The sequence below is a fragment of the Sabethes cyaneus genome, chromosome 1 (assembly GCF_943734655.1).
Source record: "Sabethes cyaneus chromosome 1, idSabCyanKW18_F2, whole genome shotgun sequence".
Lineage (NCBI taxonomy): Eukaryota > Metazoa > Arthropoda > Insecta > Diptera > Culicidae > Sabethes > Sabethes cyaneus.
In genome coordinates this window covers 174,495,754-174,565,446 of record NC_071353.1, presented here as the reverse complement: position 1 = coordinate 174,565,446, position 69,693 = coordinate 174,495,754, and the positions used below count along the sequence as shown (strand labels likewise).

At 43.5% G+C, this 69,693-nt stretch overlaps 8 protein-coding genes across 9 annotated transcripts in view; 5 read left to right on the top strand and 3 right to left on the bottom strand.

The window, feature by feature from the left end:
• The first annotated feature begins 5,015 nt into the window (after window positions 1-5,015).
• On the top strand, window positions 5,016-6,425 carry LOC128732872 (ELAV-like protein 2). Its single transcript, XM_053826293.1, has 3 exons — window positions 5,016-5,208; window positions 5,281-5,779; window positions 6,077-6,425. Exons 1-3 carry the CDS (start codon window positions 5,016-5,018, stop codon window positions 6,423-6,425), a joined length of 1,041 nt encoding a protein of 346 aa, XP_053682268.1.
• A 13,601-nt stretch (window positions 6,426-20,026) lies between these two features.
• On the top strand, window positions 20,027-21,892 carry LOC128732870 (acetylcholine receptor subunit beta-like 1). The gene is made up of 5 exons (XM_053826290.1): window positions 20,027-20,090; window positions 20,199-20,335; window positions 20,405-20,559; window positions 20,623-21,664; window positions 21,728-21,892. The coding sequence occupies exons 1-5, from the start codon at window positions 20,027-20,029 to the stop codon at window positions 21,890-21,892; spliced, it is 1,563 nt and encodes a 520-aa protein (XP_053682265.1).
• Window positions 21,893-28,763: 6,871 nt separating this feature from the next.
• Window positions 28,764-30,365, bottom strand: LOC128732871 (tyrosine--tRNA ligase, mitochondrial). Its single transcript, XM_053826292.1, has 3 exons — window positions 30,188-30,365; window positions 28,997-30,093; window positions 28,764-28,934 (listed from the first exon to the last, which is right to left on the bottom strand). The coding sequence occupies exons 1-3, from the start codon at window positions 30,319-30,321 to the stop codon at window positions 28,771-28,773; spliced, it is 1,395 nt and encodes a 464-aa protein (XP_053682267.1). The 5' UTR covers window positions 30,322-30,365; the 3' UTR covers window positions 28,764-28,770.
• Window positions 30,366-30,581: 216 nt separating this feature from the next.
• On the top strand, window positions 30,582-33,626 carry LOC128732869 (chondroitin sulfate synthase 2). The gene is made up of 2 exons (XM_053826289.1): window positions 30,582-32,343; window positions 32,406-33,626. Exons 1-2 carry the CDS (start codon window positions 30,775-30,777, stop codon window positions 33,252-33,254), a joined length of 2,418 nt encoding a protein of 805 aa, XP_053682264.1. The 5' UTR covers window positions 30,582-30,774; the 3' UTR covers window positions 33,255-33,626.
• LOC128732873 (receptor-binding cancer antigen expressed on SiSo cells) lies at window positions 33,417-34,572 on the bottom strand. The gene is made up of 2 exons (XM_053826294.1): window positions 34,200-34,572; window positions 33,417-34,138 (listed from the first exon to the last, which is right to left on the bottom strand). Exons 1-2 carry the CDS (start codon window positions 34,368-34,370, stop codon window positions 33,719-33,721), a joined length of 591 nt encoding a protein of 196 aa, XP_053682269.1. The 5' UTR covers window positions 34,371-34,572; the 3' UTR covers window positions 33,417-33,718.
• An 11,551-nt stretch (window positions 34,573-46,123) lies between these two features.
• Window positions 46,124-50,843, top strand: LOC128733180 (sterol regulatory element-binding protein 1). The gene is made up of 5 exons (XM_053826853.1): window positions 46,124-46,735; window positions 46,797-49,608; window positions 49,670-49,784; window positions 50,052-50,225; window positions 50,290-50,843. The coding sequence occupies exons 1-5, from the start codon at window positions 46,621-46,623 to the stop codon at window positions 50,641-50,643; spliced, it is 3,570 nt and encodes a 1,189-aa protein (XP_053682828.1). The 5' UTR covers window positions 46,124-46,620; the 3' UTR covers window positions 50,644-50,843.
• An 8,107-nt stretch (window positions 50,844-58,950) lies between these two features.
• Window positions 58,951-62,121, bottom strand: LOC128740106 (vacuolar protein sorting-associated protein 16 homolog). Of its 2 annotated transcripts, XM_053835622.1 has the most exons (7): window positions 61,967-62,121; window positions 61,700-61,895; window positions 61,368-61,645; window positions 60,502-61,311; window positions 60,282-60,430; window positions 59,674-60,218; window positions 58,951-59,614 (listed from the first exon to the last, which is right to left on the bottom strand). In XM_053835622.1, exons 1-7 carry the CDS (start codon window positions 62,023-62,025, stop codon window positions 59,141-59,143), a joined length of 2,511 nt encoding a protein of 836 aa, XP_053691597.1. In that variant the 5' UTR covers window positions 62,026-62,121; the 3' UTR covers window positions 58,951-59,140. The 2 variants fall into 2 exon arrangements, with proteins under 2 accessions (XP_053691597.1, XP_053691593.1); XM_053835618.1 differs by having other exon boundaries at window positions 59,674-60,430.
• A 5,415-nt stretch (window positions 62,122-67,536) lies between these two features.
• Window positions 67,537-69,693, top strand: part of LOC128732465 (chromosome-associated kinesin KIF4) — a 3,696-nt gene continuing 1,539 nt past the window's right edge. Inside the window, exons 1-2 of the mRNA XM_053825715.1 lie at window positions 67,537-68,677; window positions 68,741-69,693. The exon at window positions 68,741-69,693 is cut by the window's right edge and continues 942 nt beyond it. Coding sequence (XP_053681690.1) covers window positions 67,537-68,677; window positions 68,741-69,693 — 2,094 coding nt within the window. The remainder of the gene's footprint in view (window positions 68,678-68,740) is intronic.

Sequence of the window (69,693 nt, the reverse complement as noted above, 5' to 3'; positions counted from 1 at the left end):
GGCTAGAAGTTGGCTACTCTTGGTAAAAATTCGATGTCCGCACGTCGGATCACCCTCTCAAGAGCGATGTTGAACAGCATGCAGGATAGACCGTCACCTTGTCTCAACCCTCGTAGCGTCTCGAAGGGACTCGAGAGTGTCCCAGTGATGCGTACGAAACACATCACTCGATCCAATGTAGCTCAGTCGCGTCAGTTTGTCCGGAAAACCGTATTCGTGCATTATCTGCCATAGCTTGTCTCGATCGACTGTATCGTATGCTGCTTTGAAATCAATAAAGATGTGATGCGTGGGCACGTTGTACTCCCGACATTTCTGCAAGATCTGTCGGATAGTAAAAATTTGGTCCGTAGTTGCGCGAGCCCCCATGAAACCCGCCTGATAATTCCCTACGAAACATTGTGCTATCGGTGACAGCCGGCGTAACAGGATCTGGGAGAGTACCTTGTAGGCGGCGTTTACCAGCGTAATACCACGATAGTTGCAGCAGTCTAGCCGATCACCCTTTTTGTAGATGGGACAAGCCACTCCTTCCATCCATCCCTCCGGTAGCTTTTCCTCCTCCCAAATCTTCGAAATAACCCAGTGTAGAGCCTTTGCTAGCGTTTCTCCGCCATGTTTATAAAGCTCTGCCGATAAGCGGTCCTTCCCCGCGGCTTTATTGGTCTTCAGCAGCCTGATTTCTCGTTTGACTTCTTGGAGATCAGGTGCTAGGACATTACTATCTTCCTCCTAGGGCGCTCCTAGGTTAATTTCCGTTCCGTCTACTTCTGCGACTTCGCCATTGAGGTGTTCATCGAAGAACTGCTTCCACCTGTCTACCACCTCGCGCTCGTTTGTAATTAGATTCCCTCCCTCGTCTCTACACATGTCAGGTTTCGGTGTGTAGCCCTTCCGAGTTTGGTTCACCTTCTCATAAAACTTGCGCGTGTCATTAGCTCGGAATAGTTGCTCTAATTCTTCACGATCTCTGTCCTCCTTTTGGCGCTTTTTCCTCCTCAGGATCGTGGTTAACTGGTGCCTAGCTCGTCGGTATTTGGCCAGGTTCTCTCTAGTGGCAATACTTAGATAATTTTTCTAAGCATGTTTTTTCTCCTCCACCGCTTGTTGGTATTCCCCATCAAACCAATCATTTTGTGTACTCCGAGGCTCAATACCTAGTGCCTCTCCGATGGCCGAGCGTATTCTGCCCCAACCGTCTACGAGGAGGTTTGTAGCAGTGCCTCATTCAGTACTCGCGCGTAGTTCTCGGCAGCTTGCGGGTTATCTTGCTGCCTTATGTTCAGCCGAGGAGAGCGGCTTTGACGTGTCCGGTATACGGTGGACAGCTTTGAACGCACATGTACTGCTACTAGGTAATGGTCAGAATCAATATCTGCACCCCGTCGGGAGCGTACGTTCGTGATGTTAGAGCAAAACTGGCCCTCTATGAGAACGTGGTCAATTTGGTTCATTGTACGTTGGTCAGGAGATCTCCAGGTGGCTTTGTGGATATCCTTGCGTGGGAAAAAGGTATTTCCGGTCACCAGGCCTCGGGAAGCTGCGAAGTTTATACATCGTTGGCCGTTATCGTTTGTGTCGGTGTGCAGGCTATGGGGTCCTACCGGCCTATACATTTCTTCCCTACCGAACTGGGCGTTCATATCCCCGATGACGATCTTGATGTTCCGTGACGAGCAGCTGTCGTACGTTGCCTCCAATCATGCGTAGTACGCTTCTTTCTCATCGTCGGGTCTACCTTCGTCCCAACAAAGTCGTCATCCTCGATTAAACATTAGACAATTAGGCAACCCACAAGTCCTTTGTGGAGCTAAGTGCTTCGACCATCGAAGACGGATACGGCTGTTGATGAGGCCGCAACCGCGATGCTAGGTAAAAAAAACTCGAGTCGGGCACTCTGGTAACGTACCCAACCCGCTGCAACCAACCACATAATACTACCGTCACTATATAAGTATATTTGAATACTTGATCCAGCTTGTGGTTCATGCGTCTAAGTCACACTCCAATTTCCATTTTGCCACCTAGTATAGATTGCAGACGTGTCCATGATTCATGTTCGTAAAGGGGCACCAGGAGGATTATTGTTTTGTAGAGCCCCAGTTTTGAGCAAATTTGCAAACTACATGACTCCAGCTACGTGGCTACGTAGTTCATTGAAATTCGTCGTTTTGCTTCGTGGTTTCATCGTTGTCACATGTCGAGCGTATCAAAATATATGAATTCCTCCACTGGTTCATACCGTTCCCCATCCAGTAGGAACATCTCCATGTTCCAACTAAGTTCTATCCCATGGTAAAAACATGTTCTAGCAGTACCTGCCACAGCACATTTCGTTCGACTAAATCCTACACAGCCTAAAAGTCCTCAAACAGATTATGAGGCTGCAAGTTGTACTCCCGAACTTGTCTGGCAATTGATGCAGGGTAAACATCTGAGCCGTTGTGGCGAGACCCCCACGTTCTTCGCCCAGATCCTAACAAAGTTCAACCGGAATACCGTCCTTTCCAGTAGCCTCGCCATTTTTCAGCGTCTCTCATGGAGGTTCTTCCACAGCCCATCCAGTTCTTGTTGCTGTTCTGCGATTCGTTGACCAAGCTTTCTAGCATACTCCGCTACCACATCATCTGCCGTGAACCGCTGGATGTTGAAACGGGGCGTCCTCTCAGTGCGAGTCTTCGCCGCGTTTGACGACCCTGCGTGGAGCTTACACGCGACTTGTTAATAGTCGTAGTCGAAAAGACCGTACATCGTTGTGCCGACCGTCAATCAGGACATGATCGATCTGAGAGCTAGAATCTTTATTTGAATGCCTCCAGGCGTGCTTCCGAATTTCCAGACGTGGAAAGTAGGTGCTACAGAAGGCCATCTCTCCGCCCGCAGCCAAATTTATAAGCCTCAGTCCATTACATTAATCGACAGATGAAAGCTATGTCTTCTAATGACAGAACAGAACAATTCCTCTCTTCCGATCTACGCATATGCGTCTCCGATGATGATTTTCACGACATGTTCTCGGCATTCTCCATAGCTCCTCTCGATCCTGCCGATGCACTTGTTCTTAATTCTCCGAATGAATTCGAAAATAGATCTTACTAATAAACTGTGCCACTAATCAATGCACCAAAACATAGTGGATTGAAAAAGTCAGAAGCGACTTCCGAAATGAAACCAAGTTGACGGTTAGCTTGGCCCACAATATATGAGTAGTGCGTTTCCAAGGACAGTGGATAATCTAACAGAAGGCCTAGATCCTTGATTTGGTCGACACCATCTGGATCTTCAAACCATCTGGATAGATCGCATAGATCAACAGACAGCTGTTCGGAAGAACCGAGGAGACATCATTGAAAAAAAGACGTGGTCCTAAGATACTTCCTTAAGGAACCCCGCACTGTGGAGTGAACGTTGTTGACTCAGCCGATCCTAACTTTACGTACAGCAGACGATTTGTTAAGAAAGATTTCAGTCAATCACAGAGTCTATCCGATAGGCCGTGATGTCAAAATTTGGCGTAAATTATTTCATGGTCCGCTCTCTACTGGTCCACTGTGCCAGTGTATATTGCACCAATTTGTACAATACCATACATTTTGCTGATATAGAAGAAAGTAAACTTACAAAGGGTCGACTCAACAGAGCGCTGGTGGAAAAATCCGTGTTGAGATGGCATAAAGTAGTCCTACTTTCACGTTTCAAAAATCACTTTGTTCTGTATGACCTCAAAGCATTTCGATCCGGCAGACAGCGAAGTTATCCCACGATAGTTGTCAATATCTTTTTTATCTCCTTTCATGTTAATCAAGATGAACTTTGGCTTGATAAACGAATTACATCAATATCAACCTCCCTCAGAACTGAAAAAAATGTTTAATTTGCAAAAAATATCCTTCAGTTTGAATCTCGACAACAGATATTAAATAAAAACTATTCTATTTTTCCCTTGCAGATATTCGGATTTGGATCTCTTTCCTTGGCAACAACGCGAGATATATACAAGAGAAATAAGAAATTCATGGAAAAACAATATACAATATTTATAGCAAAAAAACCGAGATAAAAAGGATCAATTGCTTCCTATTTACAATATAAAAAACCAAACTTAGAGAATAAATTAGCAAAACTCAACAACAACAAGTCGTGGATTCAGCCTAGAGTCACGAACCTTCACACATCCGGTTGGACACCTGGTGAGACCGATTAACGTCACCGCAAAACAGAGAAGAACAAAGCAAACTCTCAAGTCCGCCACAGGACAGGATCTCAACACTTTGTTACCGTCAAAAAAGCCACCTACTTCCCAGTACGAGTCGACACTGTCCGACCAGCTCTCGCCCCTCCTTTCTGTCCAGTGATAATCCGAATCGTGGAAGCCGGTAGAGAACCGCGTACCTACTGCACCTAGCAAGCAAATAAACGAAAACCCAGCAAATCAAGAGTCAGATTAACGACAATCAACAACACTTAGAGCAAGCAAGCAGCCGCTACCGCCGTTCGTCGCCGCCATCGTCGTCGCCGTCGGTGCAGCAACACTACACAGCAAACAACAATAATTAATAGAAAGAAAAAAATCAATAAAACAACCAACGCAAACCAGGAGTGAAATTTAAACGCATTTTCGTCACCCAGACCCAATTGTTGTTAGACAACGCAAACCTGCCCCCGCCACACGGAGATTCGCACGCTGTCCGTCTGATAGAAGCTTCTCTATTGGTCGCTCCATCAGCTTCAGTGGCAATCTGGCGTGCGTGCGAGTCGCCATTTTCCAGGTGAAACCAAGCAACAAATCCTTCGAATCTTCTTTATATTGCAGAGCATAGAGACGAAAATCTTACAGAAACTATAGCTAGATTACAGCAAGGTGCATAGCACGCAATTACAAAAAAAAAGTAAAAATAAAATAAAGTTGATAGTGGTTTAGCGCTAGCCGTTACACCGCAGTTGTTAGACAAGCAGTCATAACGATCCGATCCATCCAGTAATTAGTGGTGAAGCAGTGTAGCAGACTATAAATTATGATGGCGAACGGTTTGGAGACAGTACAGCAAAACGGACGCTCCGGTTCGATCGGCAGTGGCCAGGAGGACAGCAAGACGAATCTGATCGTGAACTATCTGCCACAGACGATGACACAGGAGGAGGTCAAATCACTGTTCTCCAGCATCGGCGACGTCGAGAGCTGCAAGCTCATTAGGGATAAGGTTACCGGTGAGTAGGATTAAGTGAATTCGAGGTTTTCGTTTTTGAAGGTTACTTATTTTTGTTTGCTAACGTTTTCAGGACAAAGTCTCGGTTACGGCTTCGTCAACTATCACCGTCCGGAGGACGCAGAAAAAGCAATAAACACATTCAACGGGCTGAGACTGCAGAACAAGACGATCAAGGTGTCGTTCGCACGGCCCAGCTCCGATGCCATCAAGGGCGCCAACCTGTACGTATCCGGGCTGTCCAAGAGCATGACCCAGCAGGATCTGGAGGCACTGTTCCAGCCATACGGACAAATAATCACATCGCGCATCCTGTGCGACAACATTACCGGCCTATCGAAGGGGGTCGGCTTCATCCGCTTCGACCAGCGCTCCGAAGCGGAACGGGCCATCCAGCAGCTGAACGGTACCACGCCGAAAGGTGCTTCCGAACCGATTACGGTCAAGTTCGCCAACAATCCGAGCAATAACATCAACAAAGCGATTCCACCGCTGGCCGCGTATCTAACGCCGACGCCGAACCTACGACGATTCCCACCGGGGCCGATCCATCCGCTAGGTGGACGTTTCAGGTGAGTTGCCGGTCGCTTTCTCGATACTGCTTGACACTTGCTTTCGATCAGACAGCTTATCCCCTATCCCGGCAGGAAAATTGAAAAAAATTAATGTTAGATAGGTAGTCACTGCAACGCTACACAATATGACACAGTTTGTGAAAATATCAAAATTAAAATTCAAGCAGAGAGTAGACGAGATACATTCATTGACATTTAAAGCAGTGCCTACTTAGCAACAAGTTCCCGTCCAATTTTACCCGAAAGGAAAAACACAGCGCAGCTCAACTCACGCGTCTCTCGTAACCTTTTCAGCCTTCCCTCTACTTTCAGCCGCTACTCGCCGCTGACTGGCGACCTCGGCACTTCGGTTCTATCGGCCAACGCCATCAACGGGTCCGGCTGGTGTATCTTCGTGTACAATCTGGCCCCGGAGACGGAGGAAAACGTGTTGTGGCAACTGTTTGGTCCGTTCGGAGCAGTCCAGAGCGTCAAAGTAATCAAGGACCTACAGACGAACAAGTGCAAGGGATTCGGTTTCGTCACGATGACCAACTACGACGAGGCAGTCGTTGCTGTGCAATCTCTGAATGGTTACACCCTCGGCAACCGAGTGCTGCAGGTCAGCTTCAAGACGAACAACACCAAATCGAAAACCAATTAAAAATGGGAAAAATTTTAAGTTTTTACTTTTCCCTTTAAAAACCGACATTCAGCACGACTAGGAAAGACCCCACGTGAATACACTTGAAGTAAGTGGAAATAAACTTAGTAGGAGCAAAACCATTTACAAGCACTCACATACATATTGTCAGAATCCTTTTTTCCCAATCCCTTCTCCACTACTTCCTGTTCCATCCAAAATTTCATAACTCCGTAGTGTTCTGTGTTAGGTTACTGACTTTTATCTTCACCTTGGTTTGTAGCACAAACCCAATCCGACCGAAAGGAAATATCATTCCATACTCTTAACGAGAAGCGTTTAGTAGAACAGAGAGAGACGTAATATCAACCGAATCAATGGGATATATAATAAAAAAAATTATTAAAGAAATTATACGAAGACGAAGTGAAACAACAGAAAGGTGCAATAATATTTCAAAAATATTGTAAATAGAAGAAAACAAACCATTTGATATTTCCTAAAACACTAGTAAAAAAACAAAATCAGCATCTCTTTAGCTCGAAAAGTCGACTTACTGGTGAAGCATAACGTAGCAGAATCATTTAATGCAAGAAAAAGCTCTTAAGAAATTCATTGTTATTAGTTTCCGCTGGGACGGGCAGCGCCTACTTGGATGCGTTCCGGCGGCCGACAGAAAATTCCCAGCCGAACAACCAGCCGCGCCTAGGTCCTTGGCCTGCTACGAAGAAAACAAAACTGTAATTAGCGAATTTTACGGAACGCTCAATGTTTACCGCGACAGAAAAAAAGAAAAAAACCCTAATGAACAAACAAACCCAAAAAATTACAAGTATAAATGTGCAATAATGTATTAGAATGGTACACTATATTAAATAAATATTAGCCAAATTGAAGAAAGCAACAGCGCGAAAAGCCAAGGGACCTGAGCGGCTACACGGTTCGAGAATTTTGGCTGCCGAAACCAGAACGCATCACACATACACACACACAGACAGAGAGAAAAGCCGCGCATCGCCCAGCGAAGACTGAATGATATCGTAACTAAAAATTGCAACTAATCTAAATAATAAAACCTATTTATTTATATACTAATTTATTCTTAAATGTTTCAATATGGCATGAACAAAGCAACAACCAAAAAAAAAACAAAGCAAACAAAAAATCATAAACAACGCGTAACTTGTAAGGAAGAAACAGAAAGGGAAGTGTAATAAGTTCATTTCGATTACTCTTATAATTAAATATATATATTTATTAACGATAATTTATTTAATCGATATATAAAACATTACTCAAATGGTAAAATAACGCTAATTATCGATGTATTTTTGAATTTTAAACTCACAACCTAACCAGCAAACACCTTTTTCTTGGTATATTCTCTTATTACTCATCACGCGCATTCAAAAGCCGTATAATCTCACTTCTTTAACTGTGTACTTTATAACTCGAATCGCTCGAATCGCTCAGTGACAGCATGCAAAGAAAGAAAAACGAGAGGAGGAAGAGAAAAACAAATAAAACCTGCACCCACTTTTCTCCTCTACAGTTTAGCGGTGGAGTTGGAAAATCCATGACCACTATCCTTTGTTGGGCCGGTTAACGAAGTTCAGGAAAAAAACTGGAAAAAAACAAACGAACGAACGAAAAGAATAACCGAAAACGCAAATCTAGTCAGTTTATTCGCAATTTTTCTCGTGTTTGGAATTTGTTCAATTTTATATTTTTCGTTCTTGTTTGAGGTTTACTTTAATTGATAGGAAACGATATTTCTAGGAGGAATAATAAGAAAAACAAGAAAAAATGATAAGGCAAATGTACCGTACTGCTCTCTACTATTGATTTAGTGTTATGTTTTAGTGTTAAGCTAATCTTTTACGTGGCACTCGTACTCGTTTATAAACAAAAGAATTCAGAATTTAAACGAATTTGTCGTCTACAAAAATAATGCAAAAGTACTCAAAAAAATTAATAATAATGTTGGTAGTGAAATTTTACTTCAGTGGGTTTTCTCTCTATCTCTCTTGTATATCAGTGTTTATATTTGTGATTATTTTTCTTAACTAAATTCTTATTAATGGAGCTAAGTTTAAGAAGAATTTAACAAAAAAACCTAAACAACCAATCTCATTGCGCTTAACTAACTCAACTAACTAGTTCGGAAACTTTACTGAATGGAAGACAAAAGGCACGCACATTCTTCGGCAGCGGAAAGTTGTTTAAAATTCCTATCGTTTGCTCTTGTTTCTGCACCAGCAGAAACCTAAACAAACTGCACTAAATTAATTCATCGTCATAGAAAGCATTCGCAAGGAGCGTAAATTTAAAGTATTAGTAAACCAAGGCATACTAAATTTAAATTGAAGAGATCGAAGAACGATAATTTTACTCTTAAACAAAAATATTTTTCTCCATTTAGTCAAAATTTTATTGATTAGATACATATTCATATAATTATTCAAAACAAAAAAAGCATACAGAATATATGTGTTAAGAAAAAGTAATTTATCAATGCATTTATGTCATTAATTATTGCGTAACAAGTAGAAGAAAATCAACATTCCGCTGACAGCGCGGAACGGCATTCCTTTGACAGGTGCAGATTGCCATTACTTTGGGTTCACGACAACAGCACACCAAACTCTCAAACACAGTACAGAAATACAGTGCGGTGCGATGCAAAAAAAGGCACAATCAATCCGCAGTACGTTCGCTACCGCTTGCCACACCTTCCAATATTCGAAAGTCATTAATTCAGTTTAAAAAGCTGCATCAATTTGATTACGGCAACGCAGAGTCGCTGAGAATGTGACATGATGGCAGTAACACAATACGCGCAAAACAAAACACACACACAAGAAGTAACCAAAGGGTAATGTTTAGTGTAAGTGTATTGGTTCGATATAACGAATTGTTCGAGTACATGGTAAACTGATAATTTAACCTTTCTTTTCTATCTTATCTTACGCACACACGAACACTGACACGAACACGAAAGATGAATGAGAAAAACAAACGTCTTACAAACAGTCACGCTGGGTCACAGAACACGCATTCACGCAAACACCCAAAAGCAAGCATAAAAAACACACATTCAGACACACTCACAACAAGGTGAAAAAACTCGTCATTAGTATTGATATTAAATTTTATGTACTCAAAAATGGCAAGAAAAATAAAAGAAATTAAAGAAAATTATAAAATACATGTTATATTTGCATATTATTATAAACAAAACTATTCTATTATCATTCATAATGAAACCCGAGAATACGTGAAGACAAAAAGCAGTAGATCATCTACAATTCCAGTTTTACAACTCATTTTTCAACGGTAGCTAGTAATTTCCTTCATGCTGGTGACTATCCAGAAATGCACTATCCACTGGCAGGAATTATACGCAATCGCTGCTCCCCGCAAAAGTATGAAGCTAATTGTTATTTTACTAGCTCGTACCACAGAAGAAAAAACAATAATGATGATTCCAAAAGACAAAATATACCCCGATCAGATGAAAAAGGAACAAAACAAAAAAAGACACGTTGGTAAACAATGAGACTGGATGTAAAAGTTTTTAAAACTCAGTATAACAAACAAAAGCGCACCGCAATTTCAGTTCAGCTAGAGACAAATAAAAAACCAAACAAACCAGGACAGGAAGAAAAGGTTAAACCCAACGCAAACAATACGTAAATTCGATAGCGCTGAAGATAACTGCAGCAAGCGAACCGAAACGTCAACGAATACAACGAGCAAAACAAAATAACACTAGCGGAAAAGCAGAACAAGCAGAATGCAAAACGGAAGACAACAAAAACTATCGCATGAGAAAGGCATTGTCACCTACATTTCAGTCCATTGGAAACCAGGACTTACGTTGAAGAAACGTAACAAACACCAAAATTTTTCGCTTTTCATACCGAGTACATTGCATACAATACATGTTTCACAACTTCTGAGTTCTTCTGCCATTTCACCGAAAACCGAAGCAAAAATTCCCGACAGCATCCTCCGCACACAGACCAACACTTACGACAGCCTTGTTTCCGTTTTTACTATACATACCTAGCAAATGCAAAATGACAATTCGAACGAAAGTGAACTACAAGCAGTAATAAATACAAAACTAATCTCCATCCATGTTAGGGCAGCAGAAAAAGCGAAATGACATTATAAAAGTTGAAAACCGCAGAACGAACGATGTGGCGATGCCGGCAGCCCACCAAAGCAGGCCACGCCCGGTGCGTCGTTCGTCGTTTGCCGGTGCGGTGACAGCCGATTTCGGTAGTTTGACGTTCGTCCAACCACTAAACCCTTTCGCTATCCCCCGCACCCAACCACCCACTCACCCAGCCACACCACGATCGAACCACTCGTATCGTCTAGGTAGGTTCCTGCTTCTCTGCGAAGGATGAAGACGAAAAATCATACGCTTATTTAGATCCGAAAGCCGCATGTCTCGAACGTCGGACTGCCGGAGTTTCGTTAGAATATCGGAATCCGACAAAAAATCCCACTTAGCGCAAGAAAAAAACGAATAAGAAAAACTATAATTGTTTCTGTACCCTTTGACGAAGAAGAAAAAAAACCCTAAAACAAATCTATATTAATGGCAATTGTATAGAGAAAATTGAATTTTATAACAGAAATAAAACCATGTGGAAGCATGTGCATCAACCTTTTATTTTTCAACTATATTCAACGGACAAAGGAAAGCATACAATTCGAAACGGAACAGTGCAGCAAGAAATATGTAAACTTAATAATTAACAAAAAAAAATAAATATTATCAGTATTCAAAAAATCCCAAATTAATGGAAAAGTAAGCTACAAAACCTATTTAATTGATTTTTATGTCATTTTAGAGAAAGAGGAAAAACGGTAATTAAAGCAAATAAAACAGTTTAAGAACAAGCTCGTGGCCTGCTGGTTTTATTTCTTGTTTATTTTGCCCCCTTGCATCCTACTGAATGAATTTGCCTAATCCCTGCGTTTCCTTATATGAATGAACGAATGAATGAACGAAACGGGAAAGGTCGTTGCACTCCACTTGACGGCCGGCGCGTGTCCGGAATAGAAATCAGCACACCACCGTGCCGCCGTCTGCTCCTGGTGATCCATTTTCGGCAATTCCGAGCTGCACCCTTCTTCGTTAAGTTGCAAAATTCGGTGTTCGGAGTTTACATGCGGACAAGGATAAGGAAAACACTTCAAGGATCTAAGAATACGTAACAGGCACAGGGGCAAGCGCACAATTTGCAAAACGTGGCCCAATCCTGCCAGCGAATGAGGTGGCAGGCGCATGAGATGTGACAAAGAGAGATGAAATAGGACAAGATTTTACCATGGGGTAGTCGCATGTATTTAAATACATTGTAATATTTCTCGCGAGGGTGCTTTCTTCCTAAGCGGCGGTGATCATAGCTTGCACATTAGGTCTTTCGTTTTGGTGCTATTGATGGAATTGGACGGCTGATTATTGATTACACTCAAATCTCGTTTTACGTCCACTATTGGGGGGACGTAAATCAAATCGGTCGTAAAAAAAGTGGACGTTAATTCAAATTTCGGACGTAAAACAAGAGGACGTTAATTCAAATTTTGGACGTAAAACGAGAGGACGTTAATTCAAGTTTTGGACGTAAAAAAAGAGGACGTCAATAATTGGAATAACTCCTGATCCTGACCGTATAGAACGTTGGTGTCTTCGACATAGTTGTTTAGCAGATCAAGGGCTTTTCGTCGGATTGTATGTATTATAGAATTGCCTCACTACGTGGCGCTAGCGTATATGTAGCATTCTTATACAAGCTGTATCTTGCGCTGCTGACTATCTAGAAAGTTGTGGTCTTCAGGAAGGTTACTTAAATGACTGACGCCTTCAAAATGGTATGGAAAATAGCGCAGAATTGACTCACTACGTGGCGCTAGCGTATATGTAGCATTCTTATACAAGCTGTATCTTGCGCTGCTGACTATCTAGAAAGTTGTGGTCTTCAGGAAGGTTACTTAAATGACTGCCGCCTTCAAGATGGTATGGAAAATAGCGCAGAATTGACTCACTACGTGGCGCTAGCGTATATGTAGCATTCTTATACAAGCTGTATCTTGCGCTGCAGACTATCTAGAAAGTTGTGGTCTTCGGGAAGGTTACTTAAATGACTGACGCCTTCAAAATGGTTTGGAAAATAGCGCAGAATTGCCTCACTTTGTGGCGGTAGTGTATATGTAGCATTCTTATACAAGCTGTATCTTGCGCCACTGTGGGAGCCACTGTACCCCCTTCCCTGCTAGCGTACGACAACCAAGGTTGCGTATGTCAGCCGGCACCACGTGGAGGTAGGGATAGAAGTTGGTGAAGAAAGGTTCTGGAATGTACATGTTAACCCTTCGCCAGGCCGCCTTGTCTTGCTCGTGAAATAGTGGAATCAAGAATCTTTCAGCTTAGAATTATCAATATATTTTCTGATAAGTGGAATCTTACTCATGATATCATGCGTTTTTGGACTGAAATCTTGAAATCACGATGATGTCATTTAGCTACTAAATGACAAATTTGGCTGGTTTATTTACATGAACTTTTAACAAATATCAAATCAACGAGGAAGCCGATCGACTCGCACACGATACAAGAAACCTACCCCCAGAAGACCACCCGATTCCAGTAACCGATGCACTGCAAACTACAAAACAGAACATTCGACAACACTGGGAAAAGCAGTGATTTGCATTTCGCGATGAGATACTCTATTAGTCCCCCCCCCTCTCCGCGGAAGAAACCGTTGAATTTATCCGAGATACAAAGTTTAAAAACCCCGATGTTTCAAGCCGATTTCAAAGAAAGGGGGGGGGGGGGCGCTACAAAAACTTTAAAAATAATTTGCAATGGCCTTAGTTCTCAAGTTATACAGAAATTTCTGTTTCATTTGTATAGGAGCTTCCCTCTTAGAGGGGGACGGGTTACTAACCATCATAAGACCCCGGCCCCAAAAACGCCCAAATTTTTACGCCAATTGGTTCAGTAGTTTCTAAGTCCATGAGGAACATACAGACAGACAGACAGAAATTCAACGTTATAGGCATAGATTACGATGAATGACAAATGGTTAAAATCCGTTATTTAATTTATAAACAATATATAATAATTATTGGCGCATCACGAAGATCCTGTCCTAATATATGTTAGTATCTGCGATCCTGCTACTATTCAAACAACTTTTCCGAAAAAAGTAATATCATAGGTTACCTGTATATGACGTATATGATATATGACGTACAAAACGTATCACTAGCACCGACCGATGAGAAGATTGTGAAGTATTTTCTATACTATCTTGAATTTGACAGTCATTTGAATAAACTTATACAAGTACAAGAATGTTACATATACGGTAGTACCACGTGGCTATACGATTCTGTACTATTTTCTATAATATCTGGAAAGCTGCTATGACTCAAACAACATTCCCGAAGAAAGTAATATCTTAGGTAACACGGATCATGAAATATAGCGAATAAAAAGACGTAGCGTATATACTAGCGCCGCATATTGCGAATAAACTAAACTATTTTCCATGTCATCTCCGAGGTGACAGTCATTTGAACAACTTTTCCGAAGACCACAACTTTTTAGATAGTCAGCAGCGCTATACACTAGCGCCACCAAGTGAGACAATTCTGCGCCATTTTCTATACCATCTTGAAGGCGTCAGTCATTTAAGTAACCTTCCCGAAGACCACAACTTTCTAGATAGTCAGCAGCGCAAGATACAGCTTGTATAAGAATGCTACATATACGCTAGCGCCACGTAGTGAGTCAATTCTGCGCTATTTTCCATACCATCTTGAAGGCGGCAGTCATTTAAGTAACCTTCCCGAAGACGTTAATTCAAATTTTGGACGTAAAACGAGAGGACGTTAATTCAAATTTTGGACGTAAAAAAAGTGGACGTTAATTCAAATTTTGGACGTAAAACGAGAGGACGTTAATTCAAATTTTGGACGTAAAAAAAGTGACGTAAAACGAAATCACGTAAAATGAACGGACGTAAAACGAGATTCTAGTGTATTCAAATATAATTGTTCTCTATTAGAAATAAAATTGAATTATTTCATATGATTCAGTGAACTTGTGCGGAGAAGAGAAGACTCTGTTTTCCTGCAGGTGTCTTCCTACGAAGGATTGCATCCTCAGGGCCCATCATGGACTGTACAAATATCTCAGTTGTCTCATTTTTTCTAGCTGTTGCTTTCAATTTAGTTTAAACTTTGAAGTGTGCAAATGTAAATGGAATAGAAAAGCTCTGAGTCAAAAAAAACTGAGAGAAAACCAGCAGAATTGCGTAATTATAAAAAATTGTTTTTTATTGTGTACGTTAGGAGCTAGGTTTGAGATCTTGTTAAAACTTAAATTAAAATGCTGAGACGCCGCGGTGACCGTTAGCTCGTACGGTCCGACCGAGAGTAGAGGAATTCTGCCGCTGTGTACCGCAAGGAAGTTTCGCTTCAGCCTGCAAGAGGGAGTTGCTTGCGAACGGCAAGCGGATCGGGGCTCTTTTATGTGGCAATCGAAGTGATCGGACGTATGTCCAAGTCGAAGCTCGAATTTATAATCCTGCGCTGCGTCCATGTGGCCATAAAGTGCAATCCAAAATTCAACTATCGGTGTATTGCAAAGTGCTGCGCGTGGCCTAAGAAGGACTCCGCCACGTAAGGTTCTATTCTCGCTAAATATCCGTGTACGAGTCAAAACAATCGCACGCGATCTGGTCAATTAAACAAAATTTTGTGTCCACCGGCCACTATCGGTCATAAAATCTCGTTGTGAAGATTGCTCCCGCTATCGGAGATCTCATTCCCGCAAGACAATGCTGCAGTAGTGCCGAGTCAGGCAGCCAAGGCGCGTCCGGGAAAAGATTTAACCGTCTAAATCGGTTAGGTAGGCAGCCCTTTGCTCCGAGTTTTCTGATAAATCTGCATGCTCTAATTACCCGAACCCGTACTTACAAAAGGGACCTTATTTTGCAGTTGTATATCTGGAATTTGGTGAAGTTCCTACCAATAAGCATAACCAATGCAATTTAAATGCAGGCCAACTTAAAAACTACTTTGGAAAAATATACGGCTGGCTAACTGTTGCCCCTATTATAGTGCAAACAATGCTTCTTAGTGGCTGGTTTCTGAAAAGAAAAATCGCGATAATAGAATTTTGAATGCCAGCTTTGAAGTCAAAATCATATACAGCAACAAGCAGTAAAAAAGTGACGAGAAATGCCAAATCAATTGATTACTGGTACCATGGAAGTTTCTATCCTCCCCGCTGTAGTCGCGCCTTCCCTGCCAGCGTTCATCTGCCGTCCTGGCCATACCTGTGGGTGCAGTGAGAGGAGCTACCAAAACTTCCTTCCAGGCAAGCGCACTACCGCCAATTCAGAACCCACCTTTGTTGATTCGTCTCCCGTTTTCAGCCCATCACGCAACCGGAATAATTTGCGACGTTCAGCACAACATCCACGTTTACTATCAAAATGTAGGAGGAATGAATGGAAGCGTTCACGACTATCGTGTGTAGCTAGCGTGTGTCGATAGTACTTACTTACTTACTTACTTAATCAGCTCCAGGCCGTAGTTTCCTCTGCTGTACGAATAAGTCGTCTCCATTCCACTCGGTCCATGGCCGCAATTCGCCAGCCACGTAATCTGCGTAGGGTCCGCAGGTCGCCTTCCACTTGATCGATCCATCTTGCTCGCTGCGCGCCCCGCCGTCTCGTTCCTGTCGAATTATTATTGAGAACTTTTTTAACCGGGCTGTCGTCCGACTTCCTCACGACGTGCCTAAGCCATCGCAGGCGACCGATTTTTGCGGTGTGAGCGATGGGTGGTTCCCTAAGCAGCTGATTCGTTCGCCTCCTCCACGTTCCGTCTTTTATCTGCACTCCGCCGGAGATGGTGCGCAACACCTTCCGTTCGAAAACACTAAGGGCGCGTTGGTCCTCCACGAGCATAGTCCATGCCCGTAAAGGACAACCGATCTAATCAGCGTCTTGTAGATGGTTAACTTCGTGCGGTGGCGAATTTTGTTCGATCGCAACGTCCTACGGAGTCCAAAGTAGGCACGATTTCCTGCCATAATGCGTCTTTATATTTCTCTGCTGGTGCCGTTGACTGCGGTAACCACTTAACCAGTGAGCCCAAATACACGAAGTCTTCTACCACCTCGATTTCATCACCGTCTAAATGAATCCGGGGAAGGAGGTCAGCAGGGAGGTCACTTCTCTAGAACCTCTTCCTTTCATGTATTTTGTTGTCGATATATTAATGACAAGTCCAATCCGTTTGGCTTCAGTGTGTCGTTAGTCCGTACGATAAAATAGTTTTAGCTGGAACCTGGCTCGACGAAGGAACCTTCATAAATCTTCGGATCGAACTACGAAGTGTTCCGTTGTGACCGGAGTGCGCACAACAGCCGCAAATCAACGAACGGGGGCGTTTTAATGCCAGTTTATCGCCATCTCAAGGCCTCTGTCTTAGAACATAACGATTGGTTACCTGTTAAGCAGGTTTGGGTGACTATAAAATTGTCCGATCGCTCTTTATACCTGTGCGCGTCTATTTCCCACCGGATCGAGTAAAAGACGTCGTTCTCCTCAAGGCTCATATGGCATCGGTCTCCGCAATTTCTTCGACGACCTCCGCCTCTGACGATTTGCTAATTTTGGGTGATTTCAATCTTTCCGAGATTAATGGCTATCTGATTCGTCGACGACCCCCGTTCAATTCTAAGACGACAGTCTTCCATCAGCCATGTTCCTTGGAAACGAAACCGAAACTCTTCGAGCTCGTTGTGATCGTGCCAATTTTCTCGTTCGTTCAACAATACATTGCCGACGAGCAGCACGGATCCTTGCGCAAGCAAGCGCTCAATATCTGCCAATCTACTAACACTCACTACGTACGTACGTAATGGATTGCTTTAACGATCGTTATCAAACAGACCTCCCTGCTGCTTCCGACAAGCTGAATCATCAAATTGCAATCGCCAAACTGGACAAACTGGGCATTGGAGAGCCGCTGCTCCAGTGATTTAAATCGTAATCGTCTCATTAATGTGTCTATTGATGGGTTCATCTCACCGGCTCACACATAGTTTTTTCCGGAGTCCCGCAAGGTAACCATCTCGGACTGTTGGTTTTTCCTATTTATTTCATCGACGTCAACTTTATGCTCAAAGGTCCGCGGCTTGTGTTCGCCAACGACTTGAAATTGAACGTGTTCTTGAAAGTTAACTACTAATTGGACACTCTCGCACTCCAGGAGCAACTTGATATTCGCTGGATAACGTTCTCTGAAAGCTAAATCCTTATAATATTCGATTACCGCATCCGTATTTACTTACTTACTTATGTGTCCATGTCCATCGGTCCGGCAGAAAGGGATGAAATCAGAGATCTCCACTGTTGACGGTTACCCGCCTGAGCTTTTACTTGTCGCCAGGACAGGTTCTCGTCTAGAGCTTGGATGTCGTTGGCTAAGCTGGGTCACCATGAACCTCTGGGTCTACCTCTTCTACGTTGTCCTTGCGGATTCCTGTCGGCGCACCCGTATAGAGCCTGTTAATAAATGTCAGTCGAATCGAGTTGGTGCAACGGCGGTTCATTCGCTTTGCCCTCCGTAGGCTACTCCGTAGGTTGGAACGATCCGCTCCGGTTACCAAGCTAAGAACTACGGATTCTAGAAAGATTCGACACCGTAACTAGGCGTCGGCTAACACGTTACAATTCCTTCTTCCATTTACCGCACCGGCGAACTAATTACAGCACCTTCGGTACACCTTCGACTTTGACGTCAGACTTACTCGGGGCCCCTTTGTCCCCCCCCCCCAGACGAATGTTTGTTCTACACTTTGAAGCTTGATATTTCTGCTACCAATTGCTTAGAGCACAGGAAAATTTACGGGACTAGTTGTACGATCCTCGTTGTCGTCGTCAGTAGCATAGATCTCGTGCTGTTTCAACTAGTCGGCAGCATGCAACTCAATCTTGGGTTACTTATCGCCCAGGCTTTTCAGAAGGCGCAAATCGCAAGACCAAGTTGAGCCATCAAAATAGCTTATGATAATTGAAAATAATTTCCCATTTCCTGAATAAACTCCTTAAGGTTAGGCTATGTCAATTTTTTTTTTGTAAGACCCCCCCTAAGAAAAATTTCTGGCTGCGCCCCTGCTGGAAATATATAAAGAATTCCGTTGCTAGTCATTGAGTTTTTCACTCTCAAAATTTATGCATCACGTCACATAGGAGGATATTTCGTCTACCACGTTTTCATACCAGATTTCAGTTTCGAATAAATTCTTGCAGTATATCGATATAATCGGTTGTCCTCTTTACTTTAAAGATTTACTTTTGCGACATCAAATTCGTCTAGGTTCAATGTTCAAATGATAAAACCGATCGAAGCGAAAAGAAAGTCTTACAGTTTTACAAAATTATTTTCTTTCAGGACTTCAACTCAGTTTAGGTTTTATCGAAATCCAAATCCTCGACCTTTTGTGGAATCGAAGTGAACGAAATCGCATGTGTATAAGATTCACGTACCGGGCCTGGGAATCAAAAGTGTCCTTACTTCGTTTAATCTTGACAGTGCCTGATATTTATGCTTATTTCAACATTCGATAAAGTTTTGTTATTTTTGCTGTGTCAATCAATGCATAAAAATATTTCTAATCGATTGATGCAAATATCTCTAAGATCCATCAAAAATTACCAAGTTACAAACGTGCAAAAAGAAAACCTTCGTCGTTTACATGTCTATTTCTTGTGCTTCTAAAATGCACCCCAATATAGTAATCAAAAAATAGTTCTGCGTAAAAAACGTGGGGTTTAGTGGGATAACACAAGTCTCCACTGTATTTCGTTTTATACTCGCATTCTTGCTACACTACAATAATTTCTTCCGCCGGCACGTACTCTTTGAACTGACCTCCTAGTAGGATAAACATTATCCAAGAGCAGGACACGTTCCACAAACTGCGCATGTGCCGTTCAACGGCACAGCAATCACAAACCAAAAACAGAGCCAATGTTTATAGTACTTTGACACGCGGTAGCAAGCCACTAGAACTGAACGCACGCACGCTCGCACATGCCATCAGATGATTGCTGTGTGTGCTTTGTTTTCATTCGCTCTCACTGTGTCACCTCTCCAGGTCGTGCTTTTATTTCGTGAGAGCCGTGTCGTCTCTCATTTCCACAAACCATCAGCAAAAGGATATTCGAAAGGAGCGGAAGGAAAAATCGATACAATCTGGCAAAGTTACTGTGTCAAACGTTTTGGAATCGCTAGTTTGACAAAGTTTTTAAACGGGTTAAAGAACTTTGAGAGCCATTTTTTTCGTGTCAAACAATTCTTTAAAGTGTCCTCCAGTGCAGCGACTAGAAGTTTCTGCCAGAAATGCTCAGTTAATCTAAGTTAATTAGTAATTTCGTTCTCCTTGAACGCAGTAAAGGCGTTTCCCTGAGTAAGTTCTATTACAGTTTGTTCATATAATTAAACCTGAAAAAACTAAATTTTAAATTTCCAGATTCCGCGAACAGTGGTCTTCGGGAACATCCAACAGCGTTATGCAACTAAAACGGTTGTTGCAGTTGTCGCTGGCAATAGCGATTCAGTACTATTTCGGAATTGGTACGTTACTCTGCACCTATAGAAGGGATGATTTGGGATGCTGGGTGGAGCAAAAAAAATCGATAATGCGCTTCCTTTCCTAATTTTTAATTCTTACCTTCTCGATAGTGAATGGATCAGAAGATGAGGAACGACTGGTTCGCGATCTGTTTCGCGGTTATAACAAACTCATTCGACCGGTACAAAACATGACGCAGAAGGTGGACGTCCGCTTCGGGTTAGCCTTCGTGCAATTGATCAACGTGGTAAGTTGTGGAACAAGCAGATAAATGTTGGAGGCATTAAAGAACTTTACTTGAACGTTTATTTTATAGAACGAGAAAAATCAGATCATGAAGTCAAACGTGTGGTTGCGACTTGTTTGGAGTGACTACCAACTGCAGTGGGATGAAGCCGATTACGGTGGTATCGGTGTACTGCGACTGCCCCCAGACAAGGTCTGGAAGCCGGATATCGTTCTGTTTAATAAGTAATTCGTTTTCAAAATTCATTGAAAGTGTTTTTCACGATTTTCTTTTGTGATGCTTTTCAGTGCCGACGGTAATTACGAAGTGCGCTATAAATCTAACGTGCTAATCTATCCGAACGGAGAAGTGCTGTGGGTTCCGCCAGCTATCTATCAGAGTTCCTGCACAATCGACGTAACCTATTTTCCGTTCGACCAGCAAACCTGCATCATGAAGTTCGGCTCGTGGACATTCAACGGCGATCAGGTGTCGCTGGCACTGTACAACAACAAGAACTTCGTCGATCTATCTGATTACTGGAAGTCGGGAACGTGGGATATCATTGAGGTTCCGGCCTACCTGAATGTGTACGAAGGCAATCCGACCGAAACGGACATCACATTCTACATTATCATTCGACGGAAGACCTTGTTCTACACCGTCAACTTGATCCTGCCAACCGTACTGATTTCATTCTTGTGCGTACTTGTGTTCTACCTACCGGCCGAGGCTGGCGAAAAAGTAACCCTAGGTATTAGTATTCTGCTGTCACTGGTTGTGTTCCTGTTGCTGGTTTCGAAGATCCTGCCACCGACCTCGCTTGTACTGCCGCTAATTGCCAAATATTTACTGTTCACTTTTATCATGAATACCGTTTCCATTCTCGTCACCGTCATCATAATCAATTGGAACTTCCGTGGTCCTCGTACCCACCGAATGCCCATGTGGATTCGATCGGTATTCCTACATTACCTGCCGGCGATGCTGTTGATGAAGCGCCCCCGTAAGACGCGCTTGCGCTGGATGATGGAAATGCCGGGCATGAGTATGCCACCGCAGCCGCACACTCATCCATCGTACGGTTCCCCAGCTGAAGTTCCGAAACACATCAGCGCCCTCGGTGCGAAGCAGTCCAAGATGGACGTTATGGAACTGTCTGATCTGCACCATCCGAACTGTAAGATGAATCGAAAGATGAACAGTGGCGATCTTGGGCTTGGCGGTGATCCTTGTCGTCGGGAGAGTGAAAGCTCCGATTCGATTCTTCTTTCGCCAGAGGCCAGCAAAGCCACGGAAGCTGTCGAATTTATAGCTGAGCATCTGCGAAACGAAGATCTGTACATTCAGGTAAGATTTTCTTTTGAAGTTCTATTTCTATTCAATACCATCGTTTAACACCAACTCCAACAGACTCGTGAGGACTGGAAGTACGTTGCGATGGTGATTGACAGATTGCAGCTGTATATTTTCTTCATTGTTACCACTGCCGGAACGGTTGGAATCCTGATGGATGCGCCACACATCTTCGAGTATGTTGATCAGGATCGCATCATTGAGATCTACCGAGGCAAGTAGATCCGCTCAGCGGGGAAAATTCAAACCTGCGACATCGTTGTTGGAATACTGCGTTAACACTTGCTCAAATATGAGACATTTTTACGTGAGAGTGACGAAGTTTTTACCCTAGTTGAATCCAGTAAGATTGCACATGTTTCAAGCGCCGGTTCGTTCAACAATTGGCTTCCAGTATTTTGTTACCATGATCAAATATGTTTTATGTGTTTTATGTGTTTTCACAACGCTCACATTAACAGTATTAAGGGAGTCGTTTCTTTTTTTCAGTTGAGTAATGATCAAAACAACTGCAACGAGAATTTTGTGAAAAATTTAAATTAAAATTTTTCGAAACACTATACTTAACTGAACCGATAATACAGAAGGCATAACAATAGTAAACAATAATTAGGCTACTATGCAGATACACGGAGAAAATTGAAAATCTTAAAATTAACAAAACAAGAAACGAAATTGCATTCAAAGAAATTTAGCATCGTACGAGCGGCAGAAAAAAAGCATTCAATACCTAATGAGGACAGTAAGCAAAGTAAATAGAACACAATTAGCTAAATGCTGTTAACTGTAAACGATTTTTGTGCACAAAACGTTAAGCAACTAAGAGTAAAGAGCTAACCAACAGCAAACAAACATTGACATTAACATTAAACGTTAATAATAATCGATAAGCATTTTTAAGAAAGAAAAAAAGGGTATAATAATAAACTTACAGGATAGTTCGTATTAAACTGGAGTTTTCGATTATTTGGTCATTTCATACCCTTGGTATATAGGGGAACTACCGCCCGTGTGCTGCTACTTCGTTATTGACCAGGATCGATGAAAATTGCAAAAAGATGACAGAAAAAAGCCTGCCACGGACAGCACGCTATTCCTCATTGTGCAACCTTATCAAATTCCTACATGCTGTTTAACACCAACACCGGTTACGTCCGAATACGGGTCCTAGTGGACTGGGAATGCATGTTAGTTCAATAATTGTTGCTACTAAACACCAGGCAATCCTCTGCAACTTCATCAGCATTACGAAACTGAACTGACTTGGTTTATTGTTATTGTTAGATCCTAGTAATCCATGATTTCAGTTAGTCAAAAAACTTATCATTTGTTCTACCGTTGCTATCGCCCATCTTTCTACTAGATTATGGGCAATCAATAGATCCCATAGTAACGAGCCAAACAAAGCGAAATTTTTTCCAAATGAAGTAATTTGCGGTTTCGTCACTAACGAGAATGACATTGGCTGGGGCTCCGGGAGGGATCCGGGAGTTTGAAATTTGATGTTGTTCATATTATTCCTACTGCAAACAGCCTCAGCGAGGGCCCCAGCTAATGTCAAAAAATCTTTATATGTGTGCGTGGTGGAATACTTCACATCGTTAAAGCATTCTCGTAGGTCTCACAGTAAATGTAGCAAAAATTATTTGTATGATAGTGAACACTAACAATCCCACCAAGTTCTTAATTGTCGGACAACAAGTTGAGCAGGTGGACGCCTTTCAAGAACTTGGTAGCTAGACAACGTCCGACGGTGATACCAAGACTGATATAGCCACACGGATTGGGAAGGTCAGAAGTACCTTTACAGATCTGTGAAACATTTGGCGCTCAAACCAGATCACTCTACATAGGAAAACACGAATTTTCAAATCAAGCGTTAAATTCGTACTGCTGTATGCCAATGGATGAACTTCATAGCATCAGAAATTCGTAAATGTAGGTGGAAGTGAATCGGACACACCTTGAGGAAAGAAGCGAACGAAATTTGCAGAGAAGCATTCGACTGAAATCCGCAAGGACAGCGTAGAAGGCAGACCCAAAGGTTCATGGCGAGGTAGCTTAGCCAACGATGTCCGGGCTGTAGACGAGAACCTGTCCTGGGGACAGGTAAAAGTCATAGTGGGTAACCGTCGGTAGTGGAGATCTCTGATTACGTCCCTTTGCTCTGAAACCGTAGGAAACGAGCAAACGAATCAAGTCTTATGGAACTAGATCAAACATCGAGAGTTCCCGAAGGTATCACCGGCTTGGACTAGCTAGATAATGCGAATATAGACCCCTTAGTGGTCCTTAACCTCTTATCCAGCAACTCCTATCCCTGCCTCCTTGTCATCAGCCACGTAACCAAGGAAGCAAGGAAGGGTTTTGAGTATGATGGAACGTTATTATCTCACCCTTTGCTGTGGACACTATCAAGTAGTTGAACTTGCACCATTTCACAAAAGGCATCTAACAATCTTCGGAGCTGGCGACAATCGTCGATGAAGCGCACGGTGAGAAACAATTTAAGATCGTCAGCGTAGAGAAGTGCGTATCCGGCTTCAAGTAGCATAACCACATCGTTGAAAAATAATATGAATAGCATGGGCCCCATATTACTTCCTTGAGGAACCCCAGACCTATTTGTTAACACATATGGAATTAGATTCTTCCTTGACTTGCTAGACTGTACCGCGTAAATATGATTCAAGCCAAGCCAGTAGTTGCTCTGAGGCTCCCAAACGATACAGTTTCCGTAGAAGGGTGCGATGATCGATCCGATCGAATACAGCTTTTATGTCAGTGTAAACTAAGTCGACTTGTGCTTTTCCTACAAGTAGCATGATGCAGAAGTAGGTAATTAGGTAAAGTCGAGTAGGTTGGTGGAAACCGATCGACCAGGCATGAACCCGTGCGGGTGGCTGATAAATAGTTTTTGGTACGGTTAATCATGACAGTGCCCACAATAATTTCAAAAAGCTTGGAAGCTGCAGACAAGCTGGTAACTCCTCTGTAGTTCCTAACATTTCGACGATCGCCACTCTTATGAACGAGAAACATGAAGGATCGTTTCCAAATACTAGGAAATTTGCCTTGTGCAAAAGATTTGTTAAAAATACAACAAAGTAATAATGGCTGGAATTACATCAGGTCTGGCGGGAGATGATCGCTTATTCAATCTACGAGCTGCTTCAACAATAATCACTGGAGTAATTTCGAAAGTGTCGAGGTCGACGAGTCCTTCCGGAACATTCACTGCAGCCACTTCGGCTTCTGCGTCGGAGGCGAGCTCATTTGCAAATACCGAAGAGAAGAAGGATGCAAACATTTCACAGCCGCTGTGCTCAACTTGAAGAAACCTTCCAGGAAAAGAGTCTGTAGTGGAGCACGATTCTGAGCCATCAAGATAGACGTTGGCGAGAATAGAATTGCATTTGCGTTTCGAGTTTACAGCTGACATTCTTTTGCCAACCACTTGTGTAACTGATATTGGCAGGAAAGGCTTTCGTCACCGTAGTATATGTCTGTGGAACTGTCTGCCAAGCGTATGTAACAATGGCAGAAGCTATGCAATCTTTAAAAAAATTGTAAAACATTCTTCTCAACCGCAAAGTAATTAGCATCATATTGTACGCAAACTTTTGAAAACCATTAGAAAAGAAAATCCTGTAGCATAATCATTGAATATATTTCTTTAAAAAATAGTTTTCTGCATAATAGCTTGCTCACCTCCCTCCCCCCCCCCTCCAGAGGCCCTTCGTTGGTTTAAAACTCCTCTAGAAAAAAAAATGGCATGCCAGTTGCCACCCCAAATGAAAATCCTGACTCAGTGACGTAGCCTGATAGCCTTGTGATACCAGACGAGATACAAGCAACCATAGTGGGGATCGGGTAACCAAACCCGGTGGAAACTAAGGCGACTAAACAAGGACGATGAATGGATACCCGGTACTTGGAACTGCAGATCGGCTAATTTGGCAGGTGGCAACTGGATAGCTCTGCAAAAGAACTGCCAGTTTTACCAGAGCGGTAGCACTACCAACGAACTGGACACGGGCTCTATAGTGTTGAGCGAAATGCAGGATCTCGTGATAGATTGGAAGGCACTACAGCATTATCAACGTGCACTACCAGTCCGAATGTACTGGTACAGGACATCAAGATCGTCATCGGGGATATGAACGCCATGTCGATAGGGAAGACATGCAGACCGGTGAGAGGACCCTGGCGATAGCCTACACACCGACACAAACGCACCTTTTTCCCACGCTTGTTTGCTAACTTATCAACAGTGCACCTTAAACGTCTTAAACGTCTTTCTAAGACTTGACCCTGCTTTATCGACAGACTTCGCGGCTGGGTATTAGAGTACAGCACAGTTACGGGGCTAATGCAACAATCCTACTGATTCTATCTAGCAGCACCGCCTATAGCCGAGATTCGAACATACAACGACTGGCTTGTGAGACCAGCATCGTACCTCGAAGCTACCTGGGAGGCACTCCTGGGAGATGCGCACATGATAAATAAGAGCCTGATGCTCTGAACCTCTCAATGAGGTGGGGACCTATGAATACGGCCTCCAAAGAGACCGTATCCCTAGGTACGGCGCAGTTTGCCCTAGGTGAACCAACGACCTGGACGAGGACTGTTTTAAAGCTGTGATTAAGATTCAGGTTTTACTTTTTGAGAATGTTCTGATAAAGTAGAGCGTTCGCTCTTTTGTAGCCGTTGAGACGGCTTTCAGAACCTTCCACCTGACAGCTTGTATTTTGGGGTTATGGATAGAGATGCTTTTCAGGACATCCATATCTCCCAATTTCTCTGCATCATCCCAACGTATAATAAAAGATACTTTGATTTCATGCAGATTGAAAGATTTTATAACGAATCTGTGCAACCCCGCTCTCTCATTTTTATCATCTCTAGCTTTTCTTGGAGCCATATACGGCTGTCTGCGTTTTCCGGGGAATGCCGTATCTGAACCCCGAGTTACTAAAGATGGGGACGAAATGAGAGAACGGAGTGGCGTATAAGAAACTATTAAGGTCTCTTAACAGCGTATTCTTTAGTTCTTCGGTGAAAACGGGGCTTTTCACCAGCCGAACCAGAATACGCTGTTCAGCTTCTGGAGGCACCGATTTCAGAGTGACATTGACTGACGAAGCCAACATCGCTTTTACCCGCCCGGTCAACACTGAATGTAACACAATGTTGCTGTTATGTAACAGAGAAGTAACATTGTAATGTAACAAAGTTATCAAAATTTGACGTAACATTTTAATAAAAAAAAATGGTAGCATTGTTACGTTAAAATGTTACCTGTAGGTTATGCAACAATAACATTAAGTTTGTAACATTACAAACTTAATATTTTCTTTCTTTTCTTCTTTCTTTTGTTTAATTATAGTCACTTTAACAGCTTTGGTCATTCGTGACTTCTGCGGGGTTGGGATTTGAACCCGGGTCCTCGGCATGAGAGGCGTGAATGCTAACCACTACGCCGGGATTGACCCCACAAACTTAATATTCTTGTTACATAACCTACAGGTAACATTTTAACGTAACAATGCTACCATTTTTTATTTAAATGTTACGTCATATTTTGATTAAAGTTGCAATGTTACACATTTAATGTTATTGCCATCTTACGAGGAATTCTCCCAGATCATGTTACGCCGGCTGTCACCGATAGCGCAAGGTTTCGTAGTGGAATATCAGGCGGGTTTCATGAAGGTTTCGCGCAACGAACATTTACCACAACGAATTTTTACCATCCGAAAAATCATGCAGAAATGTCGGATATACAACGTGACCACGTATCATATCTTTACAGTCGATCGATCAGAAGGGGTATCGGCCGTGGAACGGGTTTTCATCCAGCATCGATTATTGACTGTTGCAACTGGCTTACCGTAAGCGACGGATTTAGCGTGTAGCTAACAAGCGTAATCCAGTTTCGGGCAGTCGTGCAGTTTGCTCCTGCGCTTTCTGCAGTTCACCCGTTTCACTACCAGGTCGGCGCTAGTTGACAACGGGTGGCAAGCTTTGTCCTGGATAGCTCGAAATCAAATTGTATGAGCATCAATCGGCAAACAGTGCGGTCGTTCGTGCAACATCGCAACATCGCAGCATTACCGATCGCAGCCCGATCGGCCACGTGTGCTAATGCCGATGTTTATTCCAGTCGGTTTGCGTTGCGTCTCCGATTCGGTACATCGGTCGACGCCCACTAGTTCTGCTCGCCGGGGCTCTCAGGCTCTATTCTGCGCGTTCGTCATTCTCATTCTCCCGAAACTGGAAACCGGGTTGCCAGACTGGCGAAATAGAACCAAAAATGCTTTGAGCTACCTCCTAGCTTAGCTGGTAATTAGAACAGGATGACAGCGCCTGGGAAGTTAAATTTTATGTACCGAATACCGATCAAAACGGTCTGTGAACTGTGAAACAAATAATATTGTTACCGCGCTACCGGGTCTAAGGGTCATCAGAACATAACGGAATTGTGGAAACGCAATACAGTTAGAGTGAAAGCCATAAAAATAGGTGCCAATCCAGCTCTAATAGCAGGAATACAGAAACAATAGTGTAGCGGCGATTGAACCCGAAGAGCAGGACCCAATACCTAACGCCTTGAGCATCACGCACGACCGCGAAAAACATCAAGAACATCGGACGTATATCTATCATCACCCAGAAGCACTGCCGCCCTTGGACTAATCTGTTTGAGTTTTGAGATTTCAACTGAAACAAGTAAATTGTATATTTCCGATTTTTAATTATTTCATTTTTTCGCAAAATAAGGCGCTATAACCTTAATCTATTACAGCTTGGCTTATGGTAAATGCTATAAGTTCATTCTGGGGGGTCCAACCAGAGTATCACTTAACTTTTATGACGAATGATACTCTCAACCTTTAATATTATACAGCAATGATTCGCTAATTGAGGGCTAGTTAATTGGGCGGTTCGTTAGTTGGGTGTTTGCCTGTAGGGTCATGCTTCAACCGAAAACTTGCTAACTCAATGAACGAATCATAAAATTCGGTCATCATAGCCAAGAAATAAATAGCAAATCGTCTACTTTTTAGCAATATTTTATTCGCACGGAAAACAATCTAAACCAGCCACCTAACAATGTAGTAGTTTCGCTTACCGACGCGTAGCAGCGAAACATTATTCTTCAGAATGTGAACACCCGGCGTCAGCACCTCGGACACGTTTTTCGCTTTGTTCAGATTGATCGAGAAGCCTCCGGCTTGAATGATCCGCACCGCATCCTCTGCAAGTGTAATCACAAGTAAGATAAATTAGGTCATTTTTGAGTTCCCGTCCCAGACTTACTTTCCGTGGGAAAACATTTCGCCCTCATTGCTACATCAAGCACGGTAATTCCTGGTTCGGGGAGAATTTCCACCAGCGGAGCACCGCCGAAAGTTCCCGCGATATCCCGCACCGCAAGTTCACCCAACGCTTCCACCTGTCCACTGTACAAAGCCGCGCTAATGTTCTCCGCTTGCTGGAGGCCTTCCTCACCATGAACAAGCAGTGTCAGCTCTTGAGCTAGCCGCTTTTGTGCTTCCCACAGTTCTGGCGTTCGCCGATGTCTAGCCATTATGCTTCGAATTTCGTCTAAATGCAAAAACGTTAGCAGTTTAAGCAACTTCTCTACCTCAGAGTCAGGTGTTCGTATAAAAAATTGGTACAACGCGTATGGCGAAGTTTTCTCCTCTGTTAGCCAAATCGCATTGCCAGCGGATTTGCCAAATTTATCTCCTTCTTCGTTGGTTATCAGTGGTATGGTCATTCCAAAGACTTCCGCTTTTCGTTCCACCCGCGAGATAAGTTCATGGCCAGACATAATGTTACCCATTTGGTCACTACCACCTAATTGAAACCGACAGTTGTGAGCTCGCAGCAAATGCACCCAATCGTACGCTTGGAAAATCTGATAAGTAAACTCTGTAAAGCTCATTCCGTTTTCATTCTGCAATCGGCTTTGAACGGAAGCCCGCGAGAGCATCGCGCCCATTCGGAAGTGCCGTCCGACAGTGGAAACGAATTCCACAAAATTTAGCGTTCGATACCATTCAGCATTGTTTACCACTAGAACGGGTTTAAGCGAAGCATTTTGTCCGCGCTTCTCCCACAGCAAACGGCGATGGTTTTCGAAAATGCGTCGAATCTGTGCCCCAATTCGATCCAGGTTGTGACTTAGCGTATCCAGTTGCATCGCTTTGCGCTCGGTGCTGCGTCCACTTGGATCGCCGATTTGTCCCGTGGCTCCACCGAGAAGAGCAATCGCTTGGTGTCCGGCCCGCTGGCTGTGCAGCAGCCCAACGAGAACAAGCAGATTTCCTACGTGTAGGCTGTCTGCTGTGGGATCAAAGCCGGCGTAAATTGTCTGCGGAGAAGCACCGAGCACACTGCGGGCCTTATCACTGCAATTGAAATTATAACAAAAAAATTGACAGGAATTTGTTACCCTGGCACACCGACGGCTGTGCTAGGCAATCAAAACACTGAGCTACTCACATGGATTCCGCTGGAAAGACATCCTGAAAGAATCCGCGATCCTGCAGCTTGAGAATGTTACCCTCGGTGTAGTACCGCCTCAGGCGGACCGCTGCAGTTCGCACCAGTCGAAGGTTGAGCCGATTGCTGATCATGTTGCTGCACAAAGCCGGAATCTTGCCTTTTATTTCCGCCACACAATCCTCGTTGTTGATGTTCTGCTGATGCTTTGATAGAAGCGTTGCCAGCCAATGGAACAAAATGCCATGTATATTCAAAATTGTGCGCAATCGTTCGAAAGCAGTTTCGAAAGCGAAAACCGAGAAACTGCTCGAAACGTCATTTGATTCCACCTCGAATGCTCGAATGGCAATCTATGGCAAAAATCAAGGCAAAAACACTTCACATTTATTTGTTTTGCTCTCTACGTGGGGGCCGTGGGGGTGAACTTCATTAATTTAAACTTTATTTAGTAAGCACATTACCAAATTATTGGCAATTCAGTCAAGGATTATTCGCACAAATTAATTTACGTGTTGGTGCTAGGTTTAATAGTGATGTGCTGGCAATTCCTTTATTGAGTCCTGTTTTTCACTCCGTCCTGCAAAATGTGGAAAAAGTGCAACCTCAGCCGAAATCAGTACTTCCTGGTGGGGCTGTTGATCGGTTTCCTTTACAGTTACTATCTGCCCCAGGATTTGACGGAAATCGTCACCGAGTGTCCGGAAGCAACCGAGCGGGAGCATCAGCTGGCCGAAGAGGCGCGCTATGGCAGCGAGTTCGAACCGCAGCTCAATTTAGAGCAAAAACCAATGACGGCCAAAAAGCAGGTGAAAAACATTGTCCGTCCTCGCTACTACTATACGGAGTTGGGCATTCGCGAAAAACTGTTCGTCGGAGTAATGAGTACGCAGGAAAACATCGATTCGCTGGCGACGGCGATTAACAAAACGTCTGCGCATTTGGTGAACAAAATCAAGTTTTTCATCAACGCCGATAATGTGAAGGCCAACTTTAAGCTGAAGAACATTGTAGGTTTTACGGATACTCGGGAAAATCTGCGACCGTTTCACGTTTTGAAATACATAGCTGATAATTATCTGGATGATTATGATTACTTTCTGTTGGTTTCGGACACTTCCTACGTCAATGCTCGACTTCTAAGGGAACGATTGTCTCATATCAGTATCAGTTTTAACATTTACATGGGAACTCCTCATACAGCTAGCTCGATGGAAGAAGACGAGAAGCCTTCCGATACTCAGTACTGTGATCTTCACGCGGGCATTGTTCTTAGCAGCAGCGTGATTCGTAAAATCAGAGCCAACTTGGATTGGTGCGTTCGCAATGCCGTCTCCAATCAGCACAATCTCAACATTGGCCGTTGCGTAAAATATTCTACTAAAATTGACAGTTGTCAGACAGCGTGGCAAGGCATTAACGTTACCAGCTACAAGCTAAACAGCTATAAGATATACAGAGATCTACACATGATTAAACATGACGACGCATTTAACAAGGCTTCTGTTATCTATCCAATCACAACGGCGGACGATTTTTACTTGCTCCACACATATTTTTCTCGTGTTCATTTAGAGGAAATCAGTCAGCAGAAAAGCACTATCCAACAGGAAGCGTCTGCCATTTCCAACGGCACACTTTCGAACGATGTTCTAGAGGTTCGTTGGCCACTGGGCGTCCCAAAGCCGAACCCCCCCGAATCACGCCACGACATCGTCGCGTGGACTCATCTGAACTTAACCCATTCATTCATGTGGAATTCAGAAGTCAACGTTCGCCGTTTGTCGGCTGTCGATTCGGAGGATATGCAAAACATTCTAAATAAAACTATTTTGGAAGCTTACCGAACCCAACCGGAACTAGAGTACCGTCAACTGCATTCGGCTTATCGTCGATTTGACGCCGTCCGTGGTATGGATTACCGACTGCATCTAACGTTCTACGACCGCAAACGGCGAACGTCGGTTCTGAAGAGTTTTGAAGTCGTCAAACCGATTGGATTAATCGAAATCGTCCCCTCGCCGTACGTTACGGAGAGCACCCGGATTGCTATACTGCTGCCGACGTTCGAACATCAGGTGGCGGAAGCATTGCAGTTCGTGCAAAGTTACGAGCGCATCTGCATGGACAATCAGGATAACACGTTTCTAATGCTGGTGAGTGGAAAATGGTTTACTCGTTTCTGTTTGCTATGAAATAACCTTTTTCATTTTCGTAGATTTTCTTCTATCGAATGGATACACCGAGTAAAGGTGAAGGCGATGTGTTTCTGCCACTCAAAAACCTCGCCTTGGGTTTAACGGAGAAACACAAACAGGACGGATCTCGCATCGCCTGGGTTTCGATACGTTTGCCACCGGAACTAAGTCAACCTGCCAGTCCGAATCACCTGCTGTCGACTTCTTTATACGGACCGAACCAACTGCTCAGCTTTGCAGCAACAGATCTAGCGCTGCGAAAAATTGGTCTCGACAGTTTGGTAATGGTGTGCTCGAGTGGAGCCACCTTCCGTGCGGACTTCTTGAACCGAGTACGCATGAATACTATCGCCGGCTTTCAGGTGTTCGCTCCTATCGGATTCACCATGTATCCATGCGCGTGGACTCGACAGTGCAAAGAGTGCGAGGGATGTGATGTTGGCCAAAGCAGCGGTTACTTTGATCGAGCCAACTATGATGTGATATCGTTTTACAGTCGGGACTACGTGGAGGCTCGAAAACTGCTGGAACAGAAATTGCCTATCGTTCTAAGCGATAGAGACATTGGCAATCTGGTCAACTACACCCAAGAAACGTCATCTCCCGATAGGATCGAGAATGTGGTGGAGTTATTCGTTAAAGCGGACACTAAAATCCACGTACTCAGGGGAATTGAACCAAATCTACGGCTTGGGCGAGCTGTGGAAAACTTCCTAAGCCACGATCCGGAAGGAGATGCGTTGATGCGGCTTCACTGTGAAGAAACGAACGAAGAGCACTGTGTTCGAATCGCTTCCAAGAAGCAAATCGGGGACGTCCTAGTGCAGTACGCGCATAGCAATTCGGAAAAAGCCTCCCCAGAGAAGTAAGCTGATTTCCATGAGCGTTAGATTATAGAAAAATTATATATTCGTCAGGAAAATATTTTAAACTATATCATGTGAAATAAAAGTGCCTTTTTTTAAATATCTACTAATTTCGATAACTGTTAACCAATTGAATGGCTAAGAAAGCTAACCATAAAAAAACATTGATCGAGTAAAATTCGGTGTCGCTATTTGTGTATATTTGAAAACTAAAGTTTCACATTGAATTAATTGTAACATAACAAATATTCAATAAGACATATCTACCTTTACTTTGTTTAAAAAATTGTTTGTTGATCACAATTTTCTGACTGCAATATTCTTCTCCTACTATTAAGTTTTACAACTATAAAATGAATATAATTAAACATATATTTTCTCTTAGCTCATCAGTAGGAAACCGAAATAGAAAACAGAACAAAACAGTGCCCTCCCAGCTCGCAGCACAGCAGAGCTTACCCTCCTCCCTACTTGTAATGATTTCGATGCTGCTGCTGCTGTTGCCTCTGCTGTCTCAGTTCCTTGCGTGTCTGCCGAATCAACTGTTTGGTGGTGTTTTCGTCCGCATCGTCCCACCCGTCTCGCCCTTGCCCGTCGGTGTCCTCTTCCCAGTCGTCCAGTCCGTCTACGACGGGAATGTCGATCTTTGCCGTCAGTCGATTGAACCGACCGTCCTGGCTGCCGCCGTTATCCTGTTCGTTTGCGATGCAGATTTTCTGCTGAGCCACAATGGTCGGTGCCATATCGCGGAAATAATCGATTTGTTCCTCCGGGGGCGGCTCGCTCGGTGAAGCCGGGGCGACTAGCTGCTCCCGGTATCGTTCGATGTGTTCTTCCACCGTTTCCGGAGTGTCGTCCCACGAGTTCCAATCTTTCTGTACGACGTGCTGAGGTTTTAAAGGCAGTTTAGTTTCCAGACCAAGCAAAATCTGTTTGCGCAACACTTACCTTATATCTCCGGTTTGCGTCCTGCACGACATTGACGGAGCTGAGCGTCTCACATTCAACGCGGGAAGCCCTCCGGCGTCGTAAACATTCGCAGCACAAGATCCGTTTTAGCAGGGCACCGATCAAGACTAGCAATTGGCGAGCTCGGGTTAGTGCTAGATTCATGATCATGCTGAATTGATGGGCTTCAGCAACGCAGACACACGACACACCTAATCTCTGCGAACTGGATAGCAATTCTTCATTTATTATTTATGGGTTTCTAAATACTGCCAGCTGCTAAGAGAGATCTTTATCAACTAAAATTTCCGTCTACTAGGCAAATCGAGAGTCAAATGAGGCAGATAAAGTATGTGTTTTTTGCAAATTTTGCAAATCCCTTGGTTGACAGTTGCAATGTTTACGTTGTGGTTTGTGGCTTGCATGCAAGCAAATCTATATCGGGCGGAGGGAGGAGCTCGAAAGCGAACTTTTTGATAAACCTTTGCACGGTGCCTAACCTATAGTTTGACGTTTTTGTGTGTTTTGTTTTGATTCCCTTTGTAACCTAATTTTATTGCTAGTGGGTTTATTACTTGTAATTGGTACCACTTGTTTGCGGAAACCGGAAATACCCCACTTTTCCGAAGCAGGAAAATGATAACAGTTCTGTACAACATATATTTTTGCCCTTTTTGCAGTTTTTTGCTTCTGGGTCTTACGAATAAGTAATCAAAACAAACCCCACAACACTGTCAAACCTGGGAGGAAAAAAACGCACTGACATCTGCGTGCAATGCTTTATTCAAAACCTTCAAAACAGCACTGCCAAATTTTTAAAAATAAATTTAATGTTCATTGAAATTTAAATAACATTTATTTTTCAAAATGTCGGTAAAATATTAGGATGTTCATTACCAGGTTGACCACACGTCCCGATTTACCAGGACATGCCCTGTTTTCATGCAACTTGTTCTGGTGTTCTAATTTACAGCGAAAAATTCTGATTTTCTCTGTACCAGTCTAACATCAGCTGCAAGTTCTGGCAGTCAAATCCAGCCAAAAACTGCGCCTCGCCGCCGTGCGACTGCATCAGTTACTTAGCTACTTGAGGTATTCGTCCTGGTAAACTTGTTCGTTGGCGGTCCGTTGTCTTGCTGCACCTACAGAGACTATAGATTACAGAGGCGTCAAGACACTACACAATCCGCTGAATTTTGAAACAAAACGGAGAGTACCATCATAAATAAAGGTAACTCTCCGCTTTCGTTCAAAATTTAGCGGTTTTTGAGTGTCACGGCGCCTCTGTAAAGGCCCCTATACACGTACGTACATGTTGGCCGAAAATGTTGGTGAATTCATGCTCGTCCAACACGCTCGCCGGTGTGTGAGTGCCACGAACCAAGCTGACAGAAGAAAATGTTCGGCTCGCCGCTCGACCGGAATGACCCTCCAACATTTTGTTCATTACTGTTGTCGCGAGCAACATTTAGTTTGGCTAGAGATGGTCTTAGCCGGTGGTTTTGCCTGCTTGCCCAAAGTCTTTTTCCGACTAGGTCGTACTCCGAAATTGGATGTGATATTCACTCGTGCTGATCGTGCTGATTCACTTCACTACTGGTATGTGGGAAACTGTTCCCAGGAAAACTTAACTTTATTGAAAAAAGTTACAATAGTCGTCTTAAAGCTACGCGTTGAATAATCGATGGATACTTATGTAAAGCATCCCAGAAAAATTGACTTATATACTATGTCCCTTTAGATACCAGACTTTTCTTCGAATATCCATAATTTTCATTTATTTTCCTTCTGGAGTCTAACGGGCGCTTATTCTAAAACACTATAATTGTTTGAACACTCCTCATTGCGTCCTAACGATAAAAAGAGAAAGAAATTCTAAATGCGACACATGGGAGTGGCTTAATCTTTCAGGCCCTAAATAAATAGTCTAATCAGTACATAATCCATGCGCGAGATGGTTTTTCAGATTCCTTTTCATATTCTGATTTTCCTACTCCCGATTAGATGGATCGTTTTTCTAGCATGTTTATTTGATTACATCGTTGGTGCGTCTAGCTAAGCAGCTTGTTTGCTCTACCTCTGGAAGCGATAATGCCTCCAGCTAAGTTATTTATTTTTATCATTCCGCTCTAGCAGCGACATTCCGGGGCCCGTAAATCATCCTAGATTTACTAATTAATTTGTTGTATTTTTGGATATAAATATGCTTCGGGTGCAGCCGGCAGATCGGCCTCCCTTGGTGCACTTTCAATATGTAGACTTATTTCATTTGTTTCATTCTTTTGGGCCATTCTTCTCATTGAATCTCGGTGGGACAAGAAGCTCGTTAGTGAATCCCAAAATGATGCTATAAGTTGCCAACCGAGACCGTATATATCATATAATATACGTCCGTGCATAAAAGTATCAATTACAAATTTAATTATCCTACCAATCATGTATATTCCAATAAATGTAGAAGTTATATTCCCCAGCCAAGTTGACCAGGACATCAACTTGCTCCAATATTTTTCGATGACGTTTTCAACTATCCTACTTGAAACAAGCGCATCGAAACGAAATCCTTGAACATCGGGTCGCTGACCAACTAGGATTTTGTGTAATACGTTAGACGCTATACGTCTGTCTCCCTGTTCATATATCATATTCCTCATTTTTTCAACACTGTCCGCATCATATACTCCACTTTGCATAAGATTTGGTAGCGGCGTGTAGGACCATGTAGTAAGAATATCCGTTGCAAGCTGTAACGGAGCGGTAGTCTCTCGTATACGACTATCTGTGGTATACCATCTACCACCGATTCGAAATTTGGCAGGGAGTAAAGGTGTGCAATCAATTTGCGTCCCTCTAATTTGCAGAATTCTGGTCACAGGTGATATAAACATTGATTTGTTATTATAATTTACTGGTATCTCTTGATAGCAGTTTTCTTCCGACCTGGGCATTACGTAAACTGGTTTACACTCCAAAATGTGTAAAACTTCACCTGCTACAACGGCCGTATATCCGGACCGCTTAATTATACTAGAAACAAATTCCGTAGGATTTAATCGTGCTAATGTTAATCTTGTTTCCATTAGCGTTTTATCGACTTTACATATTTCAGTCATAACTGTATTGTAAAGTTCAGTCATGCTCTGACCAATATAATTTTCGACGATTGTTATTTTTGAGTTGAAGTATGTAAATAAGTCAAAATTTCTACCTGATGTAGATCGTCTAATAAAGGGAGAGTTGAAGCCAACTACTTCTACTATTAATATTCGTGGGTGATCAGTTGTAAAACCAACATTACCACAAATTTTCGTTTGCTCCCTAGCACGAATAGAAAACAAATTCGACTTGGAGATTGTGCTGTAGATAACATTTATCGCTTTACGACCTTCGTGTTTATTTTCGTTTTTAGTTTTGTTTACTGTACCCTCGTAAATAACTTCGAACTCAGTTTCTTCGCATTTTTTATTAAAGTTTACGTCCCAGGTGATGTATCCGTCTTCTGAATCTAAACATCGTCCTTGGGAATAAAAGCAATTTATACCGTTTCTCAAATATACAGTATCGCTTTCGAAGTCAACTGTTGCTACATAATCTTGTAACGTTATCTCATACTCGTAAAAAACCAATGCATTCTCCCATGTATATTCGGGTGTCCAATGCCTCCCGCCTACGCAACTACTTCCAGAAACGGAACCCACAATGAGTTTCTCACCTCTAACTGTAGAGTTTCGTTTTAGTTCGCGAATCGTATGAGTGTCTGTAAGTGTCACTCTATTAAGTTGATGTGAAAGTCTACATTCTTCTGCAGTAAACTCTTTCACCATGTAAGCATAACCCCTCTCGAATTCAGATGTATGTGAATGCATACCACAATGCTTAATTCGGCGCTTCATTATCACCTTGCATTGGAATACATGTATTTCGCTTTTGACATTACGTTGCAAGACCTGTATTTGCACTTCTTCCGTCGTTAAATTGTTGGAAGGTGGAATACAAGATGCTACATCTAATAATGAATAACTCGTTAAGTTAACTTCAGGATTGCCGCAGTCATAAGCGATTAGCCCGGAACCTTCATAGGAAAACACGGATCCGAATGCCGCGCATATAATGTAAATAAGCATAAGTAAATTACCCCACGTCCAGGGTCTAATTATAGCTTTTCTCTTACGCTTTGGTTCGGGTTTTGAAATTTGAGCTGCAATTCGTTTCACTACGTCAAGGTCAGTGCACCTTCTTTTCCCATATTCGTATGGTTTAAATATTTCGGTTGGCGTTCCTTTTACTACACCAACAAAGTTATGTTTATTGCCTGCACTTGACTTTACAGCATGCGGCTTCCTAGAACTTTGCTCTTCAAAATTTTGCTTTATTGTTTGTTTGAGTTCAACGCCCGAATTTTCTTCTCCTTTTGCGGTACCTCCCTCTTCACTCGGAGGGCTTACATCTAGTACGGCTAACTTAACAACGGGTCCTTTTATAAATTTAGACTCTGATGAAATTACCTTTGTTCCTTCATCAGCAGGGTTTGACGCGGAATCTATATATCTCTTTTCGACATATTCTTTTATCTTGGCATTATACCAATCTCTTAGTGTTGGATCCTTATCCATCTTTCTTTCTTGTATTAGAAGACGTCCCAACGCAGTTTTAAAGCTGTTTGGAAATTTCACGTCTTCATTTTTCCATAACAGGCCAATCTCATAGCCCTGGTTAGTTTTTGTTAAGGTGTTTTCCATTATTTTAATGGCTTGCTCATCCGCTTTCGGAATCAGGTTGCTTTGTGGGACTTTTACCCCAAAGGCTTCTGTTGAGAAGTAATTCGACATCATTTCTCTAATTGACTTCTCTTCTTCAATAACTTCATCTATGGAGAACAAGTTTTTGGTGTTAGTATTAACTTCGCTACCACCAAAAATAGTCCATCCCAATTTTGTTTGTTTGGCAATGGGCTCATTATTTCCCCTCGAGCGTTCTGCTATTGCCTTAAATAAATAAGCATGAGGTAGCCCCAATAGTATGGTGGGTACCGCTTGCTCATATGATCGCATATTTACATCACGAAGGTAAGGATATCGTGATTTCAATTGTTTCATATCTATTGATTGAACAGGTAAATTCAGTTCATCAACTGTTCTCATGTTTTTAATGGTAAAGATTTGTCCATTATCGGCTTGGACCTTAATTTGTATTACCTGACTATTCCGTTCTTCCTGGACTTCTCCGTTGGTCCAGGCAAGCGTTAGCGGAACACATGAACCTGTTGCTTTAACATCATTTGCAACTTGTTCCTTGATCAAACTTACAGACGAACCTGTATCAAAGAAAGCGAATGTTTTATATTCGCAGTCTTCGCCGATTATTGTAATCGGCACTACTTGATAGTAGATAGTCTTGTTATTTTGCACAAGACAATTTACATTTTCAGGTTGTCTTCTTGACGTGTCTGAATTGTTGTTTCTTGTATTAAAGGGCGCGTGCAGCAATGGATGGTGCTTCAATGTGCAACCGTCAACACCACATGTTTTACCAATCTTGCAATCCTGCATTCTATGGTTGCTGTAATTACAACAAGAGAAACAAATTTTCCTTTCCCTTGTGAATTGCCTTCTTTTGTCAAGTGGCATCCTTTTAAAATTTAAGCAATCAGATAAACGATGATCGCCCTTGCAAGCAAAGCATCTGGACTGTTTATTACCGAGGAAATTCACCCGGTCTGGTCTTGTTCTTTCATAGTTAACGCCTCTTTCCGCGATTAACATGTTCGCAAGAGTTTCTTGTGGTTTCAACCACTTATAAAAATTTTCTAATGTTGGAGCCGTATAGGGGTTTTTAGGAGTTGACATGAGTCTCTCCTCATTAAGGTGCATCAACCATTTTTGATGCAATGTTGTTGGTAATTTAAAGGCCAAGTCTTTAATCAGACGTTGGTCATTTAAATATTCCTCTCTATTTAAACTTTTCATAGTTATTACCAGGTTTCCAATCCCTGATATAAAATCGACTACCGTTTTAGGCATTTCTAATCGTGGAGCCTTTAACGAAAGTACTTCTTTTAATAAGCCATTATAGACCATTTCGGAACTGCCGAAATGTTCTTCTAATTTATTCAAAATTATTCCGACGTTGGCGGAATCCAACAGGAGTGCACTGACTAATTTCAATGCATTTCCTTTGAGACTTTTTTGCAGTCTATACAAATTTTCCAAATCGGAAAAATTACCTTTATTCGTGGTTTCGATAAAGGTTTGTTTAAATCTGGGCCAAAGATTATATGCCCCATCAAAATATGGCAAGTCAATCATCGACTGTTTCATCAAGAAATTGTCAGTTGATGAATGCTTCTCGACATTAATTTCTTTTATTTTGTTAATAATTTCGTTAAATGCCTCGACATGCGAGCTGTCGGGAGTTTCTAATCGAGAAATCTTCTTGTCCCTACTCGAGATCTCGTCGTAGAGTCTCTTACATTTAAAACAAATCCACGGCTCCTTTTCGCCGGGAGTGTGATCTAATCCCGCGCATGACACGTGGAACCAGCGATCACATTCGTCGCAGGCTACCAACGTGCCGATGCTATCGGGTTTTTCACAAAGACGGCAATTGCCGTTTTTATTATTTACTAAAATTTTGTGCATTTTCACTCACCAGATGTTTTTCTTTGCCTTTGCCTGTGTCTGCTGTGTTTGTTGATTCTAGGGTTCACCGACCGTTCGTCGATGCGGTTGCCACCAGCTGATTCCCGATGCTGCTACGCTGCTGCTTCGGTTCACCGACCTTTTGCCACCGACTGGGTGCCGATGTGTTGGAATCACCGACCGCCTGTCGGTTGGAGTGTCACCGGCCTATTTGAGCGCCGATGTTTCGGATTACACTAGTCGCCTACTAGTGACTCAAGCTAGCCCACTAGACTTGAGCTTTTGGATAGCACCGACCTTCCGTCGGTTGGGTTGCACCGGCCTCCTTGTGTGCCGGTGTTTTTTCGGATCACACTAGCGCCTGCTAGTGACTCAAGCAGCTCACTGAACTTGAGATTTTAGATAGCACCGACGCCTGTCGGTAAATATCACCGGTCTCCTTGCTGACCGACGATTACAATGGCACTAGCGCCTGCTAGTGACTCAAGCAGCTCACTGAACTTGAGATTTTAGATAACACCGACGCCTTCTGTCGGTTGGGTTGCACCGGCCTCCTTGTGTGCCGATGTTTTTTCGGATTGCACTAGCGCCTGCTAGTGACTCAAGCAGCTCACTGAACTTGAGATTTTGGTTAACACCGACGCCTGTCGGTAAATATCACCGGCCTCCTTGAGCGCCGACGATTACAATGGCACTAGCGCCTGCTAGTGACTCAAGCAGCTCACTGAACTTGAGATTTTAGATAGCACCGACGCCTTCCGTCGGTTGGGTTGCACCGGCCTCCTCGTGTGCCGGTGTTTTTTCGGATTACACTAGCGCCTGCTAGTGACTCAAGCAGCTCACTGAACTTGAGATTTTGGATAGCACCGACGCCTGTTGTCGGTAGATATCACCGGCCTCCTTGAGCGCCAATGATAGCGGGTGCTGCCCCAAACTGGTAGAAGTCGTCCCGTCTTTTGCCTGCTTGCTTGCAGCAGGTCTTTTTTAATTACCCTTGTGCGGGCCAACAATTGTCACTTCTACCCTTGTGGTAGAAGTCGACTCAAAACAGTCAGCTTTCTGACTGAAATTGCGAGTATTATTTTCCTCGACTTAGTGCCTGTACGCTTGCGACAGGTCTTTTTTTTTTTTTACTTTCTTACCCTAGCGCGGGTCAAGAATTGTCACTTCCACCGCCAGTGGCAGAAGTCGACACAAAAATTCAACCAAACAGTCTGGTTGGAAGCTTCCTGGTTTTATTCCGTGAGTTCGCCTTCCTTACTATCCTCTCTGGATAGCCACCATTAAATGTTGTCGCGAGCAACATTTAGTTTGGCTAGAGATGGTCTTAGCCGGTGGTTTTGCCTGCTTGCCCAAAGTCTTTTTCCGACTAGGTCGTACTCCGAAATTGGATGTGATATTCACTCGTGCTGATCGTGCTGATTCACTTCACTACTGGTATGTGGGAAACTGTTCCCAGGAAAACTTAACTTTATTGAAAAAAGTTACAATAGTCGTCTTAAAGCTACGCGTTGAATAATCGATGGATACTTATGTAAAGCATCCCAGAAAAATTGACTTATATACTATGTCCCTTTAGATACCAGACTTTTCTTCGAATATCCATAATTTTCATTTATTTTCCTTCTGGAGTCTAACGGGCGCTTATTCTAAAACACTATAATTGTTTGAACACTCCTCATTGCGTCCTAACGATAAAAAGAGAAAGAAATTCTAAATGCGACACATGGGAGTGGCTTAATCTTTCAGGCCCTAAATAAATAGTCTAATCAGTACATAATCCATGCGCGAGATGGTTTTTCAGATTCCTTTTCATATTCTGATTTTCCTACTCCCGATTAGATGGATCGTTTTTCTAGCATGTTTATTTGATTACATCGTTGGTGCGTCTAGCTAAGCAGCTTGTTTGCTCTACCTCTGGAAGCGATAATGCCTCCAGCTAAGTTATTTATTTTTATCATTCCGCTCTAGCAGCGACAATTACCAACCCAACATATGCGTATGTGTGGGGGCCTTAACATAGGCTCTGTAGCTGCACCCACGGCTTCGACCGATCCTTTTTTTCTACCGCAGTCCCACCAACGCGCATTCAAGTTCACACCGTCCGTTTAGTGATGGAATACGAACGCTATGCATAACACAACTGGCAGTTTGCTCAGTCAAACGCCGATGGCACGCCGTAGTATGAACGGATTCTAAAGCTTTTTAACATTTTCGTTTCGATCAAGTTGCCTTTACCGTTTGGAGCAGCGAATGACTGCAAAACAGTCAAATGACTGGCAGTCACCAGCACCACGCTTACGAAAAGCAACCGCACAATCGTATGATTCAATACTACAAAAAAAAACAACCACTACATGTGCATGGAAGAAGTCGGTCGGACTCCGTCCAATACAAACGAATATTTTGCTTACGTCGGACCGACGTCCGGGTGACAAACTATTACTGTGAGCAGCTGATTTGGAGACAAAAAGAGAAACGAAAAAATACGTCACCGTATGCTTCCAGTCAGTTTGCAGTTTATATTCTCAAAGCGCAAAGCAAAACGGGAGATCGACTGTTTGCTTTTGCAGAGATGCCGCTTGAATTGTAAGACGGCAGCAGCGCAAGCGGCAGCTTGACTGAATTGAAAAAACAGTCAAATGATCGTTAAAAAAGCGGAGTTTGAATGCGGAAAGTTCGCATTCACGGCAGTCACATTCAACTTGCGATCCCTTTTCAAGCCCTGCAGTGCATCCACAGATGGTCTGTCAAACCAAGAACTTTTTGTCGAATTTGTCCACATTCTTACGTATGATGTGGCGACATAAAGTTCTACCCCGGTAACTTTTATGTGTCCGTCTTTGATGTAACCCTCGTCATTCACCACGATGCAACTCAGTTTCGTCAGCCGCTCACGGACGCGGCACAGCTTCCTGACGCGGGTCTTGGATACCGTGTTTTTCTTGTTGTTCCGTTCCGATTCGGTACCTTCCGGACCTAGAAAATGTTGCGACCGGCATGTTTAATCATTTTTCAGACAAACCAGATGGAATCATCCACCGCATTGCAAATCACTATAGTTCCCGGCCGACGCTTGAATTATACTTGGCCTTCACCAGGTCAGCTGTCTTCGGATTTTTGCCGCTACCTGACCGCCACTGGGTCGTCCGGGTCTTCTTGAATGACAACATCAGCCGGGACGCCTTCGAATGACAAGTTCCTCGATCCATCTACGGAACCCAGCCAAATTTTCCACAACGGCGCTCATCTGCTAAGTAACGGAACAAGATCCACGACACGAATACCCGTGGAACAAAATTTCTTAGGAAGAGGTTTACCATTACAATCCTGGTATTTATCCAGAGTTATATGGCCTAAATCTTCGGTAGCGTAAGCAGAGGTGGGGGCAGATTGGTTAATTTGTCGAATCTGAATTGCATGTTTGGGCAAAAGGGTCCTGAGTTTTAGTTGCACGGACATATGGTCTTCTTCATCTTCTTAATCAGCTCCAGGCCGTGGTTTCTTCTGCTGTACGAAGAAGTCGTCTCCATTCCACTCGGTACATGGCCGCAATTCGCCTGCCACGTAGTCTGCGTAGGGTCCGCAGGTCGCTCTAGCCAGTGCCTCACCACCGCAGCTCACCGGGTAGCTGATCAGCCCCAGTCGCTTGATTATTCTTCAGCCGACGGCCCAGCTTTCTGTTCAAAGAAAAAAAAATATAAAACATCAGCGCCCCAAAATGAATGGCCATAGAGCTTTCTGACAGCTCAAGCACGCACACTAGCGAACACGAAATACGTGTGTATATACATGATGTTTACCTCATTTTGGGGAACAGCTGATGCTGGAGGAACAAACAGACAAAAAGCGATTACTAGTTGTGTTTCTCCGTTTGCCACACTGCAGAGCACATATTTCGATCAAATTTTCCATCCTGTTCCAAATTCAAGCACATATTTTGGAAATATGCTGGTATTTAAGCCAGCGGAAGACGAAATTCATTCTGTACCTTGGTGACAAAGGAATGCATCTCTTTTGTTTACTGTTGTTGTTTGCCTCATTTTCAAGCACCAATACACACATAACTGGAAAGCTCTATTAGATGCGCGAATCCAATAAATTCAGTTTATATACAACGGGTGGGAAATGGGAATCAATTTCACGCACGCCCGCGCTGATAATGAATCCTTTAACCCTTTATAAGGCCGTGGCGATTATATTGCCACCACCGAAAAATATTTGTTTTGCTTCTATAATGACATCAATACAGTGGACCCCCGTTCGTTTGAACGATTCCTCATGCAAACTAACGGGGTTACTTTTTAATTTGAACAACTGGTAACCCGAAATATGCTGAAACCGCTGTGAACTGGCCGCCCTGTTCTTTGTTATTGTTTTGGTGGTTTGTTTTAGTCGGCAGTTGGAAGTGCGAATATTGCATTTGCTGATCGAATTTCTATCTTAATCGTTAGGAAAACGAAATGTGAAACCGATTAAACACGCTAGGTCAGTACAAACAAATCGTGTTTATGTGCATTGTCTGCATAAACAAATGATGTTATGTTGAGAATGACATTTGAGCCATTTTTAATTTGCACGTCGTGCAAACCAGCGGGGTTCAGATTAAAAAGTGTTCAGATTAAAAATGGTCAAACGAACGGGGGTCCACGGTATAATTATAGGAGCAAAATAAAAAATTTTTGTTGGTGGCAATATAGTTGCCACTGCCTTATAAAGGGTTAATAGCCGTTTACGAACTGCAGTGGATTCTGGCATCCTTGTTGCAGACGTTTCGGATGCTTCTCAGTTTACGTCTGATGAGGTCTGACCAGGGGGCTGATTATGACGTCACATTTTCGTTGCTCACATGAAAAAGGCGGCAAACGCAAAGCGATTTCACAAAACGAATTTAACTAACCATTTTCACAGTTTCATGTGTTTCGCATCAACTGCCTGCCTGATATTGGCTATGTGATGCTTAAACCTTGGCTCAACTCAAACTAAAACTAACAAAATTTAACAATTTACACATCCGACTCGGTTGTCAGCTTGAGCCCATCTATGAAGCTGTCAGCTTGGGCCCGCTCTATGTTGGCTACGTTTTTTTGTACAGGTTGGTATTGGAAGTGTCATTCCCGTGGGTCTGACTGATGACGAGTGACGACACGTCGTAATGTCAAACTTCGGCAGTTTGGTGTTTCTCGTTTTTTCTCCCGTCGTCCGTCACGCAATCTCGTCCCAACGATTCGCGTGTTTCGATCGTGTTGTTTTTCCCGTCCCGTTCGTGTTTGCTTTGCTCTTGCTGTTAGTTATTATTTTGACATTGTACTGTGGTCATGGTGGGTGCTAATTTGCTCGCGTTCGTCGTGAAGAGATTTGAAATACGTAATAAACGATATTTAAAATACGAAAGTGCATTGAACCTCAATATAATGAACCTATAACTAAATAATTGCGCATTCAGTTTTAATCCTTGAAAAAGAAGATAATAATTATTAGCTAATGATGCAACTCGGCGAGGCTATGCGCGAAGGTATAGTGTTGTGTTGTTTCGAGTGACGTCACCGTCGTGAAAAATCATACGATATTTCGTTCTGCGCTCTGATTGGTCGCAGCAAACCGTCGTCAATCGAATGGTGTTTCCTCGCCTCCGCGTACGAGACCGTCGCATCCAACGGCAATCCGTGTTTTTTCAGTTGAAAAGAAGGAAAGTTTAGGCATTAGTTGTCTAATAATAGTGGAAAAACTTTGTAAAGTGCTGACTCAATAGTGGATTTTGTTTTGAAACGTTAAACGACACCATGGACGAGAGAAACGGCTGGGAGAGTTTCCAGCCCGGTGAACCCTTGAGGATGGATATTGAGGACAGTGTCCTCAAAGGTGATGAGCTGGATATCAATGACATTGCGGATATGTGTAAGGATTATTTGTTTGTTTCGAAAAAATGTTGCAATTTCATTCTTATTCAAAATTTTAGATCAATTAAATGAGGAAAAATTAATGAATATGATGGGTGAGGACTTCCTCAGTAAGTATAGCTGGGAGGATATGAGTCCAACTCCGGGGTTTGCAACTCCAATTCCATTTGCATATCCATACCTAGATTCTATGAATGATTCTGGAGCTTCCGCACTAGACATCAAGCAAGAAGATTCTGGGTTTCTTCATAGAAGTACTCCAGTTATCCAACAGAAACAACAGCAGCAAAATCAACAGCAACAATCCCAGTTTTTTAGCAGTTTGGAATCGAAAGATCCGATGATTTCGGTCAGCAGTCCCAGTGCGAAGCCTAAAGTCGCTATTCAGCCTGCTCCCGCCGTTCCGGTTGGCCAAACGGTCAAACAGGAACCAATTTTAATCCATCAGCAACCAGTGACCACCACCACGTCAGCGCCGATAATTTTGACCCAAAATCGTCCCAACATTACAGCTAACGGATCAACCATTGTACTGCAAAATGCCGGATCTCGTACGGGTTATTCCTACGTTAAAACTATAGCTCCGGCCAATACTGCTCCGACTAGCGTCCCTCAAAGCATCCTGCCAGCAAATGTACGCGTTCAGAATATTCTAACCACCAAAACGACGGTGGCTCCAGCCCCGACTACCACGGCGACCGCCATTCCGGTCATGCAGCAAGTATTTACCTTCCAGAGTGGCGACAAACAGGTTCTCCTACAGGCAAACCCTACAGCCGTAATGACAACCAACAGCCAGAATATTCACACCCTGGTTAACACACCGAACGGGGCGATTTTGACAACGGGAATTCCACTGGTCCTAGACTCGTCGGAAAATGCTGGAAAATTGCAGATTAACCGTCTTCAACCGCAGACCCACGTTTCCTCTTCTGGCAGTTCTTCAAGCAGCCCACAGCCAAAGGTGAAAGAAGTGAAACGATCCGCCCACAACGCCATTGAGCGACGTTACCGAACGTCCATTAACAGCTGCATCGTCGAGTTGAAAAACATTGTCGTCGGAGTAGACGCCAAACTGAACAAATCGGCCATCCTCCGGAAAGCCATCGACCACATTCGCCATCTACAGAAGCAAAACAATAATCTCAAGCAGGAAAACATGTACCTAAAGATGAAGATGACCAATCGGAAGCAATCGCTTAAGGATTTGCTCGTGGCAAACGTCTCGGATGACCTGGTACCGACGCAGTGTCCGGTAACGCCACCTCGAAGCGACGACTCCAATCCATCTTCCTCGCCGTCGCACCAGTCGGACAATAGCTCGATGCCTCCGTCGCCGTTCGGAACTGGATCGTCCACCGGCAGCGGAGCAGCCGGTACGATGGAGGAATCGCTGAACGACGAAGAACTGATGAGCAGCGTACGAGGAATGTCCGCTCACTCGCGGTTAACGCTGTGCATGTTTATGCTAGCCGTTCTGGTCGTCAACCCGTTTGGCAGTTTTCTGTCGCAGCGAGGCAACGGGCTGGAGCTTGAGCCTGGAACCAGCCGGCGCATTCTCGCTGTCGATGAACCACTGTTTTCTTTTACTAATTTGGCTGTCCCAATTTTGATATTCTTGCTTAATTCTGGTTTGCTGGCGTTTAGTTTGATTAAAATGTTGGTTTATGGGGATCCAATTTTGCCGGCCCGCTCCAAGGCATCGACGAAGTACTGGAAGCACAAGAAGCAATCGGATTTGGACTTCGAACGGGGTAATATTACGGCTTCCCTGCAGGAAGCTAAGCGTTGTCTGACGGCTTTCGGAGTTTCGATTCCGAAGAGTCGGCTGGAAACGGTGACTACAACATGTTGGCAATTTGTGCGAATGTTTCTGCACCGTATATACATAGGAAGGTGGTTATCGCGGCGAACTGGGGGTATCTTCAAGCCGGAATCCCAACGTATGGATGCGCTGAATTCGGCCAAAGAGCTGGCTTTGTTGTTCCACCGGTTGAATCAACTCTATTTGGTTTCGGACGAGGTTGAAGTCAACGGTCTGATGATGTCGCTGTATGCTGTTAACATGGCGGAAGCCGCTTCCAGCGTTATCTCCCCGGAGGATATGATCGAAATCTACATCACGGCTGCGTTGCGTGTCAAGAAGAGCTACCCACGATACATGCACTATTACTGTCGCTACTATTTGGCTAAAGCGAAACAAGTTTACGGAGAAAGTGATCAGACTCCGGGTAAATTTAGCTGGGCCTTCACATCTTACGGCTTTCGTTTCCTGACTAATCACGCCGTTCAATTTGAGGATCATTCAGAATCGATGTTTGCCATGCTGGCCAACAAAGCAGACCCACTGGAGTACATGATGAGAGATTACCGCGAAAACTTGCTGCAAAAGTCCATCCAATGTTTGGTTGGTTCCGGCCAGATAAGTCGTAAACATGCCAATGCTGCTTTCGTCCAGCAATCGCAAATGGCAGCACTAGCCGAAGCATCCGCCACCAGCAACAACAAAGATACCACGAAGGACGATCAATCGGATAACGGGAAGGCTTCGACACCAGCCAGCTATCCGTACTCCGGCTGTCAGATCAGCAATGTGCTTCATTTCACTCAACTTCTGCTGGACAGTCTTAGCGTGGAGAAGCAACCGGTAACCTTTGATCGCTGCATTCTCAGCGGCAACTGTTGCCAAGATCGGTTAGCGCACTGGTGGTCCAGTTTGCTCAGCATCGCTGCCCACTGGCTGCTCGGTGAAGACTCCGAAGCAGAACGCCTTTATTTGCACATTGAAAATTTACCCCCAGAGCTGGCCAAAGGAGAGGACAGTCTACCGAAGGCACTATTTGCAGCTTTTCAAGCTAAACGAGCCCTACTGTAAGTCTTAAAAAAAAGTCCCCTGATAAGGCAGGTAAACTGTGCAACATTCTACTTTCAGAAACAAACCGCACTACGACTCGATTGTCGTTTTCCAAAACTGCAACGCCGGAAGCCAATTCCTGGAAGATAGCCTGACAACCAACATCTGCAAAAGTCCGATGCGATTGAAAGTGGTGAGTATCTTGCGGTAATTAAAGGCTCATCCTTCGATTGAAAATTGGAAAGTATCGTTCGTTCACGCCATTGCTCGCCACTTGGGTGCATTGTAGTTGCATTGCACTTTAGCATTCGATATGAGGCGTGCAGTTCTTCTGCAATGCAAACCAGGTGGACGAGAGTATCATCAGCTCTTGTGAAATCGTTTTGTGAAATTGCATTTCGGCAGAAATATTTCCTAGTCGCTTTTTATAGGCTCTTAATGAACATGCTTTCCATTGCAGCTTGCCCAGTTGTTGGCGTGTGACTGGCTTCTAGAAGCTCGCACCGCCCTGTGGGAGTCGGATAACGAAAAGTTTCAGAGCCAGTGCGGAGAATACGTTCCGGTGTCCGGTGTCGTGTTGGCCAAATTCCAGAAGGATCTGAATTCGCTGCGCATCGTCACGAATGATATACCGGTATGGGTTAACGAATGTGACTCGAATACTTTCTAGTAGTTCTAATGAGATTGCACCATTGCAGAACGCCCAATCGCGGTTGTTCCTGTACGAAGCAGTCTGCCGCTTGATGGCCGGTGCTGCACCCGGACCGACACAGCAGCTTCTGGGACATAGCCTGCGGCCTCGCTATTCGCGAGCTTCAATCATCTGCAGCGGTAAGGACCGCAACGCCCAGCTCGAGGGTGGCCGCGAACGGGCGGCGGCACTGTACGTTGCCTGCAAGCACCTGCCGGCACCTTGCCTGTCGGCGCCGGGTGAACGGGTCAGCATGCTGCACGAGGCAGCCAAAACGTTGGAAAAGATTGGCGACAAGAAGCGACTGCTGGAGTGCTACCAGCTGATGCGATCGCTTGGTAGCGGAACCGTTACAAATTGAAAATGAAATTATTTTTATTGACTTATTTATTGTCGTAGACGTGTATGATAAGAATTATCATTAGAATAACGTGATTAATACACTTGCACCGAAGCTTTTGGTGAAAACTTTCTCGTAAGCATTTAGAGTGTAGCAGTAGAATAAGCTTGCTTTTTTGTTTATTTTAGTAATACTTAAGTATATTTAATATTCTTCAACATAAAGTATTTCGGTGTTTTTCATTTAGAATTGTGAAAGAATGTGAAGATCATTCATCAGTAGCTTCTATCACAACAATCACACTCGCAAGAAATATGATAAAATGCTGGTAAACGGCTGAATAATGCGTACATAAAAGTTAGGCATAAAATAGACCCTACAGTGGTTCATAGCCTCTTATTCAGCAACTCCTATTCCTACCTCCTCGTGGTACCAGCCGGGATACGAGCAACTTTGGTGGAGATCGGGAAACCAACCCCGGTGGAAACCAAGGTCATATACTGACAGGAAAGGAGGGCTCTTTCGAGCTTCGTTGGCCCTCCGGCGAAACAGGGGGTTGGTGTAGCAGGCTTTGCAAGCCGTCACCACAAAAAATACTAAAGCACGGAACGAAGAACAAATATATTCTTACTGGAACAATCGAAATAGACCCACGCGACGAAAAAGGACTATGGATTGGAAACTCGGGACGTGGAACTGCCGATTTCTCAACTTCCAAGGGAGCACTCGAGTGCTTTCCGACGTATTGAAGCGCCGCAAGTTCGACGTCGTAGCGCTGCAGGAGGTGTGCTGGAAGAGCTCAACGGTACGTACGTTCAGAGATGGACATACCATCTACCAGAGCTGCGGCAACACACACGAGCTGGGTACAGCTTTCATAGTGATGGGCGAGATGCGGAAACGGGTGATTGGGTGGTGGCCAATCAATCCTTGAATGTGCAGGTTGAGAATCAAGGGCCGATTCAACGTGCACAGCCCTCACCTCAGAAGTACCGATGACGACAAGGATGAATTCTACGCGCAGTGGAGAGTGAATACGACCGCTGCCCAAAACATGACATCAAGATCGTCATCGGGGATTTCAATGCTCAGGTCGGCCAGGAGGAGGAATACAAATCGGTGATTGGAAGGTTCAGTGCACACCAGCGGACCAATGAAATGGGCCTAAGAATTATCGACGTCAGATCCTATCGAAGCGCTACCGTTGACTCCGACCACTACCTAGTGATGGTTAAGATGCGCCCAAGACTCTCCGTTGTGAACAACATTCGGCACCGACGCCAGCCTCGGTTAGACCTCGCGCAGCTGAAGCTTCCAGACGTCGCCGCAAACTACACGCATTCACTCAAAGCTGCGCTGCCGGAAGAGGCCGAGCTAGACGAAGCCCCTCTCGAGGACTGTTGGCACACTATCAAAACAGCCATCAGCAGTGTAGTGGAGAGCTCCATCGGGCATGTGGCCCGGAATCACGGAACGATTGGTTTGACGATGAATGTAGGGGTGTAATGGATGAGAAGAACGCTGCGCGAGCGGCCAAGATGCGAAGTGCCACACGTCAGAACGTTGAAAGACACAAACAGAAGATGCAGTGAAATTAAATCTTTCGGGAGAAAAAGCGCTACCTGGAAGAGCAGAAATATGCAGAGTTGGAGCGGCAGCATCGTTCTCAGGAAACGCGAAAGTTCTACCAGAAACTGAACGGATCCCTCAAAGGCTTTGTGCCGCGAGCCAGTATTCTGACGGACGATCGTGAGGTGACCGATAGGTGGAAGCAGCACTTCGACGAACACCTGAATGGCGCCCAGGCGGAGAACTATGGCGGCGGGGAAAGCGATTTTGACGGTGCAACAAACAGGGAAGAGATGCCAGCCTCAACGATAGGCGAAGTTAAGGAGCCCAGCTAAAGAACAACAAGTCAGCTGGAAAAGATGGCATCGGAGCGGAGCTTATTAAAATGGGACCAGAAAAGCTGGCGGTTTGTCTACACCGACTAATTGAAATAGAATTTGGGATACGGAACAGCTACCGAAGGAGTGGAAAGATGGGGTTATCTGTCCAATCTATAAAAAGGGCGACAAGTTGGACTGTGAGAACTATCACGTTCTTAATGCCGCCTATAAAGTGCTATCCTAAATCATTTTCCGCCGAGTATCACCAATTGCGAACAGATTTGTGGGAACTTATCAAACCGGCTTCGTCTAAGGTCGGTCTACAACGGATCAAATATTTACACTGCGGCAAATCCTCCAAAAGGGCCGTGAATACAGAGTTCCCACGCATCATTTGTTTGTTGACTTCAAAGCCGCATATGATTCCATCGACCGGAAAGAGCTATGGAAAATCATGGACGAGACAGCTTTCCCAGGAAGCTCATCAAACTGATTAAATCTACGATGGATGATACACAGTGTTCGGATTTCGAGTGGATTGTCGAGTTTATTCGAATCACACAGAGGGCTTCTTCAAGGTGACGGTCTTTCATACCTGCTGTTCAACATAGCGCTACAAGGTGTTATGAACAGAGCGGATATCAACACGCGGGGCACGATATTCAACAAATCTAGTCAGTTCGTCTGCTTTGCCGATAACATGGATATTATCGGCAGAACATCTGTGGCGGTGGCTGGACAGTACACCAGACTAAAGCACGAAGCAGAAAAGATTGGATTAAAGATAAGAACGTCTAACCCAAAGTACATGCTGGTCAGCGGAACCGAGGCCGAACGACACCGCTTGGACAGTAGTATATTGATCGACGGCGATGAGTTTGAGGTAGTCGATGAATTTGTCTACCTTGGCTCACTGGTAACGGCGGACAATGATACCAGCCGTGAGATTCGGAGGCGTATTATCAGCGGAAGTCGTGCTTACTATGGGCTCCACAAGCAATTGCGGTCGAACAGACTAAGTCCCGTACAAAGTGCACCCTGCACAAGACGCTTATTAGACCGGTTGTTCTCTACGGGCATGAAACATGGACAATGCTCGAGGAGGGCTTGCGAGTGCTCGGAGTTTTCGAACGACGAGTGCTAAGAACGATCTTCGGCGGTGTACAGGAAAACGGAGTATCGAAGCGGAGGATGAACCATGAACTCGCACAGCTCTATGGCGAACCCAGTATCCCAGAACCCAGTGCGGGGTGTTTGATGATGACTAGAGAAAAATGTTGAAAAATTCTAGAGGACAATCCCTGGCTGTATACAACACAATATTTGTATAATTTCCATTGTTTCCTTTTTCTTTTAAATTTAAATGCCGAGTATACCCAAGTAACCACAAGCATTAATGCATAACCCCATATTGGCTGTAGCTCGGCATCGCTAATACCAGACAGCGGTATATCAGCAATTCGCATGGTTAAAACTTTTGTATAAACATTGCTAATGCGTTTAAGCATTATCGTAAATTAGCATTATTAAAAACACTATTTGCGTATATAATGTTACAATATGTTGCTTACAAGCTTTAGGACAAATCTTTAAAACGTACCGTAAATGTTAATAAAATGCTTATACCTGACTTCGTTTTTGCTTATTTACGGCCACTACTCATACTCTGTTTCACCTAACTGCTGCTGTCTTTTTTCAACCAATTGAATTCTAAAATCAACTACGAACGACGATTTAAGTACGACTAATTACAACCCACTCATCTATAACAGCTGTGGTTAAGATATCAAAGGCGCCAGCAAATGAACCATGCAGGGATACACGCACCCATCAGGTTCAAGTCTCATTAAAGGTAACATTTGAAATGCAAAAAAAATCCATTCGTCGTAAATAATGAAGTAACGCATAGCTTGAGAAGCTGCTAGAACCAGCGGACTTCAAAAATAAATATGAAATATATTTATTTTTGTCTTTTGACACGCCGGCCGAATTGATGTTTTTATATTTTTTTCGCAAACAGGCTAAAAATAACGATATGTCGATAATGCAGGCGAAGCGATGTTTAATTCATGCCGTAATGGTGCTTTAGCAATTGCTATTATAATGCAGCTTTAATTTGACAATAGTGGGGCCCTTTTCCACTTTATTACTGCATTTATTGTACATGTAAGAAAATAATACATTATATGATATGCTTTGTAGCGCACTATAAAGCATTACAATTGAATTGATATAAAGCTTCGTGGTTACTTGGGGTGTCCGGCAACCACTCGTATTTGAAGAATATCAGTAATATAGATACAAACAGTCTTGAAATTGATACCGTGTAGTTTCCTGAGACAACAAAATGGATCGGTTTAGGCATCCTGGAGTCAATCCTTAAGGACTAGAGAGGATCTAAGATAAAATATAACAATATGGGTATTAAAGTTCCTGCAATTGATCCGGAGGGTCATTTTTTGACATTTCAAATTGTTCTGATTGATAAACTAGATACATATTATTTTTGCATTGCTAAAAAAATTTGCTATATTTTCATAAAAAAATGTTTATTCCATGATATTTGTTCCAAGAGGGAGGAATTATTGAAAAAAGCTATATCCGAGAAAACAAAAAAATGTCCATAGCGCCCGCAGAGAAAATTGGCGATTTAGATTTTTTCAAACAGTCTACCCAAGTAACCAAAAGTTCCGATAAAAGGAGATTTTTGGCTTAATCAGCCAACGAAATGATCATGAATAGAACTCTATTCAACTTCATTTTTAAGTAATTAACCGTACTTTCAAGTTCATATTTGATGTTTAAACTTCGAAGGGAATACAAAGTAACTTCTAATAGAACTAGAAAGTTCGCAAAAAGTTTACTTAAGTCGCTATATAGAACACTGTTCAGCCCAAACTCTAATAATTTTCAAAGCGGCTGTGTGGGTGTATTTATCCACACGTAAAGTGGGCGGTTTTACCCCCAAATGACTGATTTACACATTTCACTATTTATTTGAACAAAACTGCATGAACAGTAACCTAATTTAGGTACTGTCGGATGAAGACAGGATCAGAGATGCGATATGGGTTGGATTTACTAAAAGTTTTAACGTTTTGAATCAAATAAACCCTAAGTTCTGCGGGAACAAAGTTATAAAAAACGAAACGATTATAATGAAAAATCTGTTTTTATTTATTTCTCCGATAGTTTATACGATATTGCTGTACAAGGTATTGTAAAATATTGCGTACGCATTCAGTAATATGACTTATCAACATTTAACACCAATTTGAGCAAGGCCCTGTAAAACCATGGTGGGCGGTTTTACCCCGATGGGCGTTGTTACCCCGTTTACCCTTATATGCAACAAGCTTTTAAGCGCTCTCCGTTGCATGGAAATCAATGTACATACCAACACAGCAAATCTGTGGGAAGCGCAATGCATTGTATAGTGACGCCACTGAGCGTGCTCAAGCAGTCGGAGGCTTGCTTCCGGTGCTAAGCACGAACATACAGCCTCGAACCACAAGGGGCCAGATAGGAGTCCATTGTGCGGGAGATGTGGCAGTGCTGGCCATAAAGTAAGGGACTGCGCGGAGCCGCCCAAGTGCTTGATCTGTACCGGTAAACGGGACGCAAAGCACGTAACGGGAGGTCCATCAAGGTGCCCGGCTGGTGTGCCGGCAACCAAACCACGATTATAGTGCAAGTGACACAACTCAACCTGAACCACGGCTCATCAGCAGCTGCTACACCAAGCAGTTTCCGAGTCGGCAACGGACATTGCTATCATCTCGGACCCATATCGCGTCCCTGCCGGAAACGGCAACTGGGTCTTGGAAAGGTCCGGGACGGCGGCTATATGGAAGACAAGCAGGTTCCCGGTTCAAGAGGTCGTGTCAACCGCAGACGAGGGATTTGCGGTTGCCAAAGTGGGTGGAGTGATCTACTGCAGCTGCTATGCTCCGCCGAAATGGTCTATCGAGCAGTTTACACGGATGATAGACCGAGTATCAGTTGTGCTGACTGGTCTAAGACCGGTGGTTGTGGCGGGCGACTTTAACGCTTGGGCGGTAGAGTGGGGAAGTCGTCGCACGAACCATAGGGGTCGGATTCTGCTTGAGGTTCTGGCAAAGCTCAACGTAGATCTGGCCAACGTCGGCACCACAAGTACCTTCAGCAGGAACGGTGCGGAGTCTTTCATCGATGTGACTTTCGGCAGTCCTGGTCTGATGGGAGACTGGAGGGTAGACAATGGCTACACTTAAAGTGACCATCAGGCGGTCCGCTATGGTGTCGGTCAGATAACGAGGCGGCAGGCGGCGAGTAGAGCCGACACTCCAACCACCCGTGGATGGAAGACATACTTCGATCCCGAAGTATTTGTGGAAGCGATCCGAAGAGAGTGCGGTGATCGCGGTATGCCCTATCCGATCGCTGATCATTTGGTTAAGATGCTGTCGCGAACGGCTTACTGGTGGACAGATAAAATTGAGGAACTCCGCGTAGCGTGCCTTCGTGCGAGGAGAATTATGCAAAGAGCTCGTTCGGACGATGGCAGGGATGAATGTCGAGTAGCACTGGGGACAGCACGCGCAGCGCTTAAGAGTGGGATAAAAGCTAGTAAACGAGCCTGCTATGAAAGGTTATGTGCTAGTGCCAATACGAATCCGTGGGTTGATGCCTATAGGGTCGTAATGGCAAAGACCAAAGGCGTGATGGCGCCCGCAGAGCGATTACCACAGATGCTGGAGCGGATCATCGAGGGCCTCTTTCCTCGCCACGAGCCAAGGCCCTGCCCTTGGGCCGCTGAGTCATCCCACGGCCGACGTTCCAGTATCTCAGACCATAGCGTAAGATGGTCGGCCTCTATGCCGAACATCCAAAGTAACGTGAGCGACGGCCGTTTAGAGGTCGGAGAGGAAGCGACGGTTACGAACGAGGAACTCATTGAGATCGCTAAATCCCTAAAGGTGAGCAAGGCACCGGGACCAGATAGAATCCCGAATGTGGCCATTAAAGCCATTAAAGGCTATTTTGCAGGCTCCCGAATTATTCGGGGCAGTAATGAGTAGATGCCTGGAAGATGGCCACTTCCCGGACAGATGGAGGGGACTGAACCTGTTCTATTGCCGAAGCAGGGAAAAGCTCCGGGTGTCCCCTCGTCATATAGGCCGATCTGTCTGCTCGACACTGCCCGCAAGGTGCTGGAGAGGGGTATCCTTAACAGGCTCGTACAGTACACGGAAGGTACAAACGGTCTGTCAAGGAACCAATTCGGTTTCCATAAAGGCAAATCTACAGTGGATGCCATCTTGTCTGTCACTAAGACAGCCGAGTCATCGCACGGAAAAATTCCGTAAACTACATTGTTGTGTTGGACACGGCAGGACGATCGAAGCTAGCGAGATCGTATGTCAACCAAACGACTACAACAATTGGCGACGAGAGAAAAATCTGGAAGGATTTTGAAGTCCTTCAAAAGACTGAAGAAAATGTCTGGTGCGGCTCTGAAGAACGCGATTTTGCAGCCCACCAATCATGCAGCAAATAGACATTAAGTTAAAACCGTATGCAGCAGCAGCAGCAGATCGAAAACCTGGAGAACCGTGCATACAATTGGGACACTTCTGAGGGAGATCCGCAACAACTGCCATGGGAAATCCTACTCGATGAGGTTCAATCTACAATGGCACATGCGAGAGTCGATCCAGCAGAAGGTACGTCTAGTTCGAATCCTGTTACGATTATTGAAAAAACAGAGAACGAATCGTAATTCACACCGACACCGAAGCCACCCGATCAAGATGAAGTTATCTTGTAACTCGTAAATCAAAACTTCCAAATGACTGACCTGCTGTTAAGAGGGAAAGATGTAGCAGACCTTGCTCTGCTGTGCTTCCAAAGGATATGAGTTTAATTTGCTCAATAAAGATTGGCATTAGTTAGTCAACCACCAAGCAAGACAGACTGTTACTAGTAGACTGTTTTAGTCACTCCGATCTACTAGTCCATTACTTTGGTTACGGCTAAAACACCACCGAATTGAGTTGAGTGCCAATCCCTCAAAGTGCTCTGTAATATCCTCCTCAAAAATAGATGCAACTACACCCTTCTACCGAGGGCATCTTGCTACATCTTGCTCGACGAGTGGAAACTATCCGTGCCAGCATCAACAGCAGCACCCCGGGCTGCCCGATTGTTATAAAAGGAAGTCCTCAAGCAATCGCGGTCGACGATACTTCCAACATCACCCACTATATCAGCAAGTCGGCGTTCAACATCGGCACTCTTCTCGAACCAGGAGATCACCGTAACAGTTCCAGCCGTACCTTCGATAGTAGGAGTGCGATGTTGGGGTTGGGTCAAGTGGACACCCTGACATATTGAGATAGTGAGTAAGAACGCGTTTTTATCGGATAATAAACTGATATATTTTATTTGTTGTACCGTAAATTACATGAGCTTTTACTCAGTATTTATCACTTAATCCACGGTTACAAAATGAATGAACGTTTCTATTCACGTTAGTCTATTTATAATATTATTAGGTAGGATTATGATAATGAGAGGTTAACTTTATACAACTGCTAAATAATTCAAATGCGACTAACAAAAAAACACCGCTTCTCACTAGAAACCGTTCATTTCTTGGACGACAGCTGCCCGATCAGATTCTCCACTTTCGCCGACAAAACCGGATCGTTGGAGCAATAGTCGTAGATTTTCAGTAGACTATCGATATCCTTCTGCTCGTAGGCAATGGTGGCAGCCTCGACGTAGCAACCGGCCCGTATGTACCACTTGAGTTTGTTCTCCTCACTGCAGCGCGGCAAGTATCGCTTGGCTTCTTCTACCTTTCGCTGCCGGAGGCAAACCTCCACGAACGGCTCGTACCCGATAGGGCTCTTTTTCGCTTTGGAAAACCGCTCCAGTTCATCCCACTGGAACTGCTGGGATAGAACTTGAATTCTCAGCCACCAAAAGCGACGGTCCGGCATGCGAAATTCGCTCTTCAACCGCTCTGCGTATTTCAGATCGCCCAGAAGGAGCAGCTGTCGAATCGTTGCATGCAGCGGAAGTCCATATAAACGTTTCTGATACTTCTCATCTAGGGTCTAACAAAAATCAAACAAAATTCAACATGTTTTGATTATAGGTATGCAAAAAATCTTACTTTCTGGTGTTTCATCAATTTTTTCGCCTCATCGCAGGACTCCGTCTCCAGTGTCTTGCCAGCCTTCTTGTAATTGCCACTAATGTCCGGAATGGAGACTTCAACGTTGCTAATTTCTAGCGCTTCACGAAGGCCCAGCTCGGCTTGCGATTGAAAATCGTCCTCTTGTGAGTAGATATCCTTCAAGGTGGACAAACTATTCGCCTGGCAGTACTTCTTGTACAGGTTCTGCGCCAGCGGAAAGCGACGGATAATCATCTGAAACTTAGCCAACGCGGTCGTACTTTTCATTTCCAGGATCACCATGTAGATGAGGTCCGTGTCGCCGGATTGTGTTGCCGCCATCAGGGCTTTCTCGTTAGCACCCAGTTTGAGCAGCAGTGGAACTTGCAGACTTTTGCGTGGTTCCTGCTCCAGCAGGGTGATGGCGAGCTTAGTTTTACCTACCTGCTGAGCCTTTTTGGCGACGTTTGCGAACGAGACACGCTCCAAGGTTTGATGCGAGAGAAACTTGTTCGAAATTTTACGTGCCACTTCCTCTTCATCTGTGGATGGAAAAACGTTTGATCGATAACAGAATTGTTGAATAACAATCATAAACAACTCACTTTTATCGTGGACAATTTTGTGAAACGCCCAGTGTTCAAGAATTCGCGACTCAGGTAGCTTAAGGTGCTTCGCAATCTGTATTGCTAATGCGTAATGCTTGCGGAAAATCAACCGATCCAGAATAACCAACGGCTGTAGATAATTGAATCTGCAGACGAAACAAAAATTCGTTTTTCTTACCAACGAATCAGACTAGCAAATTTGTTAGTAAAGTCTTACTGTCTTAACGTGAGCGGCATTCCAACATTTCGGTCACGTAAGGCGTTGAGTACTCGCAGAACACGACACATTTCTATATAGCTTTCGGGATTATAGCCAGACAAAAAGCCTTTTCCAAAATATGCCGCCCGAATTAGGCTTTTCTGAGTGTGTGAGTCGAACTCCTGTCCGGCGGCTTGCACACACTCCCCAACGGCCGATGCCAAACGGTTTTGTATCAAACACAGATATTCGTCGGACTGATGACTACGTTCCTGAAATTTCCTATGTGCCTCGAACAGGAAGCTCGCGGGCTCGCTGATGTTAATACCGAAAATGTTGCTTGTACACTTTGGTACCCGCTGAATCAGTTCGTGGTATCCATTGGTTAGGATCCGTACAGCGTCCATCTCCTGGATCAACACCGTAGGAGAATCATACGTGTAAATGTTGGAATCTCCGGTCATTCCAACAACCAAAACCATCGAAGGATAGCTCACAACAACCGCCTGACGATCGGGGTGTGGTTCTTCGTCACAGCACCACATAATCTGCTGCGGCCGTTCGCTGCGACCCGTGGCATACTCGCAATATTTTGTTTTCAAATCTGCCGAACCCAGCCAGAGCACTCCTGTGTTGGTGTACAACGCCAGGTGACGATGATTGAAGGATACTGACATAGCCAGAATGCTACTGAATTCGCTTTTCATGGTAATTACATGAGTTAACGGAGCACTATCCCCATGCCGAACGTGAATTATTTCCGTATCTCGGGCCAGCAGGCAGCAGGTGTTGCGTTCCTTCGAAACCAATTCCCAGCAGGTCAAGTCTCTGAATAAAAATGAAAGAAATAATATTTTACGTACATTCTACTATCATAAACATACTTGGATAGAGTCAACAACTCGGACAAGGGTCGCGATTTCGGGTCTTTGATGCTGTTTACGATGTAAATCTTGTAGCTAGCTGTGATAACCGCTACACCCGTTCCGGAGCTCGACGCAAAAATTTTCGCTTCGATCACCTCCGTCACGTCCTTGCCCATACTAAACTTGTGCTGAAAGTTTCCGAACATGTCGTGGATCCATACAAAGCCATCATCCTGGACACAGAGAAATTCCTCCGCATCTGACCAACCCATACACACCAGATTGCCATTATCCCACTGAGAATGGAAGAACTAGTAACCAAGAATCTTTTCATCCTAGGAAGAGCTCACCGTAATAGAAGAAATCAGCTTTCCAGCGCAGTTAAAAATCCGAATCATCGGTTTGGCAGTTCCGGTACCGGAGAGCTTGAGGAACTGCTTAAAATCTTTAACCAGAGCGATGGGTCCACCATAGGAAGCTGCGTGCACCGTCATCTGCTCGAGATTAATACTAGCTGGCCAGTCCATTGTGTACAGATCGATTTTTCTGAAATTACCAGCGCAATGATTCAGAATCTTAGATTAGAAAAGAAAGAAACCCTAGAGAAGACCAATTACCTGTAAGAATTGCCATGGCCCAGCGTGAACCAATCGCCAGTGTTACACAGGAGAGACATTCCAGGGGCTGGAAGCGGCCAATGTAGACACGAAAATTACAATTTTCCGCCCTATTTCAAACTAAAATAGCAATCGAAACAAGCTTATCGCCCCCAAAAATAGTGATAATCCTGATAATCTGATGTGACAATCGACAATCTCGCAGTTTTGTGTAAAAGGTAAACAAAAACGAAGTAAATTGATTGTCAAATTGAGCAAATACACTGTAAAAAAATTTTTTTTAAAGAAGACAACCAAAAAAAGAGAATTTGGCAAAGCTGCCAATTTCTAGAAAAATTTCCCGAAAAAAATCACATTAAATTTCGTAGTTAAAATCCAAGTTAGAAATTTAAGGCCCAAACACAATGCATACGGATTTTACTACGTTGCGGATATTTGACAGAAAACCCATGGAAAAACTGTCAAATTGGCGCAACGTAGTAAAATCCGTATGCATTGTGTCTGGGTCTTTAGAAACAATGCGCCAACAACAGCTTTTATTGTGGACATTTAAATTTATGGTAAATTTATTTTGAACGTGTCTCAAATTCAAGTTTTATCAACTCAGAATTTTATTCATATGTTACTGTATTTTGTACCCTACTGTTAAGGCCCAGACAATGCATACGGATCTTGATACGGATTTTACTACGTTGCGACAATTTGACAGTTTTTCCATGGGTTTTCTGTCAAATATCCGCAACGTAGTAAAATCCGTATGCATTGTCTCTGGACCTTTACAGTAGTTGTGGTTCTTATTTTCGTTTGACGGCAATTTTTTTCGGGTCATTCGCTTAAAAATTGAACAAACTGAGGTACACTTTGCAATAAATTTAAATGTAAGCAACGCATTTTCTGAGTGAACCATCCCCCAAAAATTTCTTCGTGGTTGTTGATATTAATATTTTTGATTTGATGCATTTGAAGATAGAATTAACAAAAGGGCGAATGTCGCAAGCGTAAACCAACCGAGTGAGGGTTGCTTTTCCTATGCTGGTCCATTAAAAAGCAACTCTCACCCGTTTTGTTTACATTTGCGATATTCGCCCTTTTGTTAATTCTATCTAGATTTAAATTTACCACGCACCTCATACAGTGGACCCCCGTTCGGTTGAACGATTCCTCATGCAAACTAACAAGTTTACTTTTTAATTTGAACAACTGGCAACCCTAAATATGCCGAAGCTTGTATGTACTGGCGGCCCTGCTCTTTGTTATTGTTTCGGTGGTTATCAAACCATTCTGTTTCATTCTTCGATCGGATTTCTATCATAATCGTTGGGAAAACGGAATGAGAAACAGATTAAACACGCTAGATCAGTACAAACAAATCGTGTTTATGAGTATTGTCTGCATAAACAAATGATGTCATGTTGAAAATGACGTTTGAACCATTTTTAATTTGCACGTCGTGCAAACCATCAGCGGGGTTCAAATTAAAAAGTGTTCAGACTAAAAACGGTCAAACGAACGGGGGTCCACGGTAGTCCCTAGACAAATATTGGCGCTGGCATCACTGGATATTTACAGGTTATATTCTGAGAGAGAGTCCCGAAGACGGTCTTCTTTTTCTCATGCTTTGACTGTTCTTCTTTTTCGTATTACGTTTGCTTACATTTTCGGGCAAATAAATCAAACTTGTGCGTGAACTTCTCATCGGATGTGTAAAGTGTGCATTTTATAATAACACTAGCTGACACGATAAACTTTGTATTGCCACGAATTAAACTGTGTTGTACATAAATCGTAAATCTCGGATGACCTTTGTCACAAGCTCGAGTTTTGCAAGCTTCTGGGAAGTTCATGGGTGTTTTAATATACAAATTTTCCAGTAAAGTAGGAAACAACTCCCCCCATTGCTTAGCCTGATAAAATAAAGCGGATAGCATTTAAGGTGAAATTAGTCGTCATCAATTTTGCCAATTTCAAAAGCAGTTTTTTTTTGTTTGAAAGAAAAATTCTGTTCATGAAAATGTATTCGCTGTGTTCAGATTGACAAGAAGAATGCAGTATTTACATTTTTATAAACAGGAGCCAGCTTTTGGGTCTAAAAACTGCTTCCGAAATTGGGCTTTTCGACGAAAAGTTAATGACTGCTAGTTTCCCGTTAAATATTCGTAATCATTACAAACCATTTCGGCGAATACCATTTTGCGGAACACCAATTCTCGGTTGACCATAACGCGGAATATAAAGTTTCGCAGAATACCATTTCGCGAAAAACCTTACGCGGGATGTACCATTTCACGGAAAATCTTTTCATAAAGTACTATTTCGCAGAGGTGACCCAACTGAGGGAAAGTAATAGAGGTCAGTAGATCTAGGAAAATAAATAAACCCAGATAGAGGTGATCTCTACGGGGGGCTACCCCCCGCAGTGGCCGGCAACATTTATCTAATGTTACTATTGATAGTTCTCGGTGGTCTTGTTATTGATTAATGTTTTATGAAAGAGTCTAAAATTTCTCGAATTCGATTAGTTATTGAGTTACGGAAAAATTTCTGTTTTATTTGTATGAGAGTCCTTCCCAGGTAACCAATAAGCATTAAAATAAGCAGTAAATCAGTCGTTTATTAGCATCCCTGGCGTTTTATACTGCAGGTGGTTGTTTATCACCCAGTAAACCATTTGGTTTGTATATCTCGATTGCAACTGAGATATACGAAATCATATCTGAACGAAAAAGTTATATTTCACGCCATATAAGAACATATATGTACCAAAGTGGAGGCGATATACGTGCGAAAATTTTGACCATTATTTGTAATTCTATTTTGCGTAGTTTTTATAACACGCAACTAAATACTCCTGAATATATGATTAAGATATAATCAAATATTGCAATCGTCTATACTGCTTTATAATTCACAGTCATGAATTGTATATGAAGACACGCACGACTGCAAAACAACTTATTGTTCACTTCGATTTGACATACTCTAATCATTATACAATTCCAATGTGAAATTGACATGAGAACGATTTAATGTGAACTTTCTATTACGATTTTGTGTTATCTGGGCAGATTTATGACTGCATAACTGTTGTAAATTGGCATCCACAATTCTATTTAAATTCTTCTTGTTGGTAACTAGCTGCAAATAAGCATTGTCTGCACTATAAGAAGGCTAGCAGTAAAGTAGATGCATATTTTGCCAAAATAGCATTTAAGTAGCATTTAAGGCAACTTAAATGCTCATTGGCTTGCTTTTAAATTGCATTGGAAATGCTTATTGGTTACCTGGGTTATCTCCCTACCACAGGGATGAGGGACTTCAAACCATCATTAAAAAAATTCCGGCCTCCAAAACCCCCCAAATATTTATTTTGAAACGATGATTCTACAATTGATGAAGGGACGGTAAGGGAAAGTAATGAAGAAGGATTTTTTTTCGGGAATGAAGGGGAAGGGGGGGGGGGGTAATAGGTAGCTATGGTTAACAAGTTGTCGTTGTGACTCCTATCTTTTGTCCAATGCTGGAAGGTGCATGGGTCGAACCACCCCCCCCCTTCCCCTTCATTCCCGAAAAAAAAAATCCTTCTTCATTACTTTACCTTACCGTCCCTTCATCAATTCTAGAATCATCGTTTCAAAATAAATATTGTCAATTGCAAGAAAAATTGTACCATCCAAAGTGCGCAATCGCTCATAAAAGTGCTATTTTAGCTTAAATCGTTTCGGTCTCTTCGGCGCACTTATTGCTTGGAAGATAACGAAAAAGTGCGCCGAAGATACCGAAACGATTTAATGCAAAATAGCATTTTTATTAGCGATATCGCACTTTGGATGGTATAATTTTCCTTGCAATTGACAATATTAATATATGCCTGACCGCATTTCAAGGTCATGACTAAAGTCACGAGTTTGGTCAACCCCCCCAAATGCTAAATTTGGTTCAATCTGATTAATTAATTCTCGAGTTATGAGGAAATTTGTATTTCATTTGTATACCCAGATAACACAAAATCGTAATAGAAAGTTTACATTAAATCGTTTTCATGTCAATTTCACATTGGAATTGTATAATGATTAGCGTATGTCAAACCGAAGTGAACATTAAGTTGTTTTGCAGTCGTGCGTGTCCTCATATACAATTCATGACTGTGAATTATAAAGCAGTATAGACAATTGCAATATTTGATTATATCTTAATCATATATTCAGGAGTATTTAGTTGCGTGTTATAAAAACTACGCAAGATAGAATTACAAATAGTTGTCAAAATTTTCGCACGTATATCGCCTCCACTTTGGTACATATATGTTCTTATATGGCGTGAAATATAACTTTTTCGTTCAGATATGATTTCGTACATCTCAGTTGCAATCGAGATATACAAACCAAATGGTTTACTGGGTAGGAGCCCCCCCCCTCCTAAAGTAGGGAGACGTTTCAATTCATCATAGAAAAAATTCTTGTCTCCAAAAACCTTCACATGCCAAATTTGGTTCCATTTGCTTGATTAGTTTTCGAGTTATGCAGAAATTTGTGTATCATTTGTATGGGAGTCCCCCTCCCTCTTAGTGGGGGGAGGGGTCTCTAACCATCATAAGAATCTTCCCTGGCCCCAAAAACCCCTACATGCAAATTTGGACCATCAGTTTTTCGTTATTACTTTCCCACTGCACTCCTCCTTGCTTGACAAGCATAATTTCAATGTATTTAGTAAGTCCATCAGGATAATTATTGTCAATTGCAAGGAAAATTGTACCATCCAAAGTGCGATATCGCTCATAAAAGTGCTATTTTGCATTAAATCGTTTCGGTATCTTCGGCGCACTTTTTCGTTATCTTCCAATCCGAAACGATTTAATGCAAAATAGCACTTTTATGAGCGATATCGCACTTAGGATGGTACAATTTTCCTTGCAATTGACAATATTATTTTAATATTAAAAAACGGCTTAGTACGGCAAACTTTTACCCGGGTTTCGGGCTTTGGGATTTTACAAGGATTTTAACAAGGATTTTAACCGGAAATACCACCCTATTGGCATCTCTATATCTAAATGCAGTAAGTGTCAGCGACTGAATATCTCGGGCTCAAAATTTGACAGCGGGCCTAAAACAATGTCGAGGCTGTCGAGTGAAACGTAGTGACGAAGTGCTATCTCATACTCATTTCTGCTCACGCTGTCATGTTGGCACCCAAAACATGGTTGCTTGCCAATAGGGTGGGAAATACCAAGGCTGTAGATGCATTGTTTGTAGTACAAAATTTAATGTAAATTTTTTTTCGGGTACACTGGACTTTCACAAAGTCCATGGAGTCCATGGAGTAAGATTCAATTAATCTAGCTGCACTGTAGCAAAATGCAAAGTAAAAAATCTGGCAGCGCTGATGGTTTTGAAACTGTCACTTTTTGAAAAGGCGCCGCGCCGCGCGTTTGGTCGGTCAACCGTTAGGAAAAGAAAAACCTATTTTTCAGTTAAGTTTCGGTTAAGTTGTTCGCATCAATTTAAATGGTTTAGATAAATATTTTCTGTGGAAAACCTGTGTTAATAGTTGTATGCCGGTACGTGTAAACTATGTCGGATTCGGTGAAGGCCGCCGTTCGCATACGGCCGCTGAATAATCGTGAGAAAGACCGTGGCTGTGGGATAGTCGTTGAACAGCCAAACCCAAGCGAACCACAGGTAGTGATCGGTAACGGGATCAGCGGTAAGCCGGAGGCGTTTACGTTCAATTATGTTTTTTCTCCAAACGATGGCCAAGAATTGCTCTATGAGAGGTCCGTGCGTCCGTTGCTGGAAAAACTATTTGTAGGTTATAATGTGACTATTCTGGCTTACGGGCAAACGGGTTCGGGAAAGACCTTCACTATGGGCACGAACTACGATGGCCAGGAAGATCCTGCTCTGGTAGGTGTGATTCCTAGGGCCATTAATGATATCTTCGACCGGATCGGAGAGTCAAATGATGCCGAGGCTAGCGTCAGCTGTTCGTTTATGGAGCTCTACCAAGAGAACCTGTACGATTTGCTTTCGGCAAAAGTAGGCCGCGAGGAGCGTGTAGTGGACATCCGGGAGGCTAACAATCAGATTGTGATCCCAGGACTGACGGAGGTGGCGGTCGATTCGGCCGATGAAACATTCGAAGCTCTGATGCGTGGCTCGCAGGAACGAGCTGTCGCTTCGACGGCGATGAACGCCGTGTCCAGCCGGAGTCATGCGATTTTTACCGTCAACATAACGAATAGATCCAAGGGGGAGAAACCGACGGTGACGAATAGTAAATTTCATCTGGTCGATTTGGCCGGCTCGGAGCGACCGAAGAAGACGCAAGCCACCGGTGAGCGGTTTAAGGAAGGGGTGAAAATTAACCAGGGTCTGCTGGTGCTAGGTAATGTTATTTCGGCGTTAGGAGGCTCAGGAGGACCGGCAGGACATGTTCCTTACAGAGAATCGAAACTCACTCGGCTGTTGCAAGATTCCCTGGGTGGAAACTCGCTTACGCTTATGATCGCCTGCGTGTCGCCCGCCGATTACAACTGTGAGGAGACCATTAATACGCTGCGTTATGCAAACCGAGCGAAAAATATCAAAAATAAAGCTGTCATCAATCAGGATCCGAATCAAGCTGAGATCCGAAGGTTGAATGCGATTATTCAAGAGTTGAGACTGGAACTTTTGTCCGCTACGGCTGGGAAGGAAAATATTCCTGGAATTGGTAAGAATTGAACTGTTTGAGTATTTTTTTTAATGTTAATGAAAACGTTTTGTAAATTTACAGCTAATCGGCCTTCCTCAGTCCCAGGGAAGTCCGCCCTAATTCGCACTAGCAGTGAGCAGCTTACGAATGGCGAGGTTGGAAACTCAATAGAAATTGCACGCCGCGAGAGGGAAATGTTGGAGAAAATTCGTACGCTTCAACAGCAACTCCAATCGGCTTTACAAGATCTGGCAACGGATCAGTTGCGCAATCTCTCAGTTGAAAAGATTATTGAAGAGTTGGAAGCTCTGCTGGCGGAAAGCCCAGATTGTGAACTGAAGCGAGGTATCCAGCAGATTCTTGCTGGCTACAAAGAAGAAACGGCTTCGATTCGGATCGAATCGCAAACCTCGGATTCTTTGCTTCACTCAGTTGCCGAAGAATTCCAAAGTCGTTCAGATACGCACACACAGAAGCAGTTGAAGATACGTGAGGAATTGAGGCAACTCACAAAGGAGCTTGAGTTGAAGGAGGAATTGCACCGCAAATGTTTAGGAAACATTTCCAATCTTACCTTTACGGTTAATTCGAGCTGTTGCAGTGGTGATGAAAGGGTTGAAGAGTACGAGTCCAAAATTAAGGAACTTGAGAGCCAGATTGAAGAGTTAAACAACCAACTTAACACAACGAAAATCGTCGACAAAAAGTCCAAACTGGCGGAGGAGCGCAGAAAGAAGGTCCAACAGTTGGAAGCTGAATTAACGGAGCTACGCAAGAAGAGTGTTCAACAGGCAAAGATGTTGCAGCTGAAGGAAAAGGATACCCAGCGAATTCAAAACCTGAGCCGAGAGATTCAAGCAATGAAGGCAACTCGCGTTAAACTGGTGAAATCAATGCGAGCCGAAAGCGAAAACTTCCGTCAGTGGAAAATTACCCGAGAGAAAGAAATCTGCCAGCTTCGCGAGAAGGATCGTAAACTCAAAAACGAAATGGTTCGCTTGCAGACCGTTCACGACAAGCAACAAAATGTACTG

Bases quoted from the DNA above. Each gene is read 5' to 3' on its own strand.
- LOC128733180 (XM_053826853.1), top strand. From the start codon at position 46,621: ATGGACGAGAGAAACGGCTGGGAGAGTTTCCAGCCCGGTGAACCCTTG. The intron at 46,736-46,796 runs GTAAGGATTATT...TCAAAATTTTAG, and splicing joins CAATGACATTGCGGATATGT to ATCAATTAAATGAGGAAAAA. The intron at 50,226-50,289 runs GTATGGGTTAAC...GCACCATTGCAG, and splicing joins TCGTCACGAATGATATACCG to AACGCCCAATCGCGGTTGTT.
- LOC128732871 (XM_053826292.1), bottom strand. From the start codon at position 30,321: ATGATCAGCAATCGGCTCAACCTTCGACTGGTGCGAACTGCAGCGGTC. The intron at 30,094-30,187 runs GTGAGTAGCTCA...TTTCAATTGCAG, and splicing joins GTCTTTCCAGCGGAATCCAT to TGATAAGGCCCGCAGTGTGC. The intron at 28,935-28,996 runs GTAAGTCTGGGA...TTACACTTGCAG, and splicing joins GAAATGTTTTCCCACGGAAA to AGGATGCGGTGCGGATCATT.
- LOC128732870 (XM_053826290.1), top strand. From the start codon at position 20,027: ATGCAACTAAAACGGTTGTTGCAGTTGTCGCTGGCAATAGCGATTCAG. The intron at 20,336-20,404 runs GTAAGTTGTGGA...TTTATTTTATAG, and splicing joins TCGTGCAATTGATCAACGTG to AACGAGAAAAATCAGATCAT. The intron at 21,665-21,727 runs GTAAGATTTTCT...CAACTCCAACAG, and splicing joins ACGAAGATCTGTACATTCAG to ACTCGTGAGGACTGGAAGTA.
- LOC128732869 (XM_053826289.1), top strand. From the start codon at position 30,775: ATGTGGAAAAAGTGCAACCTCAGCCGAAATCAGTACTTCCTGGTGGGG. The intron at 32,344-32,405 runs GTGAGTGGAAAA...TCATTTTCGTAG, and splicing joins ATAACACGTTTCTAATGCTG to ATTTTCTTCTATCGAATGGA.
- LOC128732873 (XM_053826294.1), bottom strand. From the start codon at position 34,370: ATGATCATGAATCTAGCACTAACCCGAGCTCGCCAATTGCTAGTCTTG. The intron at 34,139-34,199 runs GTAAGTGTTGCG...TTAAAACCTCAG, and splicing joins ACGCAAACCGGAGATATAAG to CACGTCGTACAGAAAGATTG.
- LOC128732872 (XM_053826293.1), top strand. From the start codon at position 5,016: ATGATGGCGAACGGTTTGGAGACAGTACAGCAAAACGGACGCTCCGGT. The intron at 5,209-5,280 runs GTGAGTAGGATT...TAACGTTTTCAG, and splicing joins CATTAGGGATAAGGTTACCG to GACAAAGTCTCGGTTACGGC. The intron at 5,780-6,076 runs GTGAGTTGCCGG...TAACCTTTTCAG, and splicing joins CCGCTAGGTGGACGTTTCAG to CCTTCCCTCTACTTTCAGCC.
- LOC128740106 (XM_053835618.1), bottom strand. From the start codon at position 62,025: ATGTCTCTCCTGTGTAACACTGGCGATTGGTTCACGCTGGGCCATGGC. The intron at 61,312-61,367 runs GTATGTTTATGA...ATTTTTATTCAG, and splicing joins GAGTTGTTGACTCTATCCAA to AGACTTGACCTGCTGGGAAT. The intron at 59,615-59,673 runs GTAAGATTTTTT...GATTTTTGTTAG, and splicing joins AATTGATGAAACACCAGAAA to ACCCTAGATGAGAAGTATCA.